Here is a 72,089-nt window from a genome sequence, read left to right on the forward strand (position 1 = left end):
ATATCATTAGTGACAAAAAAATTTGTCATTAAATTACAAATAAATTAGTAATTAAATTGGTCACAAATCAAGTACCGATTCGATCATTGAATCGGTCACTAATTTAATTATCGATTCAGATAATAAATCAACTACTACCACCAATGACGAAAAATAGTGACTGATATGGGTTACTGACTAAATCAGTCACTATTTCATGTTTTTCTTGTAGTGAATTATCATATACTATTCCTAAATATCAATATATATATATATATACATATATATATATATATATATATATATATATATATATAATTTTAACCACTTAAAACAAAATTTAAAGAGAAAAAATTATAGTATGATTAATAATGAGTTATAAAATAAAAAATAATTAGATAGAATATATCAAAATATTATTCTACATGATGAAAATAAAATCAATAAATAAAAATATTAAAAAACTAACAAATGTGTATTTTAAAAATAATTTGAGAGACTATCAAAAGAAATCGCACAAAGGAAATCAAATGTATAATTAAGGTATGATAAGATGAAAAATATCTTAGAGAACTAAGAAAACTTTTCAAATATCAACATATATACTCAATGGTTGAAAAATAACGAAAATTATTTTAATGAAACAAAAGAGTTCTTCAAATTAAACAAAAATTAATAATAATAATAATAATAATAATAAGTAAAGATTTTGTTTTTATATTACCTTAAATTGAGATATAAACATTCTCATGTGAAAGGAAAATATATAATAAATAAAATTATTAAAAAATAATATAAATATTCAAATGTGAGGCATAAATTATTTTTAATTAACATACATCATTTTAACACAATTACATAAAGGTTATGATAAGATAAAAAATATATTGGAGACGCGAATGAGTTTCATGACAAATCAAATAATTAAAAGAAATAAAAAATAGAATATATATATATATATATATATATATATATGGTTACTTAATTAATTGTGAATATTTTAATAATTTAAACGAGAATGGAGATATGGCAGGGACAGGTATTATGGCGGGGATATGTACATCCCCATACCCATCCCCATACCCAACTGAAAAAGTCGGGGATTCCACATACCCATATCCATACACAGTCAATGCGAGGATTTCCCGTCAAAACGGGGACGGGTTCGGACAATACCCACGGGGACAGATTTATTTGTCATCTCTACTTGACACCCTATGGGCCAACCTTTAGGCCCAACTGATTAGGGTGGGCCCTTAAAAATAAGGGCAAAAAATAAGGTGGGTCTTACATGGGGTGGTTTGTGATGTTGGAGATATTAACATGTATAAATTTACGTTGAACATGGTTGTAACAAACATAAATTAACATATTTCATTAAGAGATCAACCTAAAATTTGACGCCAATTTAAAATAAAAAAGTATAATTTTACATCTCTAAGATTATATACTAAACGTGAATGCATATTGATTAAAAAAACTAGCATTTAAGAAATTAAAACATTTATTAGGTTTAAATATTGTTTTGGTCCAGGTAGTTCTATTTGGTCCCTCTTTTTTGTTGGACGGTCAATTTGGTCTCCTTTTTGTTAAATTATGTTCAATTTCATGCTTTTTGTTCACATCGTTTAAATTGATAATGATAGTAGATTGTTTTAAACTGTTTGTGTTTTGTTCAAATAAGTCCCTATTTTAGTTAAATTTGTTCAATTTAGTCCCACACTCCACTTCATTACCTTCAACCTCCACTTTATCATGACCATCACCATGGACTCCTTCATACTCTCACTCTCCATTTCATGACCCTTCACCACTGTCACCACCACCATTACCGCCACCACCAAACTAAAACCACCACTACCACCACCACCAAACTAAAATCACATTCACTACCATTACCTAAACCCATAGTGTAATGGTGGTGAATGTGATTTTATGTGGTGGTGGTGGTGGTTATAGGGGGTGGTTTCATGGTGGTTGTGGATTTAGTTTGGTGGTGGCAGTGGTTTTAGTGTGGTTGTGGTTGTTGTGTGGTGATTCTGATTTGGTAGTGATGGCGACGACGATAGTGGTTGTGGTGGCAGTGGTAACAGTGGTGAATGGTCATGAAATGGAGGGCGAGAGTGATGAAAAGTTCATGGTGAGGGTCATGATGAAGTGGAGGTTGGGAATAATAAAGTGGATAATGAGATTAAATTGAACAAATTTAATAAAAATAAAGACTTATTTGAACAAAATACAAACAATCATAATTAAAATGGTTCATGTAATATGAACAGTATCAGCATGTACATTATGTCGTTATCAATTCAAACGATGTCAACGAAAAGGACGAGATTGAACATAATTTAACAAAACAAGAACCAAATTGAACGCTCAAAATAATAAAAGAACTGAACTGAATAAACTGGATCAAAATAATATATAAACTAATGGGTTATATTCTTTTTGGTTATTGAGAGATTGTTATATATATATATATATATATATATATATATATATATATATATATATATATATATATGTGTGTGTGTGTGTGTGTGGTATAAGACTTACACATATAAAGTATTTAACACCACTTTTACTTTAAACCTTAAGGCAATGATATTATGTGCATTTATTTTTATATAATGTATAACTTTATATTTTATTTAATGTGGAATATTTTAATTCACACTTAAACTATTCCTAACATAAACATATTTTTTAAGAGAGAATCAAAATCAAATTTATTCTAAAAGTATAAGAAAACATCAATCAAACATTTTCTTCCGTCACAAGAGTGATAAAAAAATAAATAAAGGCATACAATAATAAAATTAAGTAATATAACATAATCAAATAGATGAAAAATGATACTAAATGAAAAAGAAAAGCACCAAAGACCTTGGGTATAAAGCAATCATTTGGTGATTAATTTTTTTCAATATTCAGATGCTAAATGATGAAGATAAATAACATTTTTATGGGAAAAGAATTGATACTTTCCGAAGGGTGAAGTAATGAAATAATTCACCAGCATATATATATATATATATATATATATATATATATATATATATATATGATATTTAATTCAAATATAAAAGGGACTAACTTTAGCCAAACAACTCATCTTTTACTTAAATTGGTGCATTTCAACATGCGGTTGCAAATATTTGAGAAGAAAAATAATGTTTTTGGCTCAAAACACTACACATTTTCAATATCAAATTTTCTTTTTATTGTAGAAAAGAATCAAACAATAAATGTATAAATAAATACTTGATTTATTATATGACTTACGTTGCAAATCATCATCTCAAACATTATTGTCATATGACAGTGACATAGTAATGTTTTTTTCTTTTTGTTCTCTTTTTTCCCTTTTTTACATTTTCGAGACAAAGCAACAAAATAAAAGAAGGAAGTCCTACCAAATTATTAGTTTTTTAATTTATTCCACGACCAAACAACACATTAAAGATAATTACAGATTTTAGGACAAATAGATTAGGTCTAATTGTACTTTTGTTATCCCAAAAATGCAATTATATTTATTGAAGTTTTACTTCTGTTTATTGAGTTTCTAACTATAGCACATATGCAATTTTAGTTTCAAATTTCAAGTACATTAATTAGAAATTTAAAATGTTGAAATTGTATATCCTTTTAATCTTAATACCTTTCCTTATATGATAGTATTTTATATTTAAAATACAAAAATTACGCAGTTGTAATTGTAATACTAGATATTATATGGATATAATTGAAATTCGAGTTTTGTTTTCTACAAACTGAAATTAAGTTTTAGACAAATTGAAAAAGTTTTCGTGAAAAAAATAATTTGATATTTTCTTTCATCATTTTACGATAGAAGTATTTCTAAACAAATGTTTAAACATAGTAAAAATGAATGTTGAAAGATTTTTTGTGAGATAAAGGATAAGAAAGATACGATTATGTACTCGATTAACACAATTAAAGATTAAAATTACATAATGGTTAGAAATTAAAGTGTAATTAAATGAATAATTAAATAGCATGATAGTGTTCTTAGCTTGTTAACAATAATTTAGTGTGTAGGATGGTGAGGGTGTGGCACTATTGCTAACTAGTAAAGTTCCCAAATTAGAAGTCAAGCCTCTAGGGTCAATTTCGTCAATTCACTTGTCGTACGCATTGAATTTTGTTTCAAATTTCAAAATTGGTTGGCTAAAGGAAAATTAAAAAAAAAAGGCATCAAATTTTAAACGCCACAAAAATCCCATAATGAAAAATTCTTTTAAATGCTATGAATCCATCAAATTGCTATAGTTTAAGACTAATAAATATTTGAAATGTATTTTTATTATTATAAAAGTTACAATTGAGATTTAAAAAAATGATGATAAATAAAAATAGGGATTAAAGGTTAATTTAAAAATGAGAGAAAGGAAAGGGAAAAAGTTGGTTGTTCTCCAGAAGGCGTGGATGGTTGGCGAATGAATAATTTTGATTTTCTCTCTCAACTTTCTCGGAAACCAAACAATTACAAACATCCCTTTTGTCAGAGAGATTGTTCTGTAACTTCTCACTCACACCAACACGCCAACAATCTTCTTCACTCACTGCGTCTCCATCATCATCACTCTTCACCAAGATCTTCTTCTTCTTCTTCTTCTTCAGAAGTTGCGTTCACACTTCCATCAAGCTTCGTTTCTTCAATTGTATGTGGTTCTGGATCGGTCAAGAAACTTCAGTAGGTGGTGTTTTGTTTCCAGCTCCGCTTTGTCTGTTGATTTTTTCTTTTCTTTTGTGCTTAATTGATTACTGAGCGTGAGATGAATGGGAAAGTTGTCATGCTCTATTCTTGGGTGAGGTTCGAGTTTCTGTTTTTGCCGGTTTCTCAAGTCAAGAATTCGGAAGCGAGATTGCTAAATTTTCGCGATTTTAGATGTTGATTTTTAGTTTTCGTGATTCGGGGAATCGGAGGATTTGTTGGGGCAACTGTTGCAGCGGCATTTTTAGTTTCTGAGTTTTTGAATTAGTTTGAAGCCTGGAGGTGGCTTTGAACTTTGGAAAGATGATTTGAGTGTCAGATCGGGAAAGTTTTAGGTTTGGTTAAAGTGAAGGTTTTGCTTTGTTGAATTGATGGTTTTGAGTTTTACAGTTTAGGTGCTAAGATGAGGTTGAGCGAGCGAGCGAGTGAGTGACAAATTTTAAGGGATGGGCACAAGCAACGCAACACAATAATCTGTGTCTTGAGCTATGGTCCCCTCCATTATGTTATTTATGTTTATCTGAAATAGTCATTCAATGGGGCCTTGTTAAAAAGGTTTGAGAAGCACTTTTGGTTACAAAAGGGAACCCTTTTGTTTATTTATTTGGAAGAAAATCTATCTATTCGTTTACTTCAGCATTTTGAAAATCTATCTTATGCTTGATTGTGTTGTGGGTTTGTAGCAGAGGTATTTAAGGGGAAATGTCTGTGACATCAAAGGTCATGCCTGCACTCCACTCCATCAAATCGTTGCCTCCTGAATTCAAGATTACTTCTGGTAAAATGGAAAACCATGGAGATGCTAAATTGAGAAGCAGTGATGCCACTGGATCAAGTAGTCCGGAAAACAATGTTTTGGTAGGGGAGGTTTCTGAGCAAGCTCTTAACCATGCTGGTGACGTGGGTCTTTATGATGAGGATGTAGCGTACAGCAGAAAAGGTGTTTCATTAGAGGACAGATCGTCCATTGCTGATGAAGACCTAGAAACCGTTCCTCTGTCCTTCCCATCAATTTCAATGTCCTCTAGAGAACGCAGGTGGAGTGATACAACACCTTATTCTTCGAAAAAGGTAGTTTTGGCTTCGGAATTTCAATTTAATCTCAGGTTGAATTTTTAACGTGCTTAAGGATTTCTTTGATATAAATGTTCAGTTGTATGAATTACTTGATTTTTCTCAGAATGTCCGAAATTGATGTATTTATCAAAAATCTTTAATTTGGAAGTTTGCACGTTCAATTTTTGTCTGGGTTTGTTGTAGGTTATTATTTATATTATATTGTAGATGATAGTTTTTTACATGAATTTTTAGAGTTGTATTCAGGACCTTCAGAGTACTCATAACTCTGTGGACATCTTTCCTTTAGCATAGATGTAGTGATTTACCATAATCGCTACAGAGTGTGCTTCCAAAGCCATGAGTGTTGGCTAGCAAGTAGCAACAGTAGCAGAACCTCTTACTTAAATTTGACTTTAGTTTGTAAAAGATGACTTAACGTAGGCTAAGTAATCTTAGAATCCATGGGTAACACCTTAACTGGAAGAAAAAAAAAAATTCCTGAAAACAAACTAATCTAATGGAGGCAACTTATTGTGTAAAACAACTAAATAAAAGCCCGCAATGAAATCACAAAAAAAAAAAAAGTCATAAAATACCATTATAATAGGCTTCTCTTCCTCCTGCATCAACATGTTTCTTAGGTAAGTCAATTACTTTAAAACTATGTGACAATTTTTTGTACCTCTTCATTGGGCTTTGAAGCTTTTTAAATATTCAATTGGATTGATGTGGATTGTAGGACATCGAGTATTAGAAAGAGCTGAGGAGAAACTATTGTGTGTACTTTAATGTGGCACCAGCAATTAGTTAAGAAAACTATAGAAAAAAAGTCTCTTATATATTCATTTGGAAGTTGAATCTATAAGAATACCTATTACAGTCATTACTTTTTATTTGACAGAACTCTTTTTTTCTTGTGCATTTGTGCTAAAAAGCACAATGCCACCATGGTAATAGCCTTAAAGATAGTGTTTACATAAATGGAATATTTATTTCCCTTTCAATACCTTTGCTGAAATAAATATGGGAGCCGTTAAAGGCTATTAATGTGCTTCTTTTGTCATCTTGAATATCTTTAATTTAGTGTTTCTTTCTCAGAATATCCTTATGTTGGGGTTTGAAAATTGAAGTAGGGTCATTATTCAGTCTCTTGTCATTTTTTCATTTTCTTGACTCAATTCCTTATATCTCTTGTCAATTGTCTTGGTAATGAGTAATTTATGTATTTAAATATTTGCTATTATTGGCTGTTAATCACTATTCCAGTTGGAATTTCGAAACAAAACAAAGGTGTCTATTCCCTGTTATTTCTATTTTTTTTTGTTTAATGGTTTAGTGTGTATTTTTGCTTTGTGGGGCCATGTAATTTTTCTTTGCATTCGACATTTTCCTCTTAAAATGTCAAAACAGTGAATGCCATGTAAGCAAATCAAGACAACTCTTTCTAGTTTATTTTAGTTATTCCTCATTACTTGATAATTTAGATTTTGTTTTTTCTTATCCTTACTGCTGAAGTTCACTATTACAGAAGCTTCAGTCTTGGTTTCAACTTCCGAATGGGAACTGGGAGCTGGGGAAGATTATATCAACTTCTGGAAATGAATCCATCATTTCACTGTCTGATGGGAAGGTAAGATAAATTACAGTATTTCTGAAGAGTGGTACTCTTCATTTTTGGCTTTACTAATTATGCTGTCTCTCCAAAACTCGTGGGCCTGATTGTAGGTTTTGAAAGTGAAAGAGGAAAGTTTAGTGCCAGCAAATCCTGATATCCTTGATGGGGTGGATGACCTCATGCAACTTAGTTATTTAAATGAACCGTCTGTTTTATACAACCTGCAATATAGATACAATCAAAACATGATTTATGTAAGTCATTATGTCTCTTAATTGTTTTCCTCAACAATTTGTTTCATGATCATAACTTATGCATTTGTGTATGACTACGTACAATTCAGACAAAAGCAGGGCCTGTTTTGGTTGCAATAAATCCCTTTAAGAAAGTTCCTCTATATGGTAATGATTATATTGAAGCCTACAAGCGTAAAGCAATTGAAAGCCCTCATGTATATGCAATAACAGACACAGCCATCCGAGAAATGATACGGGGTAAATTTTTCTTTCTTCATATTTACATTCATAGTTGCAACTTTAGTGTGCAAGACCATTCCCATTTGTTTTACTAGAAGTTGCTGACTCTTGGTCTGTTTTCCTTCCAGACGAAGTTAATCAATCTATAATTATAAGGTCAGTAATTCCCTTTTTTTTCTAATTATTATTTTTTATGAGTATATCTGGTAAGACCACTCTATGTATATTTCTTTTTTATAGGCTTCTTTAGTTTAAACTTTTTTTATTATTTCTATTGTAATTTATATGAATATTAATACTAGTCTTAAGTTTCATTCTTGTATTTAAATTCTGAACTGAAAATTATCATGATTATTGCATTTTTATTTTGGGGCAGTTAATTTCTGAATAATTAATATTTGACTTTTTGAAAACTACTCTGAATCTAGGATTGGTAATTTCCCCAAGAAGTTAGTCGGGATCAAATGAGGGTATGGAACCTATAAAAAAGGAGATCTCGGTTAAAATATTTCCAACAATTTAGCAGCAATTACCTACTCAATCAGTTGGCAATATTTAAAGAGCATTTAAGAAGTAGCTGCTTGCGTTATTAATTGTTTAATTCCATTTTCTTAGTCTTCTAGATTTTTCTGGAAAGCTTATCTATCCATACATATCGATAATATTCCAGTTTCCATATAGAAGGCCCCAACCCACACCAAAAAACGGTGTTTGGTTTGTCTCTACATGTCTCCAAAGTTTGACCAGGGTGTTTATTTGATCTTAAACCCAACCTGAATTAGATTTTATAACCGATTCAACCTGACTTTTTAAACATTATATAATTTTAACAATATGTATTGTTAGATAATAGAAAAGAGAAAGAAGGATAAAACTTAAAAGTAAATTTTGAATACGTATTTTGAAATAAAAAGTATCATTATAAATACAAAATCATATTGAAAAAAATATTGTTTATCAAACAAATGCTTTTATTGATGATATGCAGTTTTGAAAAATACTTACACTTTATTAAAAGAATATTGGAAACTAAACCAGATTGAGACGACAGGAAACATAACCGTTATCTGCCCTCAAAATGCCTCCGGACTGATTTTAAAATTTGAAAACCTGTTAAAATTAGGCTGGGTTAGTAGGCTGAGCCAGGTCATGCTACCTCCACTCCCTTAAAGAAATAGAAACAAGTGACAAGAAACCTTACAATCCCTAGTTGTTCATAGATTAGATTTGATATTTATGACATTCACTTTTACTTCTCTTCTTCTGAGTTTCAAGTGCCTAGATACATGGATTTGGTTTTGACCTTTAAATGCCCGAGTTACAGAGTTTCTTTAATTGTGTCTGTTATTTGGTGCGCTTTGTTCCTTCAATTTTTCTGTCTCATTTCCCTCTATCATTTATATGATGGAACTTTTGTATAATGGAGATTCAATTTATTGGACAGAGACCAAAAAAGACTTATTTTTACATCCTAGGTAACACTTTAGTGGATGTAAAATGGCCTCTTCCTGCTGTTTATGGATTTTTTTTCGTTAATGGCATGCTCTTTATTGGATTTCAGTCTTGCATGCCCCTTGATTGCTAGTGTTAGAGTTGGGACCTGTAGTAATAGTTAACATGCACCTTTTCAGTGGTGAGAGTGGAGCAGGGAAGACTGAGACGGCAAAAATAGCAATGCAGTACTTGGCTGCCCTTGGTGGTGGAAGTGGAATAGAGTATGAAATTTTGAAGACTAATCCAATATTAGAAGCCTTTGGTAATGCCAAAACATTGAGAAATGACAACTCAAGTCGTTTTGTAAGATTCCTGACTCGTGCTGTTAATTCTTTAAGTTGGCATTCCTGTGAATTGCTGATACATTACCTCACTGTAGTAACATATATGATAATGATAACACGGAGAATGGATGACCCTATGAAGATTACATCATCAAAATTTCCCATTATATTCCTCTCCTTTTTTTTATTAGTATATTCCTCTCCGGAATTCTCTTTTCTACATATATAAATGACTAGCAATGTTCCACATCCCTCAATTACTTTTGTCCCTTCTGTTTTGTCCAATTATGATATATGTAATATAGTGGGGTTAATATAATCATTGATGAGAAAATGGAAAGTGGGATAAGATAATAAAATAAATTGGGTTAGTTCCCGCTAAGTAGTGTTTAATTTCCATTAGTAACTAAATCCCACTAGTGTCGCCTTTAATTCCTATCATATGCATCATTATTTCCTATAATGATCTATCTTCCCATGTGATATTTCAGCTGCCAAATTAAAAGAACATAATAAAAATTGGAATTAAGAAGAAATAACTCAAAATTATGCTGATTCTTGATTGATTGATGCCGAATAATGTTCCTCACATTGTTGAATTAACAAAACATTTGTCACTTCTTTTCTTTTACTTGTCCTTTTTCTCTTTTCTTCTATCCCTTTCTCTTGAATTTCATTTTTCTCAACTCTTTCTCTTTATTTCTTTTTCTCTGAACTCCTTATCTTTTATTTATTTTTCTTCTCTAATTTCTTTTTCTACTAGCTCTAGCTCTCTGTTTTTCTTCTTCTTCTTCTCCATTTCTCTTTCTCTCATCGTAATTACAACATGTTTTTTCCATCATTCTCTCTTTGTCTCTATATATTTGTTCTTTTTTCAACTTCCTCTCTCCATTTGTGAAACAAAATATCAATAAACGATCTGCGATAGGCATTTAGTTGAGACTTGTACCTGCCATAAAAAAATCAAATTTTCTTTTAGATTGAAAGTAAAAGAAATCTCACTACATTACAAATATATCCTTTTATGGGCTAAATTATGTGTCACTCTAGACAACCATTACAAGGCCCACTAAATTCCAAATTAATTCCTAGTGAGTAGTCTTTAATGTTTATTTATTAGTAGTTAACTTCCACTATGTTGCATCTAATTCCTATTATATGCATCATTATTTCCCACACATGAGATCATGAATGGTTCACTTTGTGTTGTGAGTTTTTATCTTCCCATGTGACAAATTTTCTGCATACTTAAAATAACATAATAAAAAATATAAAGAAAATCCAAATTTATATTGACCCCTCTAGATCATATCAAAATATCCCTAACACTTTTTACACTTTCCCAAGCTTAGGCCTAGGCCAGTTACCTGCTTTGGCTGATGATGTTTAATGCATTTAGTAATATGGATTGCTGACAGTTTCTAGTTGTGATTCTCTTTATATTAAGCTGTGATCCCATATCCTTTTGATTCTGAAAGTTTTTTCATTTGGTTGAATGTCACAGGGAAAACTCATTGAGATTCACTTCAGTGAAACTGGAAAAATCTCCGGTGCTAATATTCAAACATGTAGGTTTTATTCTGTTTAAAAGTTGAAACCATGTGTCTTTTGTCCCACCCAAAGTTTTCAACTAACCATTATGGTAAATGTTTGCATCTGTGTTGGAATACGTGATTCTCCTCGCATGACCAAAACAGTCTTGCTCGAAAAGGTAATTCTTCTTCAGAGTTATTTTTTGTTATGCATCAACTCTCTTATAGGCTTAGACTTCTAGGTGGAGACACATGAATGGTTTTATAATATATTTCTAACTATTTTTTGTTTTACATTGTGATCATGCTCCATCAGTTAACACTAGTTTTATTTGTTATGTGAACAGTCTAGAGTAGTCCAGTGCAATGAAGGGGAAAGATCCTATCATATATTTTATCAGCTATGTGCTGGTGCACCTCCATCTCTCAGGGGTAATTGCAAGTTTGTAATACTTTTTCACCCCTGCTAATTCATTTGTTGTATATTGTGGACAGTTTTAAGTCTCTATATTATCAATGGAAAATAAATTATTCCTTGGAAATGATGCAAAGAGTTTCTATGAATTGTGAAAATCTTCTAATTGAACCCACAGACAATTGCAGATGTACGATGTGGCTAATATCGTTCCAAGCTCAAAACTTCAGAAGTTCTCATTTTCAGTTAATTGTTTGATAAGAATAATAATTTTATAATAAATTTTTTTACTATCAAAACCCAAACATGCACATAGTTCGCTATATATTGCTTAATTTTTAATTCAATAATTTCTATTTTATTTTTCCAACTAGTGGTTTTGGTCTCTTTCTAATTATGGAAATACAACATTAACTAACAACTTAATTAGAACGTAGCTTACATAAGCTTGGTATACTTGTGTTTGTCTTGTCTGTAATATTTAATGTTGTGTTCTTGTTTATTTGACTTTCTATTTAATGGTTTGTTTGATTTATTCAGGGAAGTTAAACCTACAAAATGCAGAAGATTATAAATATCTGAGGCAGAGCAATTGTTATTCAATTGCTGGTATTAATGATGCAGAAGAATTTCGCACAGTCATGGTACACAATCTCTGTAGTTTAAAGATGATCTGCCTCCATAGACTCTTGAATGATTTCCTTTTTCTGCTTGACACAAAAATGAATATACCATTGCCAACTTCCAGGAAGCTCTTGATGTTGTCCACATTGGTAAAGAAGACCAGGAGAATGTATTTGCAATGCTTGCTGCAGTATTATGGTTGGGAAACATATCTTTCACTGTAATTGATAATGAAAATCATGTTCAAGCCGTAGAAGATGAGGGTAAGAAATTTTCAGAGCCTCTACTGACAACGTCTACCTAATTGTATTGTTAACATATTATTGAACACGCCAACATATTAAATAAGTGTTAGTGCTCTAGGTTTTGTAAAGATATTATTTAGCACATCACATAACAGCACATTGTCATACATATATTACAAATTCAATTTTTCATTTTTTTTTCGTGTCACTTTCTCTTTTTATACCTACTATCTGATAATTTCAGCAATAACAATATAAAGTAGGACTGTATCAATATGATATCATTTACATTATCAATTTGTATCTTATTTAGTGTTTGATCTCCTCTTTTTTGTTCCTAATCTAAATCGTATGATTTTAATTTGGTATCAAAATCTATGATCCAGTGGATAGGATCAGGAGTTTGATCCTTTTACCTGTTCTTCTGGATAAAATTTGAATTTTAGCCCACTACAAGATGCACTTTTCATTGTCCGTGCTTCTATCTCAAAGAGTCATGTGCGAGGGAGTGTGTTTGATACAAGTTATAAAGAAATTTGTCATCCATTACTGGACATCTTAAGGTTTTAGGAGAATTGGTCCTTCACACTTAATCGTCATTTAAATTTTTTTCCGTAACAGTGACTTGGTTTTCATTTTCTTCTGATAATTTCTATTTACGTATTTCATGTCTAATTTTTGGTACATGTGTTTTTAACATGTTTTAGATGCCTTAATGTGTTTCAAGTTATTCTATACCTGTTTAGAAATGACCTTTTCTCTGGCCTCTTATAGGTCTGTTGCATGTAGCCAAATTGATAGGCTGTGACATTGAAGATCTCAAGTTGACTCTATCTACTCGCAAGATGAAAGTTGGTAATGATAATATTGTCCAAAAGTTGACACTATCACAGGTAAAACAACTGCCATGCTAAACTTTACCTTGGTCTAAGTCTATGGATGGAATAAATGCAACTTCCTGGTTACTAAAAATATTGGGAACATGAAGTTGTACTGAATTCCTGCACGTGCATATGCCAATTTGTTATTTGAATAAAAAGGAAATAAGGTGGTTGTTGGTGTTGAACATTAACTTGTTTTATTTTTCGTGGGAGTTCTTTTCAGCTTTTAAATGTGAACAATTCATGCATACATTGGGAATTAATCCTGTTATAATGAAAGCCCATTGGTTACTTAAAATGCATAGATCATGTTTAAGGTCTTGGTATTGCTCATTTGCCTTTGCAAGACAGTGATTCATTTTGGAGTCTCTTTATTAGTACAATGTACGTTCTATACCTTCTGTGGTTGGGAAATAGCTGTTCATACTTAACGAAATAAAAGAAAATGGACATAGTTTCTGCATTTGAGACTCTGAATATTGAACTGCACACCATCATGATATTTTATTTTTCTTTCTCTTTTTTGGGGTATATTTGATGTCGAAACATTTTTGTAAATGATTATCCTCAACATACCTTTGACTTGTAAAGTGCATGATGACATGGAATCATATCGATACATTTTTTCTTTCTCAATATCTCGAATAATACATTTTGTTTTGTCTTCTAGGCAATTGATGCAAGAGATGCTTTGGCAAAGTCAATATATGCATGCCTGTTTGATTGGTTGGTTGAACAGATAAACAAATCACTTGCTGTTGGCAAAAGACGTACTGGCAGATCAATCAGCATTCTAGATATCTACGGCTTTGAATCTTTCAATGTATGTTTACATTAAACCTTGTCTACCTCTTTGTTTATGTTTATTATTTGTCTTACCGTCTTCATCTTGTTTGCATATTAAATATTTTGGCTCTATTGATGCTTATGCCTTTTTGTGCCTGCAGAGAAACAGTTTTGAGCAGTTCTGCATAAATTATGCTAATGAGAGATTACAGCAACACTTCAATCGTCATTTATTCAAGTTAGAACAGGAGGTATATATCCCACGCTCAAACAATTATTGAATACCCTAGTACCTTAAATGGAAGAAAATATTGAATGCCTCTGGAAATTGAAACATCTGGTTATGCTTGTGGATTGTTGCTTTAAGGAATATATCCAAGATGGAATTGACTGGGCTAAAGTTGAATTTGAAGACAACCAAGACTGCCTTAATCTTTTTGAGAAGGTAAAAAATATCTTAGTTCCTCCTGACTCCTTTACTGCATAATCTCCAGTGTTCTTGTTAATTGAATGATTTCAGTGGGAAAATGTCATCTAGTAGTTAGTTAAGCTTGGTACTATATGTCAGGCTTGTATGCTCAAAGAAATTTATGTCATTTTGTCATGTCTTGTATATATCAACGTGTGCAGTGTAAAAGAAAAAACTGACTTTACAAAGGGAAAGATGTGATTGTTTCCCATGCATTGGTTTAATATATATTCTGAAGCTTGATTGAAACATGTTTATATTAGATGTAGCACTAGTGGAATTACTCTTTCCTTATTTTTGGGGATGTGATTAATTTACCTTTATCACTTTATCATTGTATTCATTATTTTGTACTTACATAGATACATGTGCCTGTTTGTACTGTTCTAGACACACAATTAGAAAAACGTAGTATGGTATCAATAGTCTGATCCGTTTTTTTGAGCCTAGAGAAGCCTCCTCTTTTTTTCCTGCAAAAACAGTGCCAACATCTTCCTTGGCCTGTTTCTCTTCAAACGCTGCATCCTTTCGCCTGTGTGAGACCCCATGACAAGGAGTGCCCTTGTTATGGCAACTACACTTTTATTCCTTGATGTGGATATACTCACATTCATGATTAGAAACTGCGCCCTTGTTATAGCAACTACACTTTTATTCCTTGTTGTGGGTATTCTGACATTGATGATTAGAAACTAGAATTCTTGTGACTTAAACTTGACTTCTGATATATTTGCAGAGGCCACTGGGGTTATTGTCCCTGTTAGATGAAGAATCCACTTTCCCAAATGGCACAGATTTAACATTTGCCAACAAGCTTAAACAGCATTTGAATTCTAATTCATGTTTCAAAGGAGAAAGAGACCAAGCCTTTACTGTTCACCATTATGCTGGGCAGGTATTATTCTGATCATGTTCTACAGGGATGAGAAATGCTAGCAACATAATCTTTAACGTGCACTTGTCGACACATACTTTATTATAGAAGTTGAAATTCACGTGACATAATTATTTAGTTGTTGTATTGCCAATTTAATGGCTCCCACTAGATATTCAAAGTCAACCAATTGTAAGGAATGTTAAAGTGGGTGTTGCTAGCTTTCCTCTCAGTATATTTGTTTAAAATCTGTTGGTATGTTTACATGACAATCAATTTAACCTTGTGATATTTATAATGTGTGATATGGCTAGGTTTTAAGGAGGATATTAGTGAACCATTGCTTTATCGATATTTCATACTAAATATTTTGAACTCCCAAACGCAATCATTGTCCTTAGAGGGTAGAGGGTTACTCATTTCTTATTAATTTTAGTTTACTCATCTGGCCTGACTGTTTGATAGTTCTACTTATTGCTCCCACTCAGGTAACCTATGATACAACTGGATTTCTGGAGAAGAACAGAGACCTATTGCACTTGGATTCCATCCAACTTCTATCCTCATGCACGTGTCCTCTTCCTCAAATATTTGCATGTCATATGCTCACTCAGTCTGATAAACCAGTGGTTGGTCCCTTGCACAAGTCAGGTGGGGCAGATTCCCAAAAGCTAAGTGTTGCAACAAAATTCAAGGTACATTACCTCCTTAATCATAACGTGATCAAAAACTTCATTTTTCACAAAAGAATCTAAGTGATGTGTGATCTACAATTGATTGCACCCTGTAATCTATCACTCACGTGGGGATTCTTACTCCAGAACCGAGCTCACAATCAGAAGAGCGTGGGTGGTATGGTATCTATCTACTAAGTGAGACACTAAAATTATCAATGAGAAAATTCACACAAAACAAGATAATTTCAGAAAACAAGGCGAAAATCACTATTTAGGGATAGTTAGGGTCCAATTCATCTCAATCTTAGCTCATAATTAGTTCAGCTTTCAAATTTTCCATGCCAATTGATGATCAAATTCACAAAGTTAGGTTAATTCCAATCCTTTAGTAATTTTACCTATCTGTTAAATTGAAATTCCTAATTCCTTAGGTGAGTTCAATTAAGACGTGAATTATGTCTAGGAATTCAAAAGATCATATAAGAATCAAATCAAATCCTTTGATAATCAATAATTTTGTTGTTCACTTCAGATCCAAACAATTCACCAATTTTTCTATTGTGAGAAAAATCATAAAATCACTAGATAAATGGCCAAAAGGGGAAGTGAAGCAAACAAACAAATTTAACAGGAACCATAGATTGAAATTGCTAGAAATGAACTACATGCGTTCAACTTCAACCTGGTAATCTGTTCCCTTGACCTAGACGTTTAGCAAAACATAGCAAAAGGAGAAGAGAAGTGACAATCCAAGACATGAAGCTGAAAATAGAATTTATTTCACAACGTCTTAGCCCCACAATCAGAGAAATGAGTCTCTTTACTTCAAAAAAGTGACAAATTTGGTTAAGACATCTCTTAATAGGCACCTGACATGTACACAATGAAAATGGAGTCTGTACATGGTTATATAACAGTAGCATTTCATTATTCAAGGTTGGTGTACATAGTGAAAGGTATGGTACCTTTATTTAATTGGAACATTCAAAGAACAAATAATCATGGTGTAAACACTGACGTGGCAGATGTAAAATCCCTTGGAAACAACACCATTGTGGCCACATAAGGCTTTCGGAGTGAACATACTAGTGGCTCGAATAACCAATTCCATCACTTTACTAATCCTTTGGGACATTCCTATGTCAACCCAACTGAAATACACGATTTGGATGAAACCAAGATGGAAAATTATTGAAATCTAAACTATGGGTATTATACGAAGTGTTGGAAGTCCTACATCGACTAGAGATAAGGCCAATTCATAATATATAAGTGAGGTGCAAACCTCATCTTACAAGCCGGTTTTGTGAGGTTAAGTTAGGCTTAAAAGCCCACTTCTAACATGGTATCAGAGTCAGGTTAGAGCCTATCCTAGCGAGATTTCTTGGACATTTTGTTCCACCCGATATCGGGCCGCTAACGGACCACCCATTAATTTCTTGTCTCACGCATGAGATGAATATACCTCGGCGTGAGGGGGTGTGTTGGAAGTCCCACATCGACTAGAGATCAAGCCAATTCATAATATATAAGTGAGGTGCAAACCTCATCTTACAAGCCGGTTTTGTAGGGTTGAGTTAGGTTTAAAAACCCACTTCTAACACGAAGGAACTAGTATTTACTGTGAATCTCTAGAATGTGGGAGAAATATGACATTAAGGCCTATTTACCCCTCAAATCCACTTATAGAATGGATTATAATACAATGAAGTGGGTTTATCACAAATGCTTTGGCAAATTAGTATTGAGTTTGTTCTCATTATTTCTGTCATTGTTTTGAATGAATAATAATTTATTCATGTCACATGACGAATAGTGCTTGTAACTTGGTTCAGCTGATAAGTAGAAAGGGGTACAGATACAAATATTGTAATCTTTTAGGACGAAAAACAAAAGTGGGTGGGGAATTGAATAAAATTTCAAGTGCTTAACCATGTATTATTTGGAAGTGAGGTGAATCGTCTTTTCCCACTTCTAAAAGCTACTTAAATATTCAATTTTATAGATATTGATCTTTATTGCACTTTATTGATTTTAAAATTATTTCAATCTGTTGGTGTCCAGGGCCAATTGTTCCTATTGATGCAACGACTAGAAAGCACTACTCCACATTTTATTCGCTGTATTAAACCAAATAATCTCCAATCACCTGAATCATATGAGCAAGGGCTTGTATTGCAACAGCTGAGATGTTGTGGGGTTCTTGAAGTAGTTCGAATATCAAGATCAGGTTTTCCAACAAGAATGTCTCACCAAAAGTTTGCCAGAAGGTATAATAACAGAGAAACCGGTGATTAAGTTGAATCAGATATGGTTTTGCACGTGTCTAACCTTTTTCTTATCGGTGCATTGAATCAGATATGGTTTTCTCCTCCTTGATAATGTTGCATCTCAGGATCCACTTAGTGTGTCAGTTGCCATTCTTCATCAGTTTAATATTTTGCCTGATATGTATCAAGTTGGCTACACGAAATTATTTTTCCGAACAGGACAGGTAAATATGATTATTTTTTGAACTTTATACAACTTTTTCTTAGATCCCCCAAAAGATCTTCTACTAACTCCATGTGCTTTCTAAACCAGGAAATTTTGAGCTTTAGTGATTTGGTATTAGGTTGAATTATAATTTCTAGTTTGTAGTTCTATTTATATCCTCCATTGAATTCCTTTATGATAGTTGTAGGAGTGTCATTTATTTTAAATATATTCCAACTTATGATGCTTGACGGCACTGCAGATCGGTGTGCTTGAAGATACTAGAAATCGTACCCTCCATGGTATTTTACGTGTACAAAGTTGTTTTAGGGGTCACCAAGCTCGTCGTTCTCTCAAGGAGCTTCAGGGGGGAATCAGTACTTTGCAGTCATGTATATTCTTTTCCGCTACCGTATTCTTTAATTCATATGTTTAGTGCAAAAGAGTGATAAGAAATGAACACGCCTTGCCTATTCATGCAGTTATTAGGGGGAACAAAACCAGAAAGGAGTATTCAGCTTTACTGAAGAGGCATAGAGCTGCAGTTACTATACAGAAGCACGTGAAAGCAGTATTTGCAAGAAACAGAATGAAGAGTATTAGTGATTCGGCAACAGTCATACAAGCAGGTAAGATATTATACATGATAAATTCTAAGACATGATACCAGTTTTTTCTGTATGGGATATTCAAATAAAGGCCGCCAAAGATAACACCATTTCTTTTTTCAAGAATAAATGGGGAATGAAGCACAAGATAGTTTACATAAAAATACTATTTTTTGTTGGAATCTCCACACCATCTTTTCAATGGCGTGCTGTCAATAAATTTTCACAATTTTATTGGACCTACCTTTTGCAGTTATTCGGGGTTGGTTGGTCAGAAGATGCTCAGGAAATATTGGATTTTTGAAATCTGGAAACATGAAGGTATTCTCTTTCCCATAGTTTAGAAACAAAAATATATGGACATTTATGTTTTATATTATATTCGGCTTGTAAAGACACCATCTTTCTGACTCTTACAATAATGAACTCCAAAACAGATGAAAGAGTCAGACGAGGTTCTGGTTAAGTCATCTTTCCTTGCCGAATTACAGCGCCGTGTACTTCAGGCTGAAGCTGCTTTGAGAGAAAAAGAAGAGGAAAATGACATCGTTCGTCAACGACTCCAGCAATATGAGAGCAGATGGTCTGAATATGAATTAAAGATGAAATCCATGGAAGAAGTGTGGCAGAAACAAATGAGGTCCCTACAATCTAGCCTCTCCATTGCAAAGAAAAGCCTTGCAATTGATGACTCTGAAAGGAATTCAGATGCATCTGTTAATGCAAGTGATGAGAGGGATTACAGTTGGGATGTAGGAGGTAATCACAGACGCCAAGAAAGCAACGGGGCAAGATCAACGAGTGCTGGTTTAAGTGTTATAAGTAGGCTGGCTGAAGAATTCGAGCATCGGAGTCAAGTATTTGGTGATGATGCCAAGTTCTTGGTTGAGGTAAAATCTGGTCAGGTAGAAGCAAGTTTAAGCCCAGATCAAGAGCTTAGGAGGTTAAAACAAATGTTTGAAGCTTGGAAAAAGGATTATGGGGCTAGACTGCGTGAAACAAAAGTCATTTTAAATAAACTTGGAAATGAAGATGGCGCACTTGAGAAAATGAAGAAAAAGTGGTGGGGAAGAAGGAACAGTACACGGATAAATTGAGTTTTTCTTATTTGATGTTTTTCTTATTTTAAAGCTTCGGCTTTGGTCTATGCACTTTTTTTAGTGCATTGCCAATTATATATCCGAAAGTGAGGAAAATACAATAGAAAAGGATAGAGTAGGAGTGTTAGGATGAATGAATTTACTGTAGTTGGGTTAGTTGTTGCTAGCCAAGCCAAGCCACCTTTATTAGTAATGTCTGCGTGAGATGTATATGGCTGATGCCCATAGATGTCAAATTTGTTGGCCCTCCAATATTTGTAAAAATTGATATTCTTCTTTATGATGAGAATCCATATCTATTCATGTAATTTTGTTATTGCACAGAGAAGAGGTAATCTAACTATCATGTCATTTCATATATTCTAGATTTTGTTTTTCCCACTAATTTGATGGTTTAGTTTTCCAGAAATATCTTACATAATTCACTCCATCAAATCCAATAAAACACTCCAAATACAAAATTTTATAACTTCCAAATATATGAATAGTGAATTTTGGGCTATACAACACGAACACTAATCAGCCTTTAACCTTTAACGTTTACTTCTCCGTTTTTTAAGAACATTAATATTTTTTTCTTGTAATTATAAAAGTCAACACTTACTACCATTCATTTTATTATTATTAAAAAAGAAAACTTTTACATACATGTATGCATGATTACTTCAACGTTTAAAACATGTGAAGAAATTATGTCCATATTCTTGGGCACGGATCTTTAGATTTTATAATTTGTAAGTATATATAGTTTTGAATTAATATATATATTATAAATTTTATAGCGAAGATAATACTTTTTAATTGTTATATATATATATATATATATATATATATATATATATATATATATATATATATATATATATATATATATATGTTCTCTCATTTTTTAAATTTATTGTAAAATAATGACATTATTTCATTGTTTTAAACAAATATTCAATTTTCGTTTTTATTGACAAAATTACATCATTCGAATGAGTATTTGAATAATATTAATCTTAAGTAGTTTTTTATTCAGTATTTTTTTGTTTCAAATAATTTATAAAAAGACGATTTTACAACTAAATGGCTTTTTCAACCTATATTTAACATTAACATAGATTTGATCGGTTCTATCACTAATTTAAACATTATTATCTTCCAATCACTAATTATATACCTATATTTAAGAAACGCTATTTATTTTTGAAAATATTCTTCAATCCGTGAAATAGACATTCTAATACAACTGTTTAAATATTTGAAGGTATTTTTCAAATCTCAATTAGGCTTTTTTAAGAGTAACATTAATTTTTCGTTTAAGAGTTTCAACGTTAGGATTGAGTTCACTGATTTTAGGTTGTGATGCTCGTTTAAAGCTTTTATTTTTATATTTATAGAATAACATTTTCTACTTTTATGTTCTATAACATCACAGCATGTGAAACAATTTGACCACATGGCATCTCCTTTCTTTTTTCCTCTTAAATGTCTAAGAAATTTATAAAGTTTTTAATACATGACATAATTAGTAACAAAAGTTTTCCTCTGCAAACATCAAAAGAATCGATCAAAATAATTTTGAGGACTAATATATGTTACTTCTTATCAAGGACTAAAAACATATAATTGGTAAGGTTTTCTTAATGTAAATAATTTTCATATAATTCTATTGTGTCCTCAAATAACCATGTCTAACCCAAATTCAAATATATATAAAAAAGAAAACATGCAGATTTTTGTAGTCATATTCAAAATTAAAATAAATATTTATAGTGGTTGATTTGAAACACTCAACATCTCCTAGTTTATCTTTGAATCAGCATATAATTACAACCTCCAAGTTAGTTCAAATTTGTCAAATAAAGCAAAATTAGTACTGACCAAAGCCTGGCCAGAATTTGGCTTGACCTGCAAGCTGAAAAGAAAAAAAAATTAATGACCCAGCAAGAAAAATCGGAAAGAAAACTGCTACTTTATAATTGAAATTCACAATTTAAAATCCAAAATCACTAGTAAAGGCATACCTAAAGGAAATTATGGGTAGATTCAAGCTTCCTTCCTAGTTATCCTGCAAGTGAACAAAAGGTAAGAGTTAGTGTCAAAGGCCATTGTTCTTGAGAAAAAATGGTGTATTGATGATAAAAGCAAGGATCAATCAATGTTAAATAGCATACAATACAAAACAATTTTTTTATATGAACAAACAATAAATTAGACTTCATAAACTGGAAATTATTTAAAGGGAGCAATAAATGCCAAATTGTTAGGAGAAAGAGGCTCTAAAATGGAAAACTTATTCACTTTGCATTGTGATTATTCATGCCATATGCAATACAATTTATAGGCTTACAATTTTCGTTCGTTGTACTCCCAACGGCTATAAACGACTAGTACATTAACTACCCAACGGCTAGTGCATTAACTATTCAACGGCTAGTACATTAACCACCCAACGGCTAGTACATTAACCACCCAACGGCTAATACATTTAAGTTTATTAAAATAAAAACCCAACAAAACTCCCCCGTAAGCTTAAATGTTTCTTTTATCCTCCATCCCGATCAGTTTCTTGCAGTTATTGAACAACACAGTCGGTAGTGGTTTTGTAAACAAATCTGCAACTTGATCTCGGCTTCCCACGTGCACCAGCTCCACATTGCCTTCCTTTACCTGTTCTCGGATGAAATGAAAACGCACATCAATGTGCTTGCTCCTTTCATGGTTGACCGGATTCTTCGCCAACTCAATGGCCGACTTGTTGTCCACTCGTATCACAGTACCTTCTTCTTGTTTCATCTCTAGTTTGCTTAGAAGATTTCTAAGCCATACCGCATGATATACACACCATGATGCTGCAACATACTCAGCTTCACATGTTGATAATGTTACTATAGGTTGCTTCTTTGAAAGCCAAGTGAACGTTGTGTGGCCCATGAAAAATACATACCCGGATGTGCTTTTCCGGTCGTCTACATCTCCGCACCAATCACTATCTGAGTACCCTACAAGTTCGTAGTTGTCTGACTTAGTATAGTATAGTCCGAGTGATATTGTTCCTCGAATATACCTTAGTATTCGCTTCAGAACCTTCCAATGATTGTAGCTCGGCTCCTCCATATACCGACTTACTATACCAACACTTAGTAGTAAGTCTGGCCTTGTACTCGTCTGATAGCGAAGGCTTCCAACCAAGCTTCGGTACTTGTCGGCATCAACTCGGTCTCCTCCATCAAACTTCGAGAGTTTTGTACCCGGTTCCATTGGGGTCGAAATCGGGTTGCAGTTTGTCATCTTGAACTTGTTCAAGATCTCCTCGGCATACCTTTCTTGGGACACAAAAATCCCTTTCTCACCCTGATTGACTTCCAAGCCAAGGAAGTACTCCATCAATCCCATGTCTGTCATCTCAAACTCCTTTGTCATTATGTCCTTGAATTCTTGAATCATCTTAGCATTGTTCCCCATGAATATAAGGTCATCTACATAAAGAGCAACAAACATTACATCACCTTTACTTTTCTTTATGTACAGAGCATGTTCATATGGACATTGCTCATATCCTTTCTTCTTGAAGTACTTGTCAATGCGGTAATTCCATGCCCGAGGAGCTTGCTTCAACCCATAAAGCGCTTTCTTCAATCGTAGTACTTTCTTCTCTTCTCCTCTTCTCATGTATCCTAGTGGTTGTTCAACATAAACTTCTTCCTCTAGGATTCCATTCAGAAACGCTGACTTCACGTCCATTTGATAGATCGACCATTTGTGTTGAGCTGCCATTGAAATTAGCAGTCGAACTGTCTCCATTCTAGTGACTGGCGCAAACACCTCAGCATAGTCAATTCCCTCCTTTTGTTTGTAGCCCTTAGCAACAAGTCTGGCTTTGTAACGCTCTATTTCACCTTGAGCATTCATCTTCTTCTTGTATACCCATTTCACACCAATGGGCCGAGCTCCTGTTGGGGGATTGGACAACTCCCACGTGTTATTGCGCTCAATTGCATCGATCTCCTCATCCATTGCAAGTCTCCACTTCTCATCTTGCACCGCCTCCTCAAAGGTTATGTTCTCAGAACCTGCCAAAAGACAAACAACATGTACCTGTTCAGTAGACTCATACAATTCTTGTATGGTTCGTATTCTGGGTCGTCGGGGTTCATCTTCATCGTTAGTGGTTTCAAAGTTTTCTGTAGCCAGTGGTATAGCAATTGACGGGCTAGTATCTCCACTCATCTCTTCAACTGAGTTGTTCCAACTCCACTCATTGGCTTCATCTACTCAAACATCACGACTTACTATCACTTTTTGGTTTATTGGGTCTAACAATTTGTAGGCTTTTGTCATCTCATCATACCCAATAAACACATACTTCTTACACTTATCCTCGAGTTTCGTTCTTTGCTGACTTGGTACGTGGGCATATGCTACACTGCCAAACACCTTGAGATGAGACACACTCGGCTTTTGTCCACTCCATACTTCTTGTGGTGTCTTTCCATTCAACCTTGCATGTGGACACCTATTTTGTATATAAATGGCACATTATACGGCTTCTGCCCAAAACTCCTTTGGCATATTCTTACTCTTCATCATGGACCGAACCATATCAAGAATAGTTCGGTTTTTCCTCTCAGCTACACCATTCTGTTGTGGTGAGTATGAGGCTGTTAAAAATCTTCTTATGCTATGCTCATCACAGTACTTCATGAACTTTGTTGATGTGAACTCGCCTCCCCTATCAGACCGAACAACCTTAATGTGTTTGTTTGTCTCCTTCTCCACCATCACTCTAAACTTCTTGAACACCTTGAACACCTCAGACTTTTCCTTCAAGAAGTAGACCCATGTCTTTCGTGAAAAATCATCTACAAAAGAAATAAAGTATCTCTTACCACTGAAGGATTCAGGAGTAATTGGTCCACACACGTCGATATGAATTAGGCCCAGTTGTTCTTTTGCTTGGTACTTGGCATTTCTCGGAAACGAAGTCCTCGACTGTTTGCCGAGTATACATTCTTCACACAATTTACTTTTGAACTCCATGCTTGGCAATCCATGCACCATACCTTTTTTCACCAGTTCCATCAGCCCGTCAAAATGTAAGTGACCAAACCGAAAGTGCCACATCATTGTCTCATCCTTGACATCAAGTTTCAAACACTTCTCTTGTATGATCTTTAATTCCAACTTATACATTCGATTTTTCTTCATCTCTACACGAGCAATCAAACGTCAAGTTTGTCCTTCAAGTCTAGTACTCGGTCTTTCATTAACACCGAGTAACCCTTTTCCATCAAATGTCCCATGCTCAAAATGTTACTTTTGAGATTAGGTACATAGTACACGTCTCGAATTTCCCCAACTCGACCATCCTTCTGCAAGTACCAGATCGTCCCTCAACCTTTTACCGCACCCTTTGAATCATCTCCAAAAGACACATCTCCAGCTTCTACTTTTGCTAAGTCTTTAAAGAAGTGCTCATCTCCGCACATGTGGTTGCTTGCACCTGTGTCAAGGTACCACACCGAGTTGGTTGAACTACTTTGTTGTCCTGTCGAGTTGTTCAATTGCATATCCTCGGCTATTGACATCATCAACAACCCTCCATTCTCTTCAACATCTTCTGTGAGAAAATTGGTCGTCACTTCCTTCTTACTTTCAGATCGACACTCTTTTGCAAAGTGCCCAACTTTACCACAATTGTAACACCTATCCGAGTTACAATCCTTTGCATAGTGACCGTACTTGCCACATTTGTAGCACTCAACGTTTGAGTTGCTCACCCAACCTCCTCTCCATGAACCGCGTCCTCTTCCACGCCAATTTTGGTTGTTGGTATGTTCTCTCTCTCCTTCCTGTCCACCTCGACCTCGGCCACTGCGACCGTTTCCTCTACCTCCCCGACCTCTTCCTCTGCTTTGAGTATTCTGAGTATAAAACGCCTTTTTCTCCTGGAAATTTGTCTTTGCTTGGAGTGCTTGGCCAAAGTAGTCTTCCTTCGTCTTTCTTCTTCTTTGTTCATATGCTTCCAAGGACCCAGCAAGCTCCTCCACCGTGAGTTTTGAGAGGTCTTTGGATTCCTCTATGGCACACACAATGTTGTCAAAGTCAATTGTCAATGACCTCAAAATTTTCTCCACAACTCGGTTTGCAGGCAACGGCTCCCCATTCTTGCTGAGTTGGTTTGCTACAGTCTCCACCCGAGATATGAACTCGGTTACCCCTTCGTTCTCCTTCATTAGCAACCTCTCAAACTCTCCTCTGAGAGCTTGAAGACGAACCTGTTTCACACGGTCATCTCCCTTATATGTTTTCTCAAGGATCTGCCACGCCTCTTTTGAAGTCGTAGCGTTTGCTAACTTCTCAAGGCCTGCATCGTCCACAGCTCGGTACAATGCATACATAGTTTTCCTATCTTTGACTCGTGTTTTTCTCAATGCAGCAATCTGGGCGACTGTCTGTTCATCAGAATCCTCAGGCTCTTCGAAACCACTTTCAACTATATCCCATACGTCTTGGGATCCGAGGTAGGCCTTCATCTGCATGCTCCACTTATCGTAGTTGGCTTTTTGTGTCAACTGGGGTAAGGACATATTGTTGGCCATCACTCTCTCACTATTTGTTTCACTCAGACACTCGGGTAACTGACTCTCTCTAACACTCAAGAACAACCTAGCTTTCTCTAGCTCTCTGGCTGTCTACCTAGCTCTTGATACCACTTTGTTAGGAGAAAGAGGCTCTAAAATGGAAAACTTATTCACTTTGCATTGTGATTATTCATGCCATATGCAATACAATTTATAGGCTTACAATTTTCGTCCGTTGTACTCCCAACGGCTATAAACGACTAGTACATTAACTACCCAACGGCTAGTGCATTAACTATTCAACGGCTAGTACATTAACCACCCAACGGCTAGTACATTAACCACCCAACGACTAATACATTTAAGTTTATTAAAATAAAAATCCAACAAAATTCTACATGTATACTAACATAATGGTTGGTAATTTTACCTGAAACAATATATTCCCAGGGCATTGGTAATTTCATGAATGACTGATGTGGCAAAATGCAAGTAAAGTGCCACTGTGTTCATAGAAACAGAAGAATCCTTAAGTAAAACAAAATAGAGTCATAGGGATAAAGTATAAAGAAAGAAACTATATATTTACTCAACCTCAAGTGTTAGGCTAAACAAAACTTAACTCAAGTACAGCACAGCAATGCTGATGTATCAATTTCTCATGATCGTAATAGTACTTGACAGTAATTTCTTAGTAAGATGAGCTTTTTTATGTTACAAGCAAAACAATACAAGCCATAATCATTAATGAACATATGATACAAAAAGATTGATTGTTAAACATTGGTGTATGCTACATATTTGTGGTGTCAACACTTTTTGATAATTTCAAAATATATTTTTGCATTGGAATATATGAGGATTTTGGAGATGGTGAAGTTATTTTTTATCATTAATATTGTGGAAAATAAATAAAATATGTTCAAAGACAACCAACGTAGTTATGTTATCATAAAGTCTACTTAGCCAATTTATGGTGCTCTTCTCTGTTCAGGTTATTGTGCCTTTCTATTTCCTTTTTTCTATTGTACTTGTTTCTTTCCCTTTTAAAAGAATATTTTGCTTTAGAAAGTAATTATTAAACACTCACATGCTAGAAAGAGAAACAGAGAGAAATGCAAAGATAGATATATGACAAGAAAAAAGATAGAGAGAAATAACGAGTTTCTTGTGAGCTTGTGAGTTGTAGGAACTACTATTTAGGTGTCAATATATGACTACTAATTCACTTTCCTAACTCCTAATAAAAATAAAATGTCAATATAAAACTACCCATTCACTTTCCTAACTACTAAGAAAAATGGTGTACCTGAAAATGCACAGTAACCAAGAAGAACTAGTCTCTCATCTAATAAAGGAACCCTGCAAAGATATACATATATATAAATGAGTTTTAGGATAAGAAGCAAACGAACATAAAAATCATCAAATAACGAAATTCAGAATGAAAAATCACAGTACATACCCGTCATTCAGCCTTGATGCAAGGACATTAGCAATGGCCAATGGGAGATACACGAGGGACTGAACAAGATAAATGATGCTTATATCAATTATCTTAGTGTAATACAAACAATAGCAATCAATCACTGAAATGGAATCATGTAAATGTTTTCTGGCATGTTTTTTGTAATTCCACCAATGATGGACACTCACCATCAAGAGTAATCTCTATAGAACAATATTAATGTTGTTATACCACTAATTAAATGCTCCATAATCTAAAAATTTATTCTATGGAAATTCAATCCAGAAATTTTCTCAATAATCCAGACACTATTGAAACAATAATGCTCATAACCTAAAGGATATCAAGAATCTTAAGGGATTCAGACTCGTACAATCTGAGTTTTATAGCTATAGTAAAACATATGAAAGAGTGGGTAGCTTTTGGCACGCGTCATCATTGTATTTTCATAGTTTTATAATGAGGACAACAGCCAAATCAAGCATCTTAATAAAGTAATCCAGTATGTAAAATTTACGCAAAACATACCATGCACATGCCAGTTTTAAGACCCTTAGGTTCGTCACATAGATGAGCCAAAATCATCCTCCCCTGCAAAATTAAGCTTCCCTCATAAAAATCAATAATACACGGAGTTTTATGTAAAAGGAAGCAAGAAGCAATATAAATAAAAGGTTCTAGAACAGACTGCAAGAAGATGAATTTGTGCTTAGAAAGAATATATCTTTCAAATTCATGATTTGTGATGTAAAAAGGGATTGGGATAAAAATATTCTAATATCTCTTTAGTATTTAGAAAACATATCCCTAGAATCTACACATTTTATTTCCTTTTTTAAGAGAATGTGATTGTTATAGGAGCTGAGAATGTAATTATTATGGTTGTAACTATAAAATATTTCTTGTATCCCTCTCGTTATTCAAGTTGGTATCAAAGCTCCTGGCTTTGAGGGCTCGATTTCCACTGTCACCACCACCAGCCGCCGCCACCCTTGAAGACTGGTGAGACAGAAAGTGTTTATTTTTTCCTCAATGGTTGAAGTGAAATCGACTCCTATGGTGGGTTCCTACCAGTTTGATGGTCAAAATTATTTGCACTGGAGTCAATGCATGTTAAGGATTCTAAAAGGGAGATCAGAATTAGACCACATCGAGGATGGAGAATCGGGGTCAAATGAACCTAATTTTGAGATTTGGGATAATGAAAATTCACTAGTGGTGGATATGGCATTCCATAGTCCCGAGAGATAAGACAAAATTATATGTTTTATACCTCCCCTTAAGAAATTTAGGATGACCAAAATAAAACATGTTCTTTGAAAAAGAACTTTGCTGCTTGTTAGGCCTTGAAAGTAGGGTTCTAAATAACAAACCGAGTTCTCTCTATATTATAATATATATCGGAATATATTATAATGATCTTCCAAATGTGGTGGGTCCCTAGCGGTTCGATGGTAAAATTTATTTGCAATTGATTCAGTCTATTTGGAAGAATATATTATAATAATCTTCCAAACAGGGCATAAAAAAAAAAGCCTGAATGCCGCTATAAAAATTGAAAATAACAAAACAAGAAAAGCCAACAATTTTTAAAATTTAAACACAACTGCCATACCACAAGGTATCCAAAAGTAAGTCCTGTCCCAATAATAACTAAATGTGGATATCTCCCCATGATGTCTGATGGTGACAAATAATCCCTGCACCAAAAATCACCCAAGTGCTTATAAGAAGTAAAGAATAATGGAATAATGTGCATATCGTTCAAACAAACTGGGTAAAAATTTGATGTATCTTGAGTTGAGTTTATACCACATAAGAACTCCTCCCACAAGTACAACAAATGGGTAAAGCTGCCCAAGAACAAACACATTAATAAAGCATCCAGATCTTAGAAGAATATCATCATATGGAAAAAAAATATATTACCATTGCCAGTGCAAGTGGCATGCTTCCGTTCCTTGCCTTCACAACCTTATAGACATTAGTAACACTGCATGTAACAAAAAATAATGTTGACCACCAAATAAGCTAAGTAAAACAGCCTACAGAAATACAAGGATCATTCTGTAATTAAATTGGTGTAAATTTTTAACCTAATATAATATTCACAGATATTTGTAGGCTAATTATTATCAGATTCTGGATGTGATTTAAGGTACTGAATTCTGCATACTCTAAAATAACGCCAAATGAACATAACAAAGAAAGAAGAATGTCATAATACTACTCGAAAGCATTGATTTGAAAGAAAGAGAACTTAAACCCTAAGTAATAACAGAGATTCAGTTAATTAATTTGGACCAGTACATAAACTTCTATATATAGAGAACTCAAATCCTAAGTAATAATTACAAGAGATCTCTAGAATGTTCTAAAAACTTCTACCAGCTTCTAGTAATACATTTAATATCCTATCAACAATTTTCAGTATTGCATTTAACATCCCACTAACAACAATACTAAACATATCTCGAGATTATAGGGTTTAAGGAAGTAAAAAATGAATAGACTCTAAATACTAGGATAATAGATTAATACGGGGAAATATATTGTGGTACAAAGTACTTGGCACTATTTCTGTAAATGGTATTTAAGTTGCTTTAAAGCCTCATCTCCACTCAAAAGGTCTTGCACAAACATTTCCATTAATGTTTCTCCCAGGCTAAATTTAGCCCAAATAGGTGTTGATCTTCCCAAAACCACTTCAAATGGGGTTAGGAAACTAGTATTATGCCAATATTCAGCCTAAGGTATAAACTCTGCCCAATGGCTGTTAAAAACAAAAGCACCTGAGATAAGGTAACCAGTATTCTATAGAGTACTTTGGTTTGCCCATCTGACTATGGGTGGCAAGTTATACTCACATTCCATGTAGTTCCCTGTAATCTAAAATTTCTTTCCAAACTAGACTCAAAAAAGTAGAATCTCTAACGCTTATATGGAAATTGTCACCATCTAATGACACCCTTAAGAAAAACCACAGCTATAGACCTTCTGGTATAGGGATGCTTAAGCAAAATGAACTCTCCATATTTACTCAATTTGTCCACTACTACCAACACTGCATAAATAGATTTAGATTCACCAAGACCAACTATAAAATATACAGTGATCTCATATGGTTGTAGAAAAGTGTTGGAGATCTCACATTGGTTAGAGATATTGTCAAATTATAGTCTATATAAATGGATGCAAATCTTACGTTACAAACCAACTTTGTGAGGTTGAATTCACTTTCTAAAATAGTATTTAGAGTCTATCCTATCAAGGTTCATTGATCCTATCATGCCATTTTCTACCGAGCCATTATCGGACCTTGGTTAGAGATATGACCAAATTATAAATTCAAGAGGGTGCAAAATCAATTTTATATGGTTGAGTTATGCTTAAAGTCTACCCTCTAAAAGAAAGAGTAATGGCTACAACAACCATGTTGTCTATGGTGGTGAAGCTTGGTATTTTTTTCAATAGAAGACTCATGTTAGACATCACTATGATCCTTAGCATCTCAGCTAGGTTGACACCCCAAGGACATCTATCATTTGCCATCACTATGATCCTTGGTATTTACTTCCCTAGTATACATAATAGGCCACTGCATACTCCGTCCTTTTAATGGGGGTATTAGTATGGTCTGACATTAAACAGATTTGTCCCTGATTTGAAAATAATTTGGTGATCTACATCTCTTGGTGGAGGGAGTCCTTTAGTTTCTTGAAATAATGCATATTTGTGTAAAACATTTTGATTTGGGTTGCTGACAAGACGTCCTCTCCACAAACTAGAGCTTGGACATTATGTCTACTTCCTCTTTGGCCTATTTCTTTAGAGCATTTTAGGGGATACCATTGCTTTGAATGGACTTGGATCTTCTTATATTTTTACACTATACCATGCATGTTAAAGTTTGCCAATTTGTTCTAATCTCCCCTAAAGTCACCAAACATGCCACACCAAGAATCATATCCCCTTCCCTCAATTCAGACAAACATCAATCTCCTTTCCTACAATAATTTCCAAACTGCACATTCCTTCATGCAACAGCCTTGAGTGGATTTTCTATTCCCTTCTCCTAATCTTACATAATGGGTCGGTTGCTTCAGGCAACATTCCCAAGCTTTTCATTACCTTGTTAGATATGAAACTACGACTAGCTCCACTGCCTAATTTCTTGACCTTGAAATTTTCCTTTTAGCTTCATAGCTTCTGGCTGTGTTCTCTAATGGCACCTGCTGAACATATTGAAAGATTCATCCATTAACACGCCATCTTCCCTAAATTCTTGTTTATATATTATCTTCCTCTTCCATCATGGATATTTCCCATCATCGTTCACCTCTTCCATCATGATTATTTCCCCATCAGCACTCACCTCTTAATCCTCAGCCCATATTATCACCCACAAAGGTTTTTTCAGGACACATATATGCCCAGGCCTGTATGCTAACCCATAACTATAACATTTTCCATTTTTTTCTCCTCCAACATACTCAGCATATAGAAGGGTACATGTTACTCTACTTCTTTGTCCAGAAAAATTTGGTTCTGCTATTGAGGAAGCTGATCCTGTGAACTCCAAACATGTATCATGGTGGCTCTGGCATTGGTTGAAAACATCCTAGACACAATGGTTCCTCCTCCTTGCAAACAAAACCCTAAATTGACAACATTTTCTTGCAGTTCTCACACATTATGCATCTGCTTCATGGCTTCTTCTACATCACTTGCAATTTCCATGGCTCTACCAAGGTCCCTAGGGTCATGTGATCTCACCAAACGGTCAATTTGGTTTGGCTTGCACAACCAGTAATTCAAACTTCTGTACATACTCCCTATTAGTTTGCTTCTGTACATACGGAATCCAACCTTTAATAGCTCGCCCCACTCCCTCCTCCAAATCTTCTCATAAATGCTTCGAAAATATATTTCCAAGATGAATTCTTGGATAATATGTCTCCAATACTGGAAACCAATGTAATGCATTTCCACTAATGCTGATAAAAGCAAGCTTCAATCATTGGAAGGTTTAACTTGTACCACGATTCCCTAGTATGTGCTTCACTCTCCAAGTCCCTCCCATTCTTATGTATAGAATTACCTCCATTAATCAAAAGGGTCTTCTATACATTCATCTGGAACAACAGATTACTTTAATAAAAAGGAAACAAGTTTACCCCAAATGGAGCACTCCTACACTAGAATCTTGATTCACAGTCAAAATTTCCTACCCTCTTCCTATTGAAACCAAGGCAATATATCAGGGAAATAGATTTCTTTAACGACAATAACAAATATAAAAGAACTCTAACAAAAACAGATATAACAAACTATATATGTCCTTTACTTAATCCTTTATTCCTCCTATAATGAACCTTTTGTACCCAGATATAACAGAACCATGGATGTTAGTTGAAGAACAATAGTGACCTTTAGTATGTTCATCATGAACTACTGAATAGTTGTTAACTGGAAAAGATGTCACCATCGATCCATCAATGTAAGGATAAGGATGAATCACAAGTATTTTAGCCCGGAGGCAACTGTGGGGATTACAAGAAGGCACAGTTCAGGGGACAAAAGCAAAATACAAAACCATAATAAACCTGGACCCTTTTGAGCAAAGGTACAATACAACATAATGTTTGGATACAATAAGGATGAATTTGAGTAGAAAACATGAAAGGGAAATCAATGGTGACAGTTACTGGAAACTTGACTAGAAGTTTTTTCATGTATCAACTGAGGGCATGTTTTGGATGGATTTCATCCAGTTTTTAGTTTTTAAAATTTTTTCAGCTTAGGAAGATGTGCTAAGAACATATTTATTTTCTAGCTTTTAGTTTCAATTTCAAATAGATTAATTTTAAAAATTATCTTGTCTTTATGGTGGTGGAGATGCTAACAACTGAGAGAATATTAATACGGGTAATGGTGATTGTGTTGGTAAATCGAAGGGTAAGAAACACTTGAGAAATCTTCACCAAGGGGCATGAGCCAACCAGTAGACAAAAACAAAACACACCTTAAATCGAAGACCTGCTTTTGAATCTTTCTCACTTATATGTTCTTCAACTCGTCCATTTCCCACAAAGTAATACTCCAATTTACACAACAAACTTTCCTTCAAGTACGAGTCTCTTTCACATTGTAAACTCCCCTTTGAACAGAAGCTCTTACTTGACTAGATGTACTTAGTGGTAATCCTTACTTGCACTATCGTTCACCTCAAGAACACATCACATCGATTTACTGTCAGATAATCTACACAATGAAATCCACTACCAACACCATTGTATACCAACATCCAAAAATCGAAGGGGAAAATACCAAGGCTATCTATCTTCACCAATGAATAGCCAACACACAACATGACACCACATTCAATTTGAAAACCTTAAAGCAATAGCCTTGCTGGTCTTTCTCACAAATACACTAAATGATACCTTGAATTGAATGTCATGTTTAGATGACAATGGTACAAGTAAACCCATAGTGGACTAGAGCTTCCACTTAAGAGGTAGTTTACAATGTTGAAGGAGCTCACACCTGAGAGGAAGATTGGTGAAGTTCAAGTAAGCTGGAGCCCTACATTGTGTAAAAATAAGTAAGTTGAGCAACATATAAATGAAAATGACCAACAAATCTATTGCCTAATGGTTTTGGTTGAAGGTGGTGTCAAACTCCCTTGTGTGTTGACTCATGACTGATTGGTGAAGATCATTTGGTGTTTCTCCCCCTCGGATTTCCCAACATTACAACCACTGTTACCATCATTATTCTTTTTTCTGCCATCTATAGGAAAACCCGAGTACATCTTCATCAAAGAATCATAAGTCAATATACAAGAAAACAGGACATCACCTTTAACTCAAAACACTAAAGCAATCACATTAGTTAGTCTTTCTCACATATATAATGCTCAACTTACCCATTTCTACACAATGTAGGGCTCCAACTCAAACTTCAATCCAATGGGTAGCAATGGTGAAGGTGGCAATATTGTGATGGTTGTTATGATGATAACGGTGATGATGATAGTTTATGAGTATATTATAGACAGCAGTTCTTAACGGCCTTCTACAAAGTAGATAGTTAGATTGTGCACAGCTGTCACTAGAGCAACTCTTATAAATAGATTTGTATAATTGTCATTAAGAAAAAATATAATTCAGTTAATCTTTTTGTCCTTCCTGCTTTTCAGTTTTCAACATGGTATCAGTGCTTAGTGATTCTTATGGCTCATTCAAACCCTAATTCTATCTTAACAAATATAGCAACAGTAACAAACCAATTTCACAAATACTTTTCCTTGTTTTTTAAAATGAAAGCAAAATAGATTCATAATCAAGATAAAAACCATTCCAGCTGCATTTTTTGCTGAACACATTTTTGTTTTGAAAATTGCATTTTAAAACCAGAATCTCAACCACCCAAGACTAGAATTTATACCTATCGGGGTCTCCTAACTTAAAGTATCTAGTCAGTAGAAAGAAAACTATAAAAAACTATAAAATATTTGAAATATTTGAAAGTATACAATATAGGAAATTATTTTCTATGTTCAAACTACCTTGATCTTAGTTTCACTCCATCATCATTGCTGAGGATAACTAGTAACAAAATAATAACCAAATGGTATATAGTTCAACATAAATGAAAATGAGATTTCAGAGTTCAAAACAATGAACAAATTTTGGGCCAAGGGGAAGGGAGTATTGCACATGCTAAAAATGTTGAACATTAATAATTTTAGCTGTACATACTTGCATGTAACTGTTGGTGTAACACCAAAAGCTATCATTAAACACAATACAGCTTTGAATGTTGGGATTCCTGAAATGCAGAAAAGAAAAATAAAAATCAAGTTACTTATCCAAAACAACCACATGTAAACCAGCATTTTTTATTAGAATGAGCTATACAGGACAAGCAAATGGAACCCACTTTATGTTATTTGAACCAAACAACCATAACTTCATTACTCCATATTTATTAGACAAGTACGCAAAATGATTGTGATTGGCTAGCTTCTTACGTCATTTTCAATTTATATGCTTGTCTTATTAATAAAGAAAGTCCACTTTAATTTCAATTTGTTTCTTGTTTCTAAAATTTTGTAGAGGAGATGGGGAAACAAGATTTTGTTGTTTCTTGTTTCCTGAACGTAGATAAAAAAGTGAAAACAAGTAAATAATTTTATCATAGTAATTGTTAGAATTATTACTTCTATTTTGTATCATTAACCCTATGTATAGGGTGTAGAGTGTGGGAAACCTCTACTGCTATATCTAATTATGCACCTAGGGTCCTAGTGCAGTCTCTTAGTCTTCCATGTACTTGTATAAGTTTCCACTATAAATAGAAGAAAGTGAGAGTGGTCCCATAAGCTCACTACTCATATTTTCAGTCTCAATCTCAAGTGTAATAAAAACATATCAACTGAATATGAAAACTAAAAAACAGAGGTGCACTCCACGTACTCTTAAGTCTTAGTAAGCAAAGTATGATCTATTCAGAACTATTGATTTTTGATACACGGATACAAATCCAATATGTTTATCTGATAAGAAGGAAGAGCTAAACTGCTCTAAAATACATAAAATCTATAGTTAAAAGACTGAAAGGTAACATTAATATTTTTCATGGGTAAGAAGAGAAGAAGATTGCATTTATGACCTAAAGATGTAATAAACTAAATTATGACCCTACAAGTGTCATCATCTCATTTTAAGAAATTAAAACTATAAACTTATTATTATAAATATTATTTTTAATATTCTAGGACCATCCTATAAAATCTTTGAACCATTTTTTTTCTTCTTCAAAGTGTCCCTATACTCATTATAGATGCATATTCTCCCCACTTAAGAAAAAGAAAGATGCCCAAAAAAGTTAACGAGAATTGAAGACTTCAACTAAAAAGTTGTAACTAAATATGACAAATTTAAAGAGTCCAGTTAGGCGAATGCAAATGATTTATACACACAGGAAAATATGTTCTTTATGGCTATTTACCCAAATCCCAAGCTCATATAACACAAGCAAGCATCAGAGCTAACAAGTACATCCTGCCATATGGTAAAGAGTGAACATGCAGAATTAAATGTTTGATTGAAAATGAGGCCGTATTGCGGTAAATTTAAAATTGTTTCATGTAAAAGACAATCAAATGTACAAAATGTTCTCTACAATACCAAAAATTACATTTTAGATGTTATGTATGAAACTTGGAAAAAGGTATAACAACTACCACAAATAGCAATATAGACTATATAATGAAGGATGTCTTACCCTCAAGATAAGGAAGCCAACTTAAAAATGGCAAAGAGTTTCCAAATGGCTGAGCCCACCACTCAGCACCTGTATAATAAAATAATAATAATAAATAATAATAAAAACAACAACATACACAGGATTTTTATCAAAGTTAGTAGTTGTGTGTGTAAACACAACAAAAGTCCATACCCACGATACCAGTGAAAAAGTGACAGATGTATATTATCATCAGACCCTCTGTGGGCCCATTTATAACGGGCAGTATAAGTGTATTGGTGAAATAGCTGCATTCAAAACAACATTTAGAAGAAATCAATATTTCTAGTCTGTCTAACAGCATATGTGAAATATGGTATTAAAATATAGGGTTAAATATGTTCTTGTTCCCTGAACTTTCATGCAAAATTGAATTTTATCCCTGTCCAAAACTTTGTACCACTTTCAACCCCAAACGTTACTAATGAATGGATAAAGTCCTCGTCAGCCAACAATGTTAAACATTTGGAGATGTTAAACATTTGGATAGAGAGTATTTCACAATGGATTAAAGTTGTAGGTCCATGTGGATGTTTTAGACTTGACATAGTGCCCCTCAAAGCTTAGTGATGGTGGACATAGAGGTGGAGGTTAGGGTGGAGGGCAGTGGATAAGGTGGTGAGGCTGGTGGGGATTACAAGGTGGTGGTTATAGGGGGCTCTGACGGTTATGGAGGTTACGGAGGCACCCAAAATGCCAATGGGAGAAGCATGTCAACACTAAAACAGCCACATGTACATACAATTTTAATCCACTATGCAACGCCGTTTGCCATATCATTAAATGTACGTCATTGGTTGACAGAGACTTCATTCATTCATTGATAAAGTATAGGAATTAAAGTGATACAGAGTTTTGGACAATAAGGCAATTCAATTTCAAATGAAAGTTCAAGGACTAAAAAGATATTTAACCTAAAATATATAACCGTGCCAAATTTCAAAATTTGTGATTTTACAATACAAGAATACAAACGGGGCATTGCAAAACTAACAATATCATATAACATATCATCTATCATATATTAATTGAACATGATAACTTACTGCTCCCAAGTTGCACCATAAAATGTAATTGCAGATATTAACCACCACCAGAAAGTACCTCTTCCACACATGGCTGTGCTCCCAAAAGCCAATGATTCAAACTGAAAACATGTTATCATATATGACAGTCTTTAATCTCTTCCAATAACTTAAGAAGAATAATACCTAAAGTTAAAAGAGGCATACCGTACAAGCTAGTGCATCGCACCCTGCAAATAAAGTTGAAAATTTCTTCATTAATAACAAAAAGATAAGCACAATGAAAAACAATCAAGTGAAAATTTCATCATTAATAACAAAAAGGTAAGCACAAGGAAAAACAATCAAGTGAAAAACACAAGCAAGAAAATCACCATGATCAAAGAGCTCTCCTAATGGGCTTGAGGAATTTGTTCGTCTAGCTTGCTTCCCATCAACCGCATCAAATGTCTAGAGCACCCAGATACACACAAACATATAAGAAAACAATAAAATAACTATTGCAAATAATGGAAATTTGGTCAAGCAGTAAAGATCTTCCATGGATAAACCATATGAATATTGCTTAGCTGTCGGGAAATAGACTGCTCATGGAACAACTAAAGATAGTAAAATATAAATAATCAGAAAGACAATGTGGAAAACATTAAAAATAAAGAGTTCCAATATTGATTGCTTTTTTGGGAAATTTCACTGCAATATGAAACAGAAAGTCAGATGTAAACATCTTTCATAGTCAAGGGTAAAATTTTTAAAAATATTACAATGATAATATAAAAGGCTTCAATTAAACCATTGGACCACTAGGTTTATACATCAAATCATTTAGACTCGTGAAACAACATCATTATAATCAAGATTCAAGAAACTAGAAGATGCTAAATATCATACGCTTCAAATGAGATCACCATTCAAGGGAACTAACTGATTACCACATAAGTAAAATTTATCTCGCTTGGTTCCCATCAAGGCAGAAAAACAGGACTACCCAAAATAAAGATTGAAACCAAAGTCAAAGGGACTGAGAACTTGGCAAGTACTGCACCACAAGTATTTTACCCTACCTGGTATAAAAACAGAAGTAGTCCATGGGCAAAATGAACCCATCTTGGCGGAGCTGAGTCCAAATGTGGAGAGTATATCTGAAAAATAAATAAATACATAAATTTATGTACAATGAAAAATAAATAAATACATAAATTCACTGTTTCAATACAGCCGCTATATCAAAATTGCCTACCTTGACCAAGGAAAGAACAGTTCCATAAAAGAAATTATCAATAATGCATGAAAGTAACCAACAATCTTAAGTATGCTTAATATACTGGTTTTAAAAATTGCAAATTTCATTCTATCATTTGACAAAATGACAAATAAGGTGAAGCATTGCGAACCTATAACTGCTATGACTTTAATTTTGGAAGTAGGAAGAATAATGGACTCAAGTTCCACTTACATAACCAATCAATGCAGACACTAATAAGAACATAAATCCCATAAGAGTTATCTGCAACCAAGAAATTTATAGATTTATTAGCGCCAATTTAAATGCTTAAGATAACAACAGTAAAAACAACAGGTGACACTACAATAAGAAAGGAGGTAAAGGTGTACCATGTTTGGACTGCAAAGATTTGAAGAATGCCAATATATCATGATAAATAAAATAGAAAGGTATCAGTCAGTGTATTCAGAAGTCAAAAGCTAAAATTACAAAAATAAAAATAACTATTTGTTTGCCAAAGAGTAAATGATACTCTTATGAATAAGAGTGCGTATGTAGTTATAGCCAGAAATTTGTGAACTGACAATGACATTATCCAGCTACTGTAACCCTAAAAACCAATATTATTATAATAAATATTTATAAGAAAAGTTCCATGACTTTAATAAAAACACTCAATCTGCTCAAATGAAGTTCATAATCTGATTTGTCCTTCTTGAAGTAAAGTGAAGTAAAGAGATGTTTCTATATAAACAGATAAACAAGTCAACATAAAGAAAGAACTTAGTTTCATTCAAATGATAAGAGAACTCACGGCATCCATAGGGGGAAAAAATTAACAAAGCGAGTCCAAAAGGGTTGCAGTACATATTTGGCCACGTAGGAATGATCTACTCCACTATATTTATATTTGTGCAAAGCCGCAACACCATGAGACCCAATATAACCCATTTTCTCTCTGATATAAGTCCAAAATAAGCTTCAACGATATCCTAAGCCTTAGCACAACCTGCTGAACGTTGAAAAGGAACAATTAGACCAAATAAATATAGGAATCTGCAAGATGCCCATTTGAAAATTGGCAAAAGATTGAATTTGAAGATAAAAAATCTACTAAAACAAATTTGAAAGGAAATCCAAAATCCAAAATGACTAACTGACAAGAAAAGGTCAGAATTATAAAAGTATTTAACACTGAAATAGGGGAAAATAGATTAACTGCGACATAGATGTTCTAAGAGATGTCTAAATGAAACAAAGAATTGATGTAAGTATGGGGAAAAAACAATCCCATTAAATGAAAGTATAAAAAAGGGAAAAAAAATACAATGCATATAAAATTCCATCAAAGAAGAAAAATAAAAGCTAAAAATTAAACAATACTTACAGCCATATTTGAAACAAAGTGCTTAAAGTATAATAAACTATGATGCACCAATACTTCAATTTGGATAACATCTGAATACAACACATATGTGTCCGATCCTTTAGGATACTCTACCTATATTTATAAATAAAATATCTAATATATAAAGGAGTAGTATTTTTTCTATGACAATAATTTATAATTTTTTATGTTGAAAACTTCAATACATATGACTTAAATTTGGATTCACACAATAACAATCGTATATTTATCATCTTCTAAGAATTGTTGTATGCATATATAACATAACGTATCTTATTATTTTCAAAATAAACATATCGGCGTATCGGATACGTGTTATATCCGATACAAGTTTCATATTATTTAATCAGGTTAGCACGTCAGGCATTCCTTTAGCACAACCAGCATACAATTATGTAAGGTGAACATTGTAAAAGTTGTTTTAACAATGAAGGTAATGCTCCATTAGCTAATGTATTTTGAAAAGTGAACACAAATATGGTCAAATATTTTTCTGTTAACTGTTGTCTTCATTTGCTAGTCCATTATTTGATACAGCATGTTCATTTTAACACTTCTTACTATCTCACCTTACCTTGTGTTTGGATAAGAGATTTCAAAAATTCAAAGAAATGGAAATACATGACATTTGAATTACTTGTAATTAAATTCTCTTCATTTTCTAAATATTTTGTTTGGATAGAGTAATTAAAATATCTTACATTTCAATTTTATTATTTGGATAAATTAATTGAATTTCTCTTTTAAGACAAAATTTCAAATCAACTGGTGTTCTACAACAAAGCAATCAGCATATAAAACAACATAAAGACCCAACTTATAAAATATAAATTACTGAATTGAAGGTTTCTGCCAGGCTTTATTAACAAAGTAAGCAAACAAATCAGAGCAAGTATCCTTGTCTATAAAAAATGATTGGACACGAAAATATGGAATTGAAAGCTGAAAGATTACATTGCAAAGACAAATTAACAAAAAATTCAGCTCACTAATGGGAATTAACATAGTTTTCAGCTCAATGCAAACCCAATGATTCTGTTTTCTTTCAAAAGCATAAACCTATTAACTTCAAAGAAAAAATACCCACCAAAAGGAATACACTCAACAAAACCTAAACCTCACAAGCTTAGGCTGAATCCAAACATGGCAATGACATCATGGCAATGAATCCAAACAGTGTTGCTTAGATGAACATTGGAACAACCAAGCAACATCGTTGAGTACTCATGGACAAGAGCTTCCACTCAAGAGGTAGTTTACAATGTTGAAGGGGTTCACACTTGAAAGGGAGAGTTTGTTGAAGTTCAAGTGAGTTGGAGTCCTACATTGTGTAAAAATGTGTAAGTTGAGCAACATATAAATGAAAATGATCTACAAATCTATTGCTTAAATGTTTCGATTGAAGATAGTGTCAAGCACTCTTGTGTTTTGATTCATGACCTTTTGGTTTTTATCCCCCTCGGATTTTCCAACATTACTACCATTGTTACCACCAACATTGTTTTTGCGACCATCTATTGGAAAGCCCGAGAACATTCTCATCAAGAAATCATAAGTCAACATATAAGAAAACATGACATCACCTTTAATCCAAAACCTTAAGACAATCAGATTTGTTAGTCTTTCTGACACATATGTTGCTCAACTTACTCATGTCTACACAATGTAGGACTCCAACTCAAACTTCAATTCCAATGCATAGCAATGGTGGCAATAGTAATGGTGAAGGTAGTAGTATTGTGATGGTTATTTTTTGGATGATAACAATGATAATGATAGTTTATGAGTATATTGTAAATAGAGCATCTCTTCACTGCTTTCTCTAGAATAGATAGTTAGATTGTGCACAGCCTTCATTAGAACAACTCTTATAAATAGAAACTCACTCTCACGCTTCTCACATTGAAATTTTGGTTGCCTCCATAACCACCACCACCGTCGTCACAAGACCCCAATAACCACCACCTTTGGATCCACCATCACCAAGTTCATCACCTCCAAACCCCCACGGTAATCCCCACCAACCTCACCACTTTATCCACCACTAAGCCCTTCACCCTAACCCCCACCTCTAGGTCCATCATCACTAAGCTCAAAGGGGGCTTTGGGCAGTTCTAATTTTGCTTTTTTTGGCAAATTTGAACTAACTTAGAGCTTGTAATTGTATATTGATTCATAGATAAACTAGGAGATCTATTTGTTGAGTGTTTCAATCCAACCACTATAAATATTTATTTTAATTTTGAATGACTAAAAAGATCTGCATATTTTCTTTTTTATATATATTTGAATGAATGTGGCTAAGACATGGTTATTTGAGAATACAAAGAAAATACAATTATAAGAAAGTCATTTACATTAAAAAAAACCTTACCGAAATGTATCATCCTTCATTCTTACATCCCAAAATTATATTATAACTAGTGTCATGGAAGCTTTTTAGTGCTATTGAATAATTAGGGTAATTATTTATATATACTGGTCTTTTGTGTAGATTAGTTTCAAATACCGCTAAGATTTTGGTTGTTTAACTGCTTAGGTCTATTATCTCTTAGTATTGGGTTATCAATTCCTTGCCTGTATAAGGGTTTTATCACTAAGTTATTCTTAAGTCTTTGTCTATTTTATTAAGTTGTATTCTTAAGGAGCCTAAAGAAAACAGAGTAAATTCAAACACAGAAGCCAAAAACAATCAAAATCCCCTATATTCCCCCTAAAACAAAAGCAGAGTAAACTCAAGCAAAGAAGCCTAAATCAACAGAAATCTCCTATATTCCCCAAAATCTGGCTCTGATAAATCCCTTTTTATTAAATTTTTTTCTTTTGACTAATTCTTTCTATTTAGATAATCCAAAGTGATGTGTTGGTTATTAGTTTTTTTCAATGAATTGCAGCACTGTTTCCTTCTTTTTTTTATTTGAATCATTTTAAAAAACTAACGAGTCATACGCACAATACTCTATAAAATGATTAATTTCTTTTTTAGTCAATTCAATCTTATAAAATTGAAAAATCTTGGAGAATCAAAATGAGTCATTTCGGTACGAGATCGACAGCGGAAGCGGAATAGGCATTTAAAAGCATGATAAAGATAATAGATAAAGACTACACAGAAAAGAAAAACAAGAACAACATCATATCATCCAAATATTAAAAATAAAGCATCCATACCAATCAAAAAAACAAGAGAAAGAAAACAGTGCATGGATCTAGAAACCTCATTGCAATGGTTACGAAAAAGAACAATTAATACCTGTTTGTATTAATCTATTAAAATGTCGCAACGAATCACGCTGTAAACCCTAAATCATCAAATACGAAGAAGTAGAGAATCTCTGAAATTCCAAGAAACAAAATGAGTGAATAATTGAGGGAGAGAAATGAGCGAAACCCTAGAAATCAAACTGCATGAAAAATTGAGAGTTGAGCGAAACCCTAGAAATCAAACCGAATGAAGAATTGAGAGCGAGCTAGCGAGAGGGAAGTGAAAAGACGGTCTTGCCCTTGTCTAGTTTGTGGGATGTTTCATCGTTGTTATGCTTATGGTTGTTGTTTTTTACTCTCATATCCTCTAAGCCTCTTATTCTTATTCGGATTTTATCTTCTCCATTAAGTTTCTTTTTTTATATGAGTTATTTTATTTTTTAACGTGAGTTATTTTATTTTATTCAAATGTGAGAATATAACGAGTAGATCAGTAAATATGATATGAATGTCGGAGGAAAACTTGTACTTAGGTATAATATGATAAAATATGATTCATTATAAAGGATTTAACAACCGTCACCTTATTCAAAAAGTGCGTGTATTTGTACAATACAAAAGAAGAGACATGTAATATTATTTTTAAAGTGTGAAGGGATAAGGTAATAATATGAAAAGTTTAATAGAATTCTGATTTTAATATTTCTGAAGTTTATTTAATCTCATCATTCAATTTTTTTTTTTGTTCTTAACTTAGGTTCTATGTCACTTAAAAGAAATTAACGTGATCTATTTTGTTAAATTGGTATTAATATTATTAGGAGGATGACATATATATAATTTTGATATTAATATTCTTATATCTAAGTTCATAAGTCATATGTTTGGCTTTCATTTTGTGTGTAAACAATTAAATATAAAACATATTTTAATATGCATCACACATTATGTCACACACATGTTTATACACATACACCATTTGATAAACTTTTGTTCATATAAATGCGCTTAAGTTTAGTTAGTTACGATAAGTACAATACATTTTGCAAACACATGCTCTAAGCATTTCATAGTACATGTTAAATGTTAACAAATAAGTATGTTATACTTAGAGAAAATATATGCATCTTTAATCTCTCAGGATGATCTTGCAATCCCTTGTCAATCTCAAAGATCTCTCATGATTATCATGCTCTATGACATTAACAAAGAAAGCACCTACATTCAATTCTATGTGAAAAACATTTAACACATCTTTAAGCCTTCAAAAAAAGAAGTTGAAATTTTTTAAAACACTCATAACGGCTACAAGAGACATGCAACAAATATTTTCTCTTAAGATATATATATATATATATATATATATATATATATATATATATATATATATATAAATAAGATCTTGTTGAAGACGCGAAAAGTTGAACTAAAACAATAACATAATCTTCATGGTCTTGTAATTGCAAGAAAGAACATTGATGTGTTAATAGCAAACTAGCTAAGAGAATTTATCCATCGTGTACGTTGAAACATATTACCCTTTCTAATGAGTTAAAATTGTGATATGTTTGATTACTAAAACCCGTGTTGTATAAGTCAGAAGTGACTTGTCAAAAGAATGCTTAATTAAGCTAATAATAACTTGTGAAAGGAATACTTGATTAGAGCCACCAATAGTGATTGGAGCCAAAGGATACTTAGGTTAAGCCATGAGTGATTTGTTGAAAGAATACTTGGTTGTGCCATAAATAACTTATTTAAAGAATACTTAATAGGGTCAATCATGAGTAATTGAGAGTTGACAAAACATTCATGTTAAGCTAGAAATGACTTGTTGAAATGATATTTTCTTAAGGTAAAAATGGCTTCGTAAAAGAATAGTTGTTTGTACTTTGCAACGTTAGGTTGCTTAGTGGAACTTGGCTGGTTAGTAAAGAACTGAACGAAATTTGTGTAATCAGACAAACTTGTATAAACATTCTAAGACCAATGTTGTGAAAAATTTTGATACACCATGACAATGGTTCATTTTACTTTAATTCATACGGTATTTATGATTATAAAAACTCTAAAAAGATCCACACAGAACACGAAAATAATCCCTTAGATTATCCAAATATGAAGATTCACTTTACATAAGCTTAAAATGTGGAAAAAAAATGGTTCGATTAATATAATGAAGAGATGATAATAAACCAAGTATATGGGGCACGAACAATAAAGAAAAGAACATAAAAAACATCAAAATAAAAAGATAAAATGGAAAAGAGGAAAGAAAAGAAGGAAGGAGACACACTACTAAGTGATGGTCTAAACAAAGTTGCTTAGAAGAGTGAGGTACACATGGCTGGCTAAATATGAACAATTTTTAATCAAAATATTTAACTATTTACAAGAGATGGGAAGATTCCCTTATATAGGCAAGGGTAGAGACCCACAGAGAAATACAATGCACTCTTCTCGAACCTAGGGCAGATCCTTGCCCTCCAAGCCTAAGGATCAAGTTGAAGCACTTCTAGAAGCTCAAAGATAACCTCTCTTAGATTCAAGATCCAACCCAAATGCGTGGGTCTTGGTTTAAGGTCCCTCTCCTCCAAATAAGGTGGAAACATCAAGCTAGGGGTATTCCAAGTAAGCTTCATGTTTGTGCCCATTAAAAGGGTACTACGTCCGACAACACTTATTTTTAACTTAAACTAAATTATGAAAATTAGATAAAAACTAAAAAAATATTTTAAACCTAAAATGCTAAGAGTTTTAATGTGGACTTAAAGCATATAAAACTAAGAAACTAATGTATTTAAACAAAGTGCAGCATAACAAACTCCTGCAGATGGGACCACACCATGCATCTTTTCATATCGAAAATGGAGTCATGGAACCTTGATTATCATTTAAAAAATAAAAGGTAAATTGAATTTTTTAAAATTTATGGGACAAGTAGAGGAAGTTTGGTCGTTTTTAAGAATGGTTAAGTGTAAGCTTAGAAATATTAGATTCCCTCGTTGTTTCGGCAACCCACTCAACTTTTTTATATTCCAACTATACAAGGTTTTGAATGGAAAACTATGCAAGCCAATTTGTAAGTTAATTAAAAGGGGAAAGGTCTTAACCATGTTACTTAGACCCGAGGCTTGAACAGCCATAGAAGATCGCACAGCTGCCACATTTGTTACAAACATGCAAGAAAATAACATTTTGTAAATTTTCACTAAATTGAAAGTAAAGAAATTACAAAAGATATGTGTCAACAAGAGTGTGTTACAAACAATTCTCTTCTGAAATAATTCCAAAAATGCAAATGGCTCACCGAATTAGGCTACCTCACGGGCAAAAGTTACTCTAGTATATTCCAAAAAGTTAATTTCTCTGCGAAAAAATCATTTAAAATTAATCCAAATCAGCACTAAACATAAGATAGGATAGAAAAGCCAGAAATAATATTATACACGTTAATTCGGATCTTAGTTATACATTTGATGCTGAGAGTCAAATCTTGTGAAAGCAATATCCAGAGAAGCCAAATCTATGTCAAAACCATAGCTCTGACCTCCATACTGCACATACAGATATTCTTTGGGTGACATGGGAGGAGGGAGAATTTGAGAGATTTGTGGTAACTCCGGCCTAGGTGGAGGCAAATTTTCTTTATATTTAGTGTAATATATGTCAGCTAAGAGAAGCCATACAAGATCAGGATCAATAGATGCAAGTCCATGGAGGGCATTCAGAGAAGCATCCCGAAGTCCAACAACACTGCTACAGGCTATCCCCACAACCAAACCACTAACTTTCTTCAGAACAAGTTCTAATGCAGAGGAACTGCTCTTGTTACGGCATAAGTCAGCAATCATGTTTAGCACTGCAATCTGAACCTTGAGATAGGATGTCTCAGCCAATGAACCCTCTGAACTCATGGAACTGCTTCTATAAGGTAGTTGCAAAGGGATCCTTTCATCTTTGGAAAATGACTTTTTATGAAATGGGGATGTGGTCAGAAGTTTCCAAAAGTGAGTCCCATCAGAGAGGAAACGACGTGTGAAGAAATCTCCTCCACAAACGGCCACTACACTGCTGATCACACTCAAACATCTCCGCACAGCCTGCCAATGATGAGTTGCATCCATAAAATATCTCAAGCAAAATCATCCAAAAAATTAAGAAATGACCGTCAATGAGAGACTACTCACCACCGGGCTCCTGTTCTGAATACAAGTAACCAGGAACGGCCATATTTTATTCATTGCTGGGAGTAGCCTGTTTTCGTCAGCCCCTTCTTCATTAGCTTCCAAAGTATCCTTCAGCTGACACAGTGACAGTGATTCTAACTCTTCTTCAATTGCTTCTTTAATTTCCCTTTCATGTTTATAAGCTGCTTCTACTTTTGCTATTGCCAAAGTTCCACTCTAAACCAGAAATTATCCAAATAGCAATAAGAAAAATACAAAATATATCTTATTGTTCAAAATATTTTTAGATTCATACTCGAACTAGCAGGAAAATAATAACAGACAACCACTTTCCAAAGCCCTGCCATTTTGTGTCAAATTCAGCGATATAAGAACCCCGTGTCATTTGGAATAGTTATCCATACAATTTTATTTTTATAAAATCCCGTTAGGTCCTTGACAAGGATTTGCTTTCGGTTAAGAAAATAATTCATTACTGATGGAAGTTGTGTAGAATATATCTTCCCGCAAGGAACTAGGAACAGGATGTCAGAGATGCTAAAAAGGCCTGAACTCAATAAGTGTCAACAAATAAACCTCCTAGATAACAGAAATACAAAACAAAGCACAGCACCTATATAAAGAAAAATGCTTAAAAAAAACCTTAATACAAACATCTGTACAATAAAGCACTCAAATATACCTAAATATGTGTGATAAATAAAAAAGAGAGATGAGTTGTATGAAACTGGTTTTAAAGCTTAAACCATTTAATCCTATTTCTAATTAAAAACAAAAAATATTGAAACAGTGAAATAAAAGTTACCCTATAGGCATATCCTCTTCTTTTTCTTACACTTTTATAGCATTGTCTGTAATCTGAAGTTCAGATCTTTCATCTCTATTTTTAAATTTGCAGTTTAATCAAAATGGCTGATCAGAGTCCAGCAATTCATGAAAAAGCATGCAAAACTGCCTGAAGTACCGAAAAAGAATACATGCTACTCATATTTACATCAATGGCTAAGCATTTCAATCAAAAGATACCTCAATTATATCCAAGGCAGCTAAGCATATCTCTTGCTTGATAGATGCTAGAAGTGGGATTGCTGCAGTAACACATGAACCAGCAATAGAACCAACTGTTCGTCTATATCTTCTTGAATCATTTAACTTGAATAAAATGTCCTCCCACTGATCTACAAGCAAAACTCTTCACTTAATAATAATTGACAAACAACCATTACCACAAGGGAACAGGTATCACATAATCTGGATGCAAAAGCACCAATATAAGTCCTATTATACTGTTCTATAGCAACACAATCAAGGAAATTAACAGTTTAAATAATAAAATTATGGGTGTGAACCCGATAAAGTCTTGGGAGGCCTAGCACTTGGGAGACATGGTAATCGTAACAACATGAACATATAAATGATTGATATACTAAGTAAAATTAAGGCAACAGTAATTCATATTATGTAATTATTACTTACTACCAATTATTATCACTCTAGCATTATACTATTATAAACTGAAATCTGAAGAATTAGAAGATAGTTGTTTGTTGGTGGAGTGGCTAAGACCTCATGTTAATGTCATTGATTTTAAAGATCCCAACAAGTTTGGGAAAGTAAAATTTTATGAATTCTGATATAGTAACACAAATGTTCATTTATTTAATGGATTGATAATAGATCAAATAATACTCTCTTGAATACTAATATAAACCTTTATTATCCATTCATGGATTAGGAATTTTAAGAAAATCTCTTTTTAAGTTTACACATGAAGCAAGAAATTTTAGAAAATCTAGACGATCTTGATATATGCAAGGACTAACAGTTTTTTCTTCCTCCCCCCGCCTCTCTTTCTATGGGAATTTCAATCATAAAATAAAATCATGCAGTTGATTATCAAGTTATCCCTGCGTCTGGGTTTAGAGGGACGCAGTTTTGTTGGTTTCTCGCTAGTTAATTATTTTATCACTTTATTCATGTTTCAGTGGTTTGTAACGGGCTAACTTTTTTATTTTTCTATCAGCTAATAATTAATAATAATGAACTTTAACGACACGAATACTTCGTGTCTCGACCCTAGAAAGCATAAGTCTTCAAGAATTTACTGAATTTTCTACAATGGTGTCTACTTGTGGAAAGGGAAGTCATGGCAACAGGGAAGAACTTGGTAGTCAAGGATGTCTTTAATGCTCTTACGGTAAGAAAATTGGTCATACTCAAGACAATTGATACTCTTGATATGGTTTTCCTAACAACGGAGTCAATATCTCCAAATCTCAAACAATTGAATCAAAGTTTTCAAAGTTTTCTGATAAAGAATATCAAGAATATTTGAGATTAAAATTCAGAAGTATAGCACAACCTTCTACAAACCCCAATTAGTCAACACAATTCGTGGAAGACTCTTTCAAGTACTTTTGATCATATTTTTTATAATACCACCCTGTCCTCTTCCACTTTTTCTTCTAAATTTCCTCACTTTATAACCTTAGACAATGGATCCAAGGTTGCTTCTTAGGGAGTTGAAGTTTCATTTTCTCCTTTGTTAGATATTATTTGATATTGTTTAGATATTGTTTAGATATTGTTTGATATTGTTCTATTTACTGTATTTATTTTTAGTTACTCTTTTAGTTATACCTCTCTCTATTATAAATAGATTCCCCTATATGTGGTTTATACACAAGGGAGATTAATCTCAATCCCTATTTTCTCTATGTTGAGAAGGGATCCTTGCAATAGTTCGTCTTTCTTAAACCCTTAGCCTTTAGCCCTAAGTCCTAAGCCTCTTTCGCAATTTTTTTCAGGTTTCACCTGGTTGCAACTTTGTTTTCTGCTTTGAGACATTGTTTTTTTTCAGGGTTTATTCTACCTCCCTTCATGACTTCTTCCACTTCTTCCGCTTCTTCTACTACTTCCACTTTTGCCAGTGTTCCGTTTGATCCTTCCATCTACACTATGTTAATGTGCACTTATCCATTGACAAGTTAACTGGCCCTTATTATGCCACATGGTCACCAAACGTCAGATTATGGCTTAAAAGTCAGATGTATCTTGATCATCTTGCACCGAAAGCACATTCTCTCACTCCTGTTGAGGACGACCGTTGGAACACAATTGATGCTCAATTATGTGTGGTTCTTAAGGGTACTCTTGACCCTTCACTAAAGCTGATTTTTCGTTCCTACGAAACGTGTGCTCAAATCTGGGAGTATGCCAAGTTATTATACACCAATGATACTCAACGTCTCTATGGTGTCTGTTCTTAATTTGCAGATCTTATTGCCTCTAAATATCAAGCCTCTATGACAGATTATATGGGAAAAATTCACGCTCTTTTTCATGAGTTCAATTATTGCCTCCTTCCCTTGACCCTGCCACAGAGATCGCGCAACGATTAAAGTTCTTCATGCTAGAAGCATTACACGGACTTGCTGATAAATATTGACATATTCATGATCAAATTTTGAGTTTCCCAGTTGTTCCCACCTTGACTTCGACCTGCTCTACTCTTTTGCGTGTACCAAAAAAACCCAACACTGATACACCTGCTTCTGTGAACATTGTGGCAAGCTAGGTCACAAGATTGACAATTGTTATGCATTACATGAGTGTGAACATTGTGGCAAGCCATACCTTTTCGGAGGACAATAGGAAGGTCAGACTCAGGTGTCAAAGTAGGAGGAGACAAAGTAGTTGGCACTTGAGTGGAGTCACATGGTGGTGGTTATGATCAGTTTCGGTGACTATAAACCTGAAGGGGCAGTGGAGAAGAAGCTGACTGTGGGTAGGAACTGATGGTGAAGAAGACACAGTAAGAGGGTCACAAACAACAGGAACATTAAATGTACTAGGAGTGTTGACAGGATTGGATGGAGACAGAGGTGAAGATTGACTCTTAAAATAAAAGGAGAACTCATCAAAGTTGTTGGTGGGTGTTTGCTATCAAAGTTGGACTTGATGGTACTATTGATCACCTCAAAGCTCGTCTTGTGGCCAAAGGTTATACTCAAATTTTTGGGTTGGATTATGGAGATACCTTTTCCCCCTGGCGAAGATGGCTTTTGTTCGTTTATTTATCGCCATAATTGCTCTTCAACAATGGCCTCTTTATCAACTGGATGTTAAAAATGTTTTCCTCAATGGTGATTTGCAAGAAGAAATCTATATGGAGCAATCAGGAGGAGTCTTCTGGAATGGTATGTCGTCTTTACAAATCCCTATATGGCCTAAAACAGTCTCCTAGGGCCTAGTTTGGAAAGTTTCGCAATGTTGTTCAACAATTTTGTATGAGTCGATGTGAAACAGATCATTCTATCTTTTATCAACACTCGAGTGTTGGATGTGTTTACTTGATAGTATATGTTGATGACATTGTTCTTACAGGTAGTGACAACCATGGCATCTCTCAGTTGAAACATCTCTATCACCATTTTCAGACCAAAGATCTTGGCAAACTCAAATATTTTTTGGGTATTGAGGTGGCACAGTCCAATGATGGTATTGTAATATCTCAGAGGAAGTATGTCATGGATATTTTGGAGGAAACTGGGTTGGTGAGTGCAAAGTATATTGATACACCCATGAATCCCAATACTAAACTTCTACCAAATCAGGGGGAGCCTATATCTGATCCTGAGCAGTATAGAAAATTGGTTGGGAAATTGAATTATCTTACAGTTACTCGTTCTGACATTTCCTTTGCAGTCAGTATGGTAAGCCAATTTCTTAATTCCCCATGTGAAGATCATTGGAGTGCAGTCATTCGTATCTTGAAGTATATTAAAGGATCTCTTGGAAAAGGATTGTTATAGGGTTCTAATAACCATACAAGAGTTGTTTGTTATTCAGATGTTGATTGGGCAGGACCTCCTTCTGATAGAAGATCTACATCTAGGTATTGTGTCTCTATTGGTGGTAACTTGATCTCATGGAAAAGTAAGAAACTGAGTGTTGTGGCAAAATCTAGTGCAGAAGCAGAATATAGAACTATGGCCTCAGCTGCCTGTGAACTTGTTTGGATCAAGCAATTGCTAAGAGAGTTACAATTTAGAGATGTCACTCAAATGACACTTGTGTGTGATAATCAAGCTACTCTTCATATTAGCTCTAATCTTGTCTTTCATGAGAGGACCAAACACATTGAGATTGATTGTCATTTCATTTGGGAAAAGATCATGTCTGGAGACATCAAGATTGAGTTTGTTAACTCAAGTGATCAGTTAGCAGATATTTTTACTAAGTCTTTACAGGGCCTAGAATTGATTATATTTGTAACAAGCTTGGCACATACGATTTGTATGCTCCAGCTTGAGGGGCAGTGTTAGATATTGTTTGATATTGTTAAGATGTTGTTAGATATTGTTAATCACAATATCAAACAATATCTTCCATTTACTGTATTTATTTTTAGTTACTCTTTTTTGTTATACCTCTCTACTATAAATAGATTAACCTATGTGTAGTTTATACACAAGGGAGATTAATCTCAATCCCTATTTTCTCTATATTCAACATCCTTCTTTAAACTTAAAATCTATTCTATTTGTTCTTACATGCCCTTTATCCTTACTTCTTCAAGTCAATTAACCATGTCATTAAATTATTCACTAACCTTTGATTTCAATTCGATTGTTAAACAAAAACGTTATATTGGTCCACTAATTGGCATAGAACATGAATCCAAAGTACTACGCCATGGCGGAAACCGGTAGCGGTTTCCCGACCTGCCACCACAATAAGGCATAGGCAAATTGGATTTCCCATGGTGGTTCATGGTGGCCGCTTTAGACATGGCGGGTGGCGGTGGCGGAACGGTCATGGCGTAAAAATCGGGCTGAAAAATGGAAAAAGCCAGTTACTTGAACAAAAAGAGAAGAAATGGTAGATGGAAGTGCAGTAGCGGCATGGGAGAAAGTGGGAGAAAGAAGGGCGTGGAAGAAAGTGAGAGAAAGAAGGATACAGAGAATCCTAATTGCATTGGGGTTCTGAGGCTTTGAAAAATGGGCCAGGCCCACTAAAACTTTGTTTAATTAACCTTACCGACTCTTTCACTCTTATTTTCTTTTTTTACCCTAAATTTTTTACCCTAAGTTACTGCAGCAGTAAAATTCTTTTAACTTAAAACACATTCTTTTACCCAAAGTTACTATAGAAGAAAATCTCCTTTTAACCTTTCCCTTCTCAACATTACTTTTCAACATCAAGTATCAACTCTTGTAACTGCCAGCCACCATTGCCAGCCGCTGCCGCCACCAAACACCACCAGAAGCTGCCGCCACTGGCCACCTACAATTCTTTTTCTTTTTTCAATATTTTTTTCTACTTCTCTATTTTGCCAATGATCATAATACTTCAATATCATTATTTTTGTATTAAAATTATATGTGGGGGGTATTATTTTTTCTATACCGCATTATTTTCGCCATAACCCGTTATGATTTCCGTTATAACTTTATAAAGGTTTTTGGGGTCACCGATATAATCCGTTATCCGTTATCAATAACATTGTTTTGGAACTAATTCATTTATGTCATATTTTTCATCCCCATCTCCTAAACTTTTGCATGATCATTAGGATCATCTTACACCAGTCAAAAATAGAAGCAAAACTACAAGGTACGAGACAAAGTACACTTATTTCTATCATAAAACTTGCACTAGAGCGAGACAAACTTCATCATTCATTAATGGATAGTAGCATTGTTTAGGAGTTCTTACTTCGCATCAAAGCACATATTGATTCTCTTTTTGTTGTTGGAGACTCATCTTTGCATCGTGAAATGTTGGACTCTGTTTTAGAAGGCTCACAAAAGAATTTGATTTTGTTATTTCTTTGGTCGAAAGTCGAATTCATGAAATTTCAAGACTTGGTTGTCTTTCATAGTTAGTGTGTTTAATCAATTTATGTAGACTCCTTGTATTGATTAACAAAGGTTGTCATTTGTATCCTCAAATCCCTCAAAAGGCTCCAAGATAGGCTGGTATATAAAGATATAGGAAATGCCTAAAATCTTTGGGTATTGTGGTGCTAACTAATGCTATCATATCAGATAATGAGAAAGTGTGGGGGACCTAAAAATCCTTTATGAAAATATATCAAAAGCCATAATAGATTATGGCAGAAGCATCGTGGATAAAAATAATACAATATATACATATAGATAACTTCAAAAAAATCTAGAAATATAATTGTAAAGCAAAAATAATGAAATACAATAATAGTTAATAATAAAATCAAGTTAAAACACCCCAAATTTCAAATTCAAAACTTAAAATATTAACAAAACATAATGAAGAAGGTTGTTGGTTCAAAGTGGGTAGGGTGAACTTGCAGTCAGCAGTGGTGACAACATAAGCAGTTATGGCAGCATCAGCCGCACCGACAGTGGCACTGCACAATATCGAAGGAGGTTGTTGGTAAATGTGGGTAGGGTGGTCTAGGTCAATATTATGTTATAATGTTTGGTTTTGCCCAAGTTGTAAGGCCAACTTATACGTTTTGATAAGTACGACATATAGCATTTTTCCAATACAACTACTTCCCAACTATATGTATACATCTACGAGTGTGTGTGTCCAAGTCAATGATTCCTGGAGAAATAAAAAAGAACTCTAAATGATGGATTGTAATTCCAAACCTTGCTTAGTTTCAGCAGAATTGGAGATTATAGACCTGACATCTCTGGCAAACAACTCTGTCCGAGTGGGTAACAGGAAAGCTTCACGTTTTGATGACTTCACAATTTCTGCTACAGCCTGAGATGAACCAGTTTACAGTGCACTAACTGATATTAGAACTATGTAAACACTTTGAAACCTAAAGCCCTTCAGAGATGCATGCTAACTAAATAAGAAACAAATTGAAAAAAGAATAGCCATATCTATCGCTAAATAAAAAAGTGGTAAATATCTCATGTAGATATTTTGAAAAACTGTTCCAAACCTGGATTCAATGATGGCATTAGGATTTATTACTACCAGGTGAAGATGAATATAAAAAGATGGAGGAAATAGTGTGATTAAAATCCACTCAACAAGGTAATGGAAGCACAATTTTAGAGGTTGTAGCTTGCAACATACCTTTAGGAATGGAATAGTTAGATCAGGATGCTGATGTCTACCCAGTATTTCAAGTTCCATTGACACAGAGCGCATCTGTTCATTTACAAATAGTTAGACCACAAGACTTTAGGAAATAAAGTCTAAGCATGCTGGCAAAAGAAGAATTATCGCAGCATAGCCAACAATGAGGAAGGTAGTTTGCTTAAAATGGCAATAAGAGGCCATGGTCATACTGGTTCCTCAAGCAGAGGCAAAATCTTGTGAGCCACTCCTATGTAGGACAGCATGGATGCTAGCACATTTGGCACATGATGATTTAGGTCCAAATGACGTAATTGTCGACATATTGAATCAACCACATAGTCTGCATTTTCCAAAACTAACTGCCCAACCTACATAAACATATATATATATATATATATATATATATATATATATATATATATATATATATATATATATATACATATATATATATATAAGATAAGATAGCAATAAATAATAATCATTGAAAAATTAGAAAATTAACAAAGACCATGACTAACAGTTGGAAAGCCAGATGTGGTTGAAAGTATATGCAAGACAGAATCTGCTGAATTTCTAACTCTGTAATTTGAAGAACTAAGATTCTCCAGCAATAAATAAAGTGAAGAGTGTAGAAATCCACTAGAAACAAAATCTCTTCCAAGGCACACACTAAAGATTCCTACTCCATCAATAATAACCTGTTTCACAATAAATAAACCATTTTTTATTTTATGTCAATTTTCTACAGAAGTCAATATGAAAAGGAAACCAAAGCATGATGAATAAATAGCCATGTCAGCTTATGAAAATAGCTTCTTTCCTCACGCAGCATTGCAGCATCTTGGAAAAAGTATAAGCTAATATCTTCTTCAACCACAGCATTCCGCGGCAAGTCAGCAGTTCCGCAATCAATTGGAACATTCCATACCTCAGCAGCTAAATACTCATGTAAGATCCCACCAATGCACTCAACTAAATAACTCCTTACACCTTTATCCTTGGGCATCTTCCAGAAAGAAGTATGAAATGCACAATTATGAAATATACTAGCAAAATCATTACTTGCTCGTTCCGATATACCAAATATTATCTCATTTAGCATGCATGCAGCTGTGCTAGCTTGCCTCAATAACTGTCCAGAACCATGCCTGTCATACCAAGACTGCCAGCTTTCTTCATTGTATTCTCTCAAACGAAGCTCAGAAATCAATTTACGGAAGTAACCAAGCAGGCCTTCAATCACATGTAACAAAAGCCCTTCACTTATATTATCTAGCAGCGAAAAACAAAGGTAATACAAGTAAATCCAGGTTGAAGATAAACACCGTAAGGGATATGAGAAAAAGAACATTGAATTGAAAATCACCTGCCACTAAAGATAAACCCACAAATCGGAGAATCCCAGCAAGAGACTGGTATAACTTAAGACTACCAACATAACTAAACCAAGGGGGCATGCGAGGAAGCTCATAGTTATTTTGAGCACCTTTCACTGGTTTTTCTATACTCTTTTCCTCAATAAGCCTGCATTTAGGGAGTTCAGATAAACCAGAACTTACAAGAGAGGGGCTATAATTGAAGAAATTAGCTCCAGATTTCAACTCCGCAATGGAGGGAAGATATCCCAAGGCAGATGATCTTTCTGTTGAAGTGAGTTTTCTGAGCGAACCAGAAAACACTGAATTATGGCTTAGACATGCAGCAAATAAATCAAGGAATCTAGCAGCTTCAACCTAGTCATTTCCAAGCATCAGAACAGAAGTCCATGAAAGAAAAAAATGACAACGGGTTTAATTGCAGTAAATCAATAGAAAAAAAAATATAAATATAAAGGAGATATAACCTATGTTCTATCTCAGAAAATGTGGGATTTAAACTTAACTCAGGCTCATAATCGATCTATAATGTGAGGTTTTCACTTCCTTATATACTACAATTTGATAATATATTTAGTCAATGCAGGATCTCCAGCACACCTGCTCATGCTGAAGACTGAACATCTGAAGCAAGAGACAAAATATTTGTAGGTGGTCTAATAGTAGTCCAATAACAGGTGACATGATAAGTCCAACAAACATCGAAAGGATAATATCAGATACCATCTTAGAAAATGTGCATTTTAGTTTCACTCAACCTCACAAAACAAACTAATAAAGTAAGGTTTACATCCACTTATATACTATAATTTTCTCTAGTCAATGAGAGATCTTCAACATTTAACTACAATAGTATGAGAAGCAATACTTCATTGCAAAAAAACCTAGGCATGCAAGATTAAACAATGAAGAGGTGACTTTATATGAAGTGTCAGAGCATTTTACAACTTGTACTATATTCAACGTAATGTTTTAGATTAAGTGGATAAACAGGAAGAATTACTCGTGGTCCTAATTAGTAGAGATAAAAAAAAATCTTGAAATATAATGAAATATGGAAAACACTCCAAAAAGATCATCTAAAATATTCCAACAGACTAATAATGGTATACTTTTCAGATATTCATTTGAACCTTCAAGATTACTATAAAGAAACACACTAAAACTAATTAAATAAGGAAGCCAGTAATGAAGTATAATGAAATTAAAAAACGACTCCCAAGATAAAATACACTTAAATATTCTAAAAGAAAAAAGCTTATTTATGAGATATTTTAAACATATTCTAGCAATAAAATCATAGTTCTCAAGATAATATAGATGCCTTGTCAGGTGCAATTGATGTTATCTTTAAATTAAATAATATTTTGAACTAACACAACTACACCTAGTTAGGTACTAGGGAAGTTTATTGTACACCCAAAAAAAGGAGGTTGGGTCATATAATTTGGCATCTAAAAATATTGCTTTGGCATATAAATGGCTTTTCCTAGACTTTGTAGTCTCTCTCTATTTCACAAAGCTCCTGTTATTCAATTCTATTCTTTAACTCACTCAATTATATCTTAGGATTTTCACTTTTAAGAAAAGTGATAGGGAATTTTCTGACTTTCAGTCTTTTAAGAAAAGCTTTGGCAGTGTTCTCAGGTTGCAGTTCTTTGAAATATTTGGTTGGAAAGAAATGTGAGAATCTCCTTGGGATGTTAATCTCTTAGTGAGTTCATTTCCGATAGAGCAGATTTTCTAGCTTCATGGTGTTCTACATATGGTCTTTTGGGAGGATATCCTTGTTAGATTGACATGTTACTCTGCATATTCTTTATTTCTGTTTTCTTATCAGTTTACTTTTGGCTGTGCCAGTTTTAGTCCTTGCAGATTCTATCCTCCCTTTGTATTTTTCTTTTTTATCTTAATGATTTCTTTCATTACCAAAGAAAAAATAAATTACAATTTAGAATATACACCATTTTTTACCCTGTACAACTAATTAGTTTCTTCCACTATTCCAAAACAAGATAACCATATCTTAAGAAACAAAAAAAATCATGAATGTAAAACAGGAGAAATTATAATAGACGTATGAAAGAATGTGTGCAACTATAGAAGCACGTACAGGAGACCGAAGATGAGCCACTAATAGACGAGGACCAGAATAAAGTATTATTGTGAGCAATTTCTGAGCATGTAACACTGCGTGTGACTCCTCGTCGCCAAGTACTACCTTGGGAAGCTTTTCAAGGTGCCTGAACATGAAAGAGGAAATATTTCTGATAAAAAAAAAAAAAAAAAACCCGAAGTGGGAAACTATCCTCAATGAATAACGAGTCCAAAGTAAAAGATGAACCTCATAAAAATCTCAGTAGCATTCTGTTTTATAACATGTTTCAAATTTTGTGAGAACAAATACTCAAGGAAATCTTGTGCAGTTGAAGACACGTCATTGGATACATCAAAGACCAAGGCACATAAGCACTCCTGAATCATTAGTAAATGAATTAAAATAAAAAATAAAGAAGATTACTTGACAAGATACATATCTTCTGAAATATTCCATAACAAGAGAAAAATAACAAAGTTTCTTAGAGTTTAATTTTCAGGCAGTTCATTACAAAACAATTATACACTGTCAATCAACCAGTAATATTCTCAATTATGTCTATTGAAGTAGCCATTACAAAGTTAACAAATTTAGCATACGGGGCAATGTGATTGGATGGCTAAGTAAGAAACATTTACACCATTAGTGCATTCTAATTATACTCTTTCATAAATAAGTCCACAAAATATAAAACGATAACTTTACTCTAAATTATATAACTTTTTAATGGAGAAATAAAAACAAAAAATAAGATTTAATTCTTATGATACACGTACAAGTCACACATCTTAATCTGATATGGAAAATTAAGTCATAACCCATGAAAAAAAAAGTTTAACTAGTGATCCATGGGCTTGCATGGAATAATCAGAGAAAAAAAAGGGTGAAAAAGAAAATGTAATGAACTTAAAGAAATATTAATAAGAGCAGCAGGAGAAAAAATTAAAACATGCGTTGCCCCACCCCTCTAATTCACTAGACCAGAAAAGTGCAACTAAAGACAATAAATTCCTGAGTGTAAGCCAACTTCATTCACTTGCCCACAACTTGGCCGTGGGCGAATAAACTATTTGTTGCCCATCGAAGGACCTTTGTGTTACCCTTGCATCTTTAGGAGGCTATACCCATTATTGAAGACAAAAAGGCTCTACCCAACAGTACTCACTTTGTTGGTGTTTTGACTGGAGCATAATGTCAACGATTTTAAATAATATCTTCACTCATTAAACCATCCAAGAGAAAGAACCTGGTTTTCAACCTATTTATTTATGGTAATGGATAAGATATAACTGTTTTTTATCGGTTTTATAAAGGGAATGGGGAACAGAATGCGGTGAGTACTGAAACTCACAAGGATCCAACCCAGTATTGCTATTAAGTGCTTGCTAAGGATTAGATTGCACTAAGTTACACATCCATCAGCAATTTTTTATTATATAACATTGAATCGTCAACCTGAATAAAGCATACCAATGGTTATTGCACAAACCTAACATGATTCCCAGTTAACCAGTTCAGAGCTCACCAAAAGCATCAGTCTACTCTCCCCCAGTGTGTAGAAGCACTCTGACAACAGTCCTTTTATGGCATCAAGAAGTCCCTTTCTCACCTTTTGTGAAGGGTGAATACAGATCTGAAATTCAATGATTTTACTGATCAAATAAAAAGTTACATTGTATATCAAAAGATACACGTAGCACTACAGTTTCAAACATCCAATGCTGGCAAAAAAGACAAGGAAACTAACATCATGAAACATACGTGTGGAAATGTTGCACCCAACAGCTTATTTACATGTTCTGATGTCCTCTGCATCCAAACTTTTGTTCGATTCACGTGCAAAGACAACTTCTCTTTATCAGGATCAGTATTCCCTGTTTCTTGGAGTTGAGTTTGGGAATAAGAGATTCTTTCTGACTCAACACCTGTATCTTCTGCAGCTTTTGTATTGACACAATTTTTAACTTGCAAGTGACGAAGCTCCTCCAAAAGAGAAAGTGTTGAGTTACACTCATTTGAATCAAAGTCTGAAGATGATTCAATATCCAGGGCATATGCATTAGCATCATCCTGGAGGACTATCATCAGAAACTCTGCGAACCCTCTGATTGCTTGGTCAATAGAATCCACATTCCCAGCAGGACCACTTATCACTATTTTTGCACTGAGTAAAACTTTAGCTAGCTGACTAGCAAAGCCAGGTAAAAAAAATGCTAATGCATCTGCAGAACCAACCTACAAAAGTAAACCAGCACAACCAATTGATTCATTCCATATTTACATCTAGTTAGGAAGAAATTAAAATATATGAAAACTAGTTTTGGTAAAGAGGGCAAAGTCTCTCGCTTCATGTATTTTAAGACTTTTAACTCTCCCAATTTCCACTCAACCAAAATCCAGGTGTGCATTTTGTGCTGTGTAAGAAAATAGAACAACTTCAGAGGGTTCCAAAGATGCAATAAAAGGTAAACCTATACGATGGAACCCTGTTAATTCAGTTATTTCATAGTGTTCATTTATAACTTTGGTTCTCTTCCTATTGTGGCTTCTTTATGAAAAGTCCAATCAAACATGCAGGGAGATGACTATTTTATTTCCCAGATAAACTTGGTTGTATTTTTTCCCTTTTTCATCTTTTATGAGGGGGATATCTTAACCTCCTTTGTTTATACTACTGTCCATTCATCTCTATATTAATTTATCTTTCCTTGGCAATAAATGAATAAATAACTCTTACAAGTGTTTCAAAAAGTATATTTCATTGCATTACCTTAGCAACAAGCACCCGCAGAGTTTTGAATGCTTCAATTCGAAGTCTTGCAGAACCTTGTTGTCCCCTGGCAGCCTCTGTATCTGCAGTCTTTTCATAAGACCAAATTGGTATTATAAATTCAATAATATGTGGCAACTAAATTTCAGAAAAAAAAAAAAATAAGAGGATGGGGATATTCCATTTAGTTCCCTTTTAAAAAAGAAAGATCTATGTCTTAATTACTTGAAGAAGTTATCTTCTTCTACAATAGAAGTGCTATATACTTTACATACATTTTGGTTATTTTGTTATAAGATGCTATTTTCCATTTAGTACCCCACCCGAAAAATAAAATAAAAACATAACAGAATAGGAATTTAACCAAGAAACTCTAACAAAAACCAACATACTTTAAGAAGAAGTGATATCCAGTGTCCAATAGCTGCTGATGCAAATTGAGACTGAAGAAATGCAAGTAAACATTCTCCTGATTCCGAATCACTCATGAAAGTTTTATGAAGTCTATCATTATTATCTCCATCCGAAAGTGCCGGCAAACCAGGAATTTGTTTACACACGCAAGACATATTGGAACAAGAATATAAACTCAAAAGCAGTGCCTTGACACACAACAAAATTCCTTCACGAAACTCCTCTGAAGCCTCGGAGGGTGACAACATGGCCCCATATGTTAACTTTTTTAGTAGCACAACCATCTGTGAAAGAATACCAACGTTCAGTATCATGTGTTTCAATCTCGAACCAAGCACCATTTAGTTATGAGTTTAGACAGCTGTTCAAGCCTAATGAGAAGTGTGTACTTGATAGCAGTCGTGAGTTAATACAGCTACGGTGTAAATACCAGTCAAATTGGCACTTGCAAATTACTTAAAGCCTACAAAATACAGAATGTGCAACACTACCAAAAATATAAACAAAAAATAAATCTCATATATACACCGTTTTATGCCACTAGTTATTCTGAAACAAATGGCGCATAACTATTTCAATGTGACCCCAAATTATCAAGGGTAAGTAAGCTTGGATCACTGTCTACGATCAGCATATAACCCCCCTTACATTACAGAGCATTTAAAACGACTTAGGTAAACAATTAACAAAAACTAATAATATTGCACAATATATCTACACTTGTTCCACATTTTGACCCTAAAGGCTGCAGTACAACGCAGCGCAGCTTCAGTTTCTGGGCATTTAGACCAGTATCCCAAAATCCACACGTCCCTAGATTCCTTCTGCTCTTTATTTGTTTCCTTTTGTTCGTCATCCTTCCCTAATGATGATAGAGAGCAGCATAGCTTTCAATTCACAACTAATCCAACACACTCAACACTGGCAGTTCGATTTTACTCAACCAATAAACAAAAGCAAATAAAATCCCAATGTAATAAACCATAATTTGCATACAATCCATCCAGACCAAATGTCAAACGCATAAACCAATAAGCACACACACCTGATCCACAGAATTCAAACGACACTTCCTCAGAAGCTCTTCTAAACATTTAACCACACCTTCAGCGACGCCATCACTCACTTCAACAGGTGTTTTCAAAACACCAGGCATATTATAATTTTCCTGAGAATTGATTTTCTGCGTAGACCTACACTGAACCGCTGCATCCAGTAGCAGGAGTAACGGAAAGAGAGCGTAGCTGGGAAACAAAAACCACATCCAAAGGTGAGAATGAGTAAAACAAGCATTAAACAAAAAGTTAAACCTCAAATAACAAAATTCCACACGACAATACATAAGAAAAAATACAGCCGAATTCATGTGATGTTAATCAAATTAAAATTAGTCTTAAATTAGGGTTTATAGAGGGTGTAGAGTTTGCGAAGAGGTAGCTTACTCGAAGAAGGGCTGTAAAGTAGAGGGCGAAGAAATGTGAAGGAAACGAAGGAGTTGGGGAATTACGGTGACGGAACAATGCTTCTGATTGTGAATGTGAGGGTTTTGCAGAAGGTCGAGAAGGTGCAACGAGTGCGATTTTAAGCGTTGGAAGGTGCTGCTTCTGAGTTGGTCAGTTTCCACTTCCTCTTCGGTGAGTTTGTCCATATCGCTGTTGAGACGCAGAGGCAGTGTACGGTTAAAGAAAATGAGTTCAACAGATGCTAACAACGTGTTTGTTTTTTTTACTCTGAAAGAGAACGAAGATCACTCTTGTTCAATAGCTTTCTAGTTTTCGTTTGTGATAAAGGTCGCATGCAGCAGTAGTAGCAGCGAAGAAGGACTATACTCGGTGGAATTGCCTACAAAATCCGAATAGATGCTCTGGGTTTTCACTTGACCCGAATACAGCTTCATATTTTCGTATAAAGCAAACTTCCTATTTTGACCTTTTTATATTGTATAACTCAGAAATTATTTTCTAACTTTCAAAATGATTTTTAGATTTCATGATCTAAAAATTAATAACAATATATAAAGAGATTATGCACATTCATAATATTTATTTTACTCTTAATTATTTTAAAAATTAATATTCTAAATATTTATTTTATCTTAAATCATTATTTTAAAAGAAAATTATATATATCTTATTTTTCTAAAATTTATATCTAATAATTATTTTAAAATTAATTATATATTTATTATTCATCTTGACTTAAATTTTTTAAAAATTAAAAAATTGTGAATACACAAACACGAAGTATCGTAGAATCTAAATAATTTTCTTCTTAAATTTTGACTTCTAATTGTACAATCTGAACAAATTTTAAATTATACAATTGAAAAATCATATTTTTACTTTTAAAGATGTACGATCTGAAAAAACAATAAAATGAGAAATTCTTTGATATTAAGATGCACGAAGAAACAACCGTTCCTAATGGGGCTAAATATGCAAGACAAAATCAAAGGACCTTTATCCTCCACCTCAACGATTTCTACTTCATGGAAAATGAAAAATAACTAAGAAAAACTAAGTTAAATTTGAAACTCTAACCCTAATCTTCTACTATTTACACAATTTTCACACCTCAGTACTTACATATTACCAATAACTTAAAAACACCTAAATTTCAATTTGATCTTTAAAAGACCGAGACGCCGACTGATTAGTTATTTCAGTTAACATACTGCTACTTCTCTGGGTGAAAATCTTAACTCAAAGTTATCAGTTTATTGTCACAGTTTCAGGTATAAATACTCAGTTGGGTCCCTGAAAAACTTGTAGTTCATATTTAAGTCATTTGGTCATTTTGGCTAGATCTTCTTTTGTTAATGCATAATTAAAGTTTTGTAGATTTTGGCTCATCTTATCATGGCACAACAATGACCCTTTGTTCATACAACCATTTGAGATAAACCTGAGCTTCTGACTTGTCATGAATTTCTGCAATCTCTTTCATCTAGATTCATGTTTGCACCTCTACTCAGGTGAAAATCATACACAGTACATACGCTTCTTCATTGGAATAACCAAAATTATCACTCACAATTTTTATACTTTTCGAAAAATGTTGCCAAAATATATTAAAAAGTTTCTAAACTTAGCATTCACAAAAGGTTAAGTGATGCAGGTAGGGCTAAAGTGGCAATGTTGAGCAGAATAAAAGTTGATGTTGGATTATGTATGACATACAAGAAACATGATTAGAATGCAATGCAATAGGACTTCAGCTAGAGTTATGAATCAAATAATCTTAGTTACTGCTACATCACACTGAAACATATATATACACAAACAAAACCCACAACATACATCATGGTCACTGTATGATCCATCATCTCCACTGTTTTACCCTCTACAAAAGGAGTCATGCACTTCACTGTCCCTACCAATATCAACACTCTTCCCAAAGCTAATGTTCTTCAAACCATAAACACCCTAATTCGTATCCTCAAATGTCAGTTATCACTGTCCACGTATATCTCATCAGCTTATTACAAGCAAATACTAGTGTACAATCATCTCGTATTCACAACGTTTCTGCTGGCTGCTTACAGTCGTGTTTATAACACTGCCCAAGAAAATCTTTTTTACCCTATTCCTGCACAAACACAATGATGCCATTGATCAAATTATCTCGTCAGTGAAAACATGATCAAGCAAAGAAATTAGACCCTGGTCCTATTGTATGTATGTGTATGTATACGAACAACAATTATCACCTTCCAGATTAGTTTTGTAAAATTGAGTCATGTGTAAACTTAGGCATAACCTAATTCATACAAGTTCTCTCATTTAGTTTCTGCAAAACCTCTTGCATAAGTTAATTCATTCTACCTTTTTATTCTTTTCTCCTACTAGTACTCACTAAAAAGTTTATCCAAACAGGAGCTAAGTTCATAAAAAATATAATAATGGCAAACTGGGGAACCACAACCTACCAATTTTTTTTCTTTTTTATCATTTAAACTTGGGGAGGGGAGTCAGGCTCTGAACCACAAAGGGAAGCATATGAAATTGTATCTTCCTTAGATATAGCCACAAAGTTCAGAGGAGCAGTAGACAATCTTCTCATTTCCTTAAAATATCCATTCTGACGGCCAGAGTAGGACCGCGGTGTCAGTAGTTCAGATGTTGTTCCACCACTTAGGGAGTTCCGGCGAGGTGTAGGAGGCATAGATCCATTGCCATTTGCACGGTAACTATTTGTCTTTCTAAAGCTGTTATTTTTTCTAGGACTAGGTTTAGAACCATAAATGGCTTCCTTTTGATTTAGGAGTAGATCTTGCATCTTCTTATGGTCCTGCAAGATTCAACAAAACACACCAGTGAATCCTGTAGCAATGTTTCTCAGAACATCAAAGTTGAAAACAAAGAAAAAATGTTGTCAAAGTAATTTGTTGACAAACAACTAATAAACAAATGTTTACGGTCAAGTAATTTTACCCTGTGTCGTCTCTTCTCTTCCTCTTTCTGTTGTCTGGCCAGTTTATAATCGTCCAATATTGAAACCAACCGTACCTATAGATCATATTGACAATCAAATTTACCTACTAAAAAAGACTTCAAGATGAAAACACAACCAAAATAGTTATTTAGTACTTCAAAGCTCACCCCATCATATAGAAAATGCGTCTTCTTTTCATCTTCCCAGGATAGTGTTTTGTTTATAAGATTGTCAACCATAGCTGGAAAGATAGCATATGTCATTAGAAGAAGTAAAAAGGGCACTGTAAAATAACAGATAACCATGCATGAAAGCAATACCTGGAATTTTGGCTACAGTTATTCTAGCACGTTCTGCACGTTTAAGATTAATGTGTGCACCTCGCCCAGCACTGTACCGATTGTCATCCTGAAATTATTTGCTACTTCAGAGAAAAAACTAAATGATCTAACACTAACAGTGTTCATAAATGAAATCATATTGCAAAAGCACTTATTTGAACTGCAAGACTTGAACTGTCCAATGAAAAGGGAAAAATGATCATGTCTCTGGCGGTATCCTAATTATTGGGCAGCACTATTATTACAGTTTTCTGATAAATGTATGGCATCACAAATACCCACACCAGATTGATAAAGTTTGAACAAGAAGCATAACAAAAACAGACCTGTTATATGATTAATCTCAAAGATACATTAGTAAAACTCAGGATTACAATAAAATTGTAATCTAAGTATTTTCTAAACTTTAGTTGCCTCTACTTTCTCTTCAGACCATCTGTCATGGGCCTTTTTAAGATGTACTCCAGACAAGTGATTTTCGATAATCAATACAAGAATCTCTCTTTTCTAATAAAAAATACAAGGTATATTCAATAATCCTTCAACAAAATATGGTAGCATGTGAAACTTCCAATGAAAATAGAAGAGTTTGGGCAGGCACAAGAAACAAATTATAAAATATAATTTCTCACTTACTTGATTATATTCATCAAGCCAGTTCTCCTCTTCACACGCAGAAAGCCACTTGTCAATCCTATCTGTTACTTCTTTTCTGCTCAAAGCTTCATCTTTTACCTTAACTATCTGTGCTTCAATGTTGGCTAATAGCTCAGAAGGATCCACCAGGCCTATAAAAAAACAGTAGAATTCAACGTCAGATAATTTCCTTCTAAACCCCCAAAAAACAATTTTACAGAGGTGACTATGTATGTGTTTGGTTCAACTTATTTAGAGAAATAATCCCATATTTTTGTTCCCTCCCTAAGAGAGCTATGAAAAAAAACATTCTAAGAAAGAAGCTGTTCTGTAACACATACTAAGAGATAGCTTAAAGGTAAATAATCTATGAATAAACTGGAACAGACCAGAATCTATCAATGCACCAGCTTTCTCGGCAGCAGTACTTGTATCTGGTTCAATATGAGTCAATCTACATATTTCCTCTAACTCTGACCTCTTCTTGAAAACAAGTTCTTTCATTCTGCTAGCTTTTAGTTTCGTAAGCCTGTCCACTTCCGCTGAAGCCTGCAAAAAGACTCTTCAGTTTAGGAGCTCCCTCTCAACAGAATAAATTGAAAGAATGAAAAAAAAATTAAAGGGTGAGGAAACAGAAAGAAACTTCGAGACCTTCTCAATCATCTCTGTTGAAAGAACACCTCGATCAGTGATTTCTGATTCTGACATTCCAACAATAGAAGTAATCCCCATAAAACAGTTTCTGTCTTCTTTTGAAGAATCCATCAAATTCCAAAGTTCAAATAGTTTAGCTACCACATCCTTCAGCTGCATTTTTTAAAGAGTATACTATAAGTCTGAGACCAGAGAAAATGAAGGGAAGAAATTACAAGAACCAATAAACTAAAAAGTATGGAGCCCATAAATCACCTTCTGAATCCTAGTTTTCCTTTCTATTTTTAACTTTAGAATGGTCTGCTCTAGGCCTTCCAATGTGCTATTGCTAATATTAGTCGATTGTTCCACCTGAGTCCCATGCAAACTTGGATGCACATCACCCACAGTTTGGCCAAAATCCAACCCAAGTACACTACAAAGAGAATGGACCTCATTCACGCATTGCAAGACCTTTTGAAGACGATCAGACTGAAAAGAAAATGCAAAGAATGAGTTATAAAGGAATATCTATTTAGTAATTGATATGAGAATGCATTTTCTTGTGCCCCAAGATTCTTTCATGAGTGGTATAAGAGAGGCGTTTAAAATAAGGCCAAAAGGGTCACGAAGGCACATATAAGGAAAAATATTAAAAGAATTGATCATTCACAAAATTCAAAGGTCTATGAAAGTTCAAAGATCATTCTACATGATTGATCAAAGGTCAGATTCTTCTACCATAATACAAACCTTTTCCTTTTGAAGAGTTCGGAGATGTGTTTGATATTCGTTAAGTCTTCTATGCGACAAGTCCTGTTCATCCTCAACTGTTGTGATGCTTAAAGAATTACTGACAGAATGGAATCCAAAAATCTCCCCACTTATCTTCTCTATTTGATTCTTTACATCGTCAAACTGCTTCAACCTTTCATCTTTTCTCTTCTTCAGTTCTTCAACCAAAGGTGTGATGGATGCAAGTTTCTCCTTCAGGGAAGAGGATCTCTTATCTATCTTAATCTACAAATTCACAAACAAAAGTATCAGAAAGACATATCATGCAAGTATATCTTTTATCCTCTCAAAGATCAGAAAGCTAACTCCTAGTTATATCTTTTTAGCATGCTCATACCATATGTCACCTTTATCCTCAAATAGGTAGGTCGAAGAAACTCAATCCATGTAAATAAAACAGATACCACCTTGATCAACACATGCAAAGTTCACGCAAACATTCCATACATATTACTCAATACAGGACAATGCTTTGCACATACTTCACATGAACAGTAAAAAGGTGATACTATCCTACATTAATATTCACAAATTCAGATAGTCCTACAGCAGCAGACACAGCTCTTAAGATTTACTGATTCCAGCAACATCAAATAAATAATATCATTTGCGTCCTTTTTTTCATTGGCATGTTGGAGTGAGGGTGCCGGAACATGAGAAGTGGTGATGGAGACATAGTGGAGATTGAAGCTCTAATAACAACTTCACACTCTAAACTGGTGCAAGTTAACCCACAATCTCCTCGGCAATTTTAAATTCATTGATAAATTTGCTTTTTCTTGGTATCCATCCAGACAGCAAACTACTGGAATGTCAGTTAAGAAATTGACTTTTGAACAAAAGGAAATTGCTTTACCGGTGAATGAATATCATGTTCGCCAAGTGAAGCCATTAGTGTCGCAAGCTCTGCTTCCTTGGCAGCAACTGTTTGATGAAAACGTGCTTTTGTGTTTGCGGCCTCATCAACCTTTCTCCTGTATACTTCTAAGCACTCCCTCTCCAGTTCCATCAACATTCGATCTTTGTCTACCTCGCTCTCCCCAATGTCGTTCCATATTTGCTGCACACATAACTGTATCGGTCAATCCAAGAAAAAAAAACAATAGAGTAAAAATGTAACAAATAAAGATTAAAGTGAAAGTGAAAACAACAAATAGTTTGGTAAATCAACAAAACTATAAAACACTACACCAAGGTATAATAATTAAACAGTAGATAAAGAAAGTAACAAGTAAAGAATAAAGTACAAGTGAAAACAACAATCAAATTGGTGATAACTTCCTAGACACATTAATGCAAATCAACAAAACTATAAAACACTACACCAAGCCTAAACAAAATTGTCACCAAATCAGAAGCCGGTTCTCTGAGCACAAAGCAACGAGATTAAAGAAACAGTGAACTGTTGTAAAAAGATGGATTATTAAAGACCAAGTCAACTCAAAACTTCATACCAATTGCTAAACTGGTAACTTCTAAAATGCATCAAGAATCCCAATTTGATAAAGTTTGAAACACAGTAAAAAAAAGCTTTCAAAATTCAGACTAAAAAACAAGGAAAATTTAAAAAGCTGAAAAAGGGCCCTTTCAACTTAGGTAATCAATCTCATGAAGAAAGACAAAGCCCCTTTCCTCCGTAATAAAATAACCTACAGAGACCCTATCAGTGCTTCTTTCCCTTTTGACACAGTAAAACAGACAAAAAGTTGACCTGAAGAGAAACACCACATCATTGGGTAGAGAATACTCAAGAAGAAGAAGAA

General features: G+C 33.9%; 4 protein-coding genes across 18 annotated transcripts in view; 1 reads left to right on the plus strand and 3 right to left on the minus strand.

Moving 5' to 3' along the window:
• The first annotated feature begins 4,407 nt into the window (after positions 1–4,407).
• On the plus strand, positions 4,408–20,674 carry LOC114173361 (myosin-1-like). 4 transcript variants are annotated; one of them, XM_028057694.1, is made up of 24 exons: positions 4,408–4,703; positions 5,404–5,791; positions 7,308–7,409; positions 7,505–7,648; positions 7,738–7,888; positions 7,999–8,026; positions 9,502–9,667; positions 11,153–11,216; positions 11,346–11,359; positions 11,528–11,612; positions 12,136–12,239; positions 12,344–12,482; positions 13,239–13,357; positions 14,016–14,168; positions 14,293–14,382; positions 14,499–14,576; positions 15,337–15,495; positions 15,963–16,169; positions 18,216–18,421; positions 18,510–18,645; positions 18,889–19,018; positions 19,109–19,255; positions 19,488–19,555; positions 19,672–20,674. In XM_028057694.1, exons 2-24 carry the CDS (start codon positions 5,423–5,425, stop codon positions 20,329–20,331), a joined length of 3,519 nt encoding a protein of 1,172 aa, XP_027913495.1. In that variant the 5' UTR covers positions 4,408–4,703; positions 5,404–5,422; the 3' UTR covers positions 20,332–20,674. The 4 variants fall into 4 exon arrangements, with proteins under 4 accessions (XP_027913495.1, XP_027913494.1, XP_027913496.1 ...); XM_028057693.1 differs by having other exon boundaries at positions 5,407–5,791; XM_028057695.1 differs by having other exon boundaries at positions 4,408–4,699.
• Positions 20,675–22,033: 1,359 nt separating this feature from the next.
• LOC114173450 (choline/ethanolaminephosphotransferase 1-like) lies at positions 22,034–44,932 on the minus strand. 9 transcript variants are annotated; one of them, XM_028057864.1, is made up of 22 exons: positions 44,779–44,932; positions 44,598–44,679; positions 42,432–42,665; positions 40,751–40,945; positions 40,326–40,335; positions 40,168–40,218; positions 39,776–39,853; positions 39,086–39,161; positions 38,919–38,941; positions 38,733–38,833; positions 37,840–37,934; positions 37,666–37,734; positions 36,138–36,207; positions 30,301–30,364; positions 30,184–30,224; positions 29,987–30,071; positions 28,900–28,962; positions 28,369–28,427; positions 28,213–28,265; positions 27,334–27,406; positions 22,344–22,387; positions 22,034–22,234 (listed from the first exon to the last, which is right to left on the minus strand). In XM_028057864.1, exons 4-21 carry the CDS (start codon positions 40,885–40,887, stop codon positions 22,366–22,368), a joined length of 1,170 nt encoding a protein of 389 aa, XP_027913665.1. In that variant the 5' UTR covers positions 40,888–40,945; positions 42,432–42,665; positions 44,598–44,679; positions 44,779–44,932; the 3' UTR covers positions 22,034–22,234; positions 22,344–22,365. The 9 variants fall into 9 exon arrangements, with proteins under 9 accessions (XP_027913665.1, XP_027913664.1, XP_027913670.1 ...); XM_028057863.1 differs by having other exon boundaries at positions 40,751–40,948; XM_028057869.1 differs by having other exon boundaries at positions 40,751–40,948; positions 44,793–44,908.
• A 3,034-nt stretch (positions 44,933–47,966) lies between these two features.
• LOC114173385 (TELO2-interacting protein 1 homolog) lies at positions 47,967–65,350 on the minus strand. Of its 4 annotated transcripts, none has more exons than XM_028057746.1 (18): positions 64,930–65,350; positions 64,533–64,731; positions 63,466–63,771; positions 63,074–63,163; positions 62,065–62,538; positions 61,829–61,936; positions 60,550–60,680; positions 60,319–60,448; positions 58,200–58,562; positions 57,650–57,991; positions 57,348–57,527; positions 57,036–57,194; positions 56,821–56,895; positions 56,379–56,496; positions 55,459–55,530; positions 49,765–49,916; positions 48,739–48,954; positions 47,967–48,651 (listed from the first exon to the last, which is right to left on the minus strand). In XM_028057746.1, the coding sequence occupies exons 1-18, from the start codon at positions 65,133–65,135 to the stop codon at positions 48,013–48,015; spliced, it is 3,960 nt and encodes a 1,319-aa protein (XP_027913547.1). In that variant the 5' UTR covers positions 65,136–65,350; the 3' UTR covers positions 47,967–48,012. The 4 variants fall into 4 exon arrangements, with proteins under 4 accessions (XP_027913547.1, XP_027913548.1, XP_027913544.1 ...); XM_028057747.1 differs by having other exon boundaries at positions 58,389–58,562; positions 64,930–65,349; XM_028057743.1 differs by having other exon boundaries at positions 57,650–58,101; positions 58,196–58,562; positions 64,930–65,349.
• A 1,308-nt stretch (positions 65,351–66,658) lies between these two features.
• Positions 66,659–72,089, minus strand: part of LOC114173453 (65-kDa microtubule-associated protein 6-like) — a 6,316-nt gene continuing 885 nt past the window's right edge. The window contains exons 2-12 of the mRNA XM_028057870.1: positions 71,183–71,386; positions 70,285–70,551; positions 69,808–70,023; positions 69,550–69,705; positions 69,288–69,447; positions 68,899–69,050; positions 68,242–68,329; positions 68,089–68,162; positions 67,921–67,995; positions 67,416–67,777; positions 66,659–67,075 (exon numbers count right to left, since the gene is read on the minus strand). Coding sequence (XP_027913671.1) covers positions 67,439–67,777; positions 67,921–67,995; positions 68,089–68,162; positions 68,242–68,329; positions 68,899–69,050; positions 69,288–69,447; positions 69,550–69,705; positions 69,808–70,023; positions 70,285–70,551; positions 71,183–71,386 — 1,731 coding nt within the window. The 3' untranslated portion in view covers positions 66,659–67,075; positions 67,416–67,438. The remainder of the gene's footprint in view (positions 67,076–67,415; positions 67,778–67,920; positions 67,996–68,088; positions 68,163–68,241; positions 68,330–68,898; positions 69,051–69,287; positions 69,448–69,549; positions 69,706–69,807; positions 70,024–70,284; positions 70,552–71,182; positions 71,387–72,089) is intronic.

Source organism: Vigna unguiculata, chromosome 2 (assembly GCF_004118075.2).
Source record: "Vigna unguiculata cultivar IT97K-499-35 chromosome 2, ASM411807v1, whole genome shotgun sequence".
In the NCBI taxonomy this organism is placed as follows: Eukaryota; Viridiplantae; Streptophyta; class Magnoliopsida; order Fabales; family Fabaceae; genus Vigna; species Vigna unguiculata.

Bases quoted from the DNA above. Each gene is read 5' to 3' on its own strand.
- LOC114173361 (XM_028057694.1), top strand. From the start codon at position 5,423: ATGTCTGTGACATCAAAGGTCATGCCTGCACTCCACTCCATCAAATCG. The intron at 7,410-7,504 runs GTAAGATAAATT...GCCTGATTGTAG, and splicing joins TTTCACTGTCTGATGGGAAG to GTTTTGAAAGTGAAAGAGGA. The intron at 16,170-18,215 runs GTACATTACCTC...GTTGGTGTCCAG, and splicing joins GTGTTGCAACAAAATTCAAG to GGCCAATTGTTCCTATTGAT.
- LOC114173450 (XM_028057862.1), bottom strand. From the start codon at position 40,887: ATGGGTTATATTGGGTCTCATGGTGTTGCGGCTTTGCACAAATATAAA. The intron at 39,162-39,775 runs GTAGGGTAAAAT...TGGGTGCTCTAG, and splicing joins TACTTCTGTTTTTATACCAG to ACATTTGATGCGGTTGATGG. The intron at 28,266-28,368 runs GTATGTACTGTG...ATATCTTTGCAG, and splicing joins GCATCAAGGCTGAATGACGG to GGTTCCTTTATTAGATGAGA.
- LOC114173385 (XM_028057743.1), bottom strand. From the start codon at position 65,135: ATGGACAAACTCACCGAAGAGGAAGTGGAAACTGACCAACTCAGAAGC. The intron at 62,539-63,073 runs GTAATGCAATGA...TTACTTTTGTAG, and splicing joins TGCGGGTGCTTGTTGCTAAG to GTTGGTTCTGCAGATGCATT. The intron at 57,528-57,649 runs GAAAGAAGCTAT...ATTGTGAAACAG, and splicing joins ATGCTGCAATGCTGCGTGAG to GTTATTATTGATGGAGTAGG.